The following is a 72,089-nucleotide window of genomic DNA, read 5'->3' as shown; positions in this document are numbered from 1 at the left end:
CAATATGTCCAGCCTGAGACATGCCCTTAACACTCGAACCGCTGGGCCTCGAGGGACGCCCCTTCAGAAGCGCTGGGCCTCGGGGGACGCCCTTTCAAGTTAAAGAGCAGTCATTCTGATTGCTACATTCTTACAGTGTAATTAATAAATGTCATGTATGCTATTGCAAAAATAATAATTTGGTTGTGTTTATGAAGGACTTGGGTAATATTCAAATAATGTTTCTTTTATTTCAAATAACACAATAGCCTTTTCATTAGTTTATGTTACTGTAGGCTATATGTAAAAACAAAAAACACCAAAATTCAAGTATCAATTTTATTCATGAGTGCCTTTGTTACAACTATGAAACAGAAAGCATATGTGTTGGAACACGGTAACAGTTTATTTTTATAACGACAAAATGTTGATGTTTATGACAAAAACGTTATGTTGTGTAATGGTCTGGGTGTAGCTGGTGCAGAGGAGTCAGGCGCAGGACAGCAGAGATGAGTAACACAAGTAACTTTACTCAAATATTCCAATAACATGTCGTAATACAGAGCCCACAATAACGGACCGAACATACATAAAACAATCACGCACAAAAACCATGGGGAAAACAGGGTTAAATAATGAACACGTAATTGGGGAATTGAAACCAGGTGTGTAAAACAAAGACAAAACAAATGGAAAATGAAAAGTGGATTGGCGATGGCTAGAAGGCCGGTGACGTCGACCGCCAAACGCCGTCCGAACAAGGAGAGGGACAGACTTCGGAAGTCGTGACATGTTGTTAATGTTGTAATATCTGTATGCCATGGCAGAGCCAGGGGGTGTGTGTGTTTGGTCAGTAAAAAAAATATTTTTAAAGACTTTTCAATGCAGACAAAAATGCTAAACTTCCCCAGCAAGAACTGTTGCTGTCTAGGTTCTTGAAACATATTACTTCTTAAAATGGGAAACTGACTTATAATTACCTTGTAATTACTCTGGTTTATTTCAGCTTCATTAAAACGAGCACCTCTGCACGTCATTTGGCATGTAATCAATTGTGTTTCATCATTCAATGTGTCAAATCACTTGAAGTAAGTACGTACAATTATCTATTGCTACAGTACCACACACTTTCATTATGAAGTGAATTCCAGAAATAGGACTATAAAATCAACTGGATCGACCCCATCCCGCATAATCAGTGTACATCATCTTGTCTCTTTCTCTCTACCTCCCACCCTGCTCCCTCTTTCCCTCCATCATTGTCTCCTGCTCTCTCTTTCCCTCTTCCTTTTGCCTTAACCCACTCCTCCCTTCGATGACACCTTCCCACTCTCCCTCCTTCTGCTCTCTTATTCTCTCTATTGTCTCTCTATCCCCCAGCCAAGACCCCACTCATCCCTAAACCCTCTTATACAAAGTCCTAAATCAATCAAAGCCCACGTTTGGTTTGTGTCTGCTTCAGGGCAATCCAAACAGCAAATTCACACCAAACTCATAAGCATGACTACAGTTCTACCAGTCCCTGTTCTCAATGTGTCTCTGAGCTTGGATACCATTACTGTGTAGTACACATGTTCTTGATCCAGCTTGTTAGTGTAACAGTTTTGCTTCCGTCCCTCTCCTTAGTCCAACCTGGGCTCGAACCAGGGACCCTCTGAACACATCGACCATAACCACTGACAAAATAATATTGACTTTCCGCACCGACCAATGAATGATGGCATATATCTTGGCAGGGAACCTTGATTGAATTTTGTGGATGTCTTGAACTGTGTTGCTTTCTCTACCTCTCCCTTTCCCCTCATCCTTGTCTACCTCCCCCTCCCTGTTCAAATCTCCTATTCTCTTCTCAGCTCACTCTCCATGGAAATGTAATCATACAGCGCCCTCTACTGTAAAATGGGATGTATTGTGATTATATCGTGTTAAGCAACGCTGAGCAGTAATAGACACTACAGCGTCCTTATGTTGCTTTATCATGACTTTTTAATGTGAGCACTGTGTAGAGAAATGTAAATAATCAAATGAATTAATGTTTGGAAACATTTGCCTGTTAACAAAATGATGTGATGTTAGCACTGTTTTGTTTTGGCTGTGGGTCATAGGGTCATAATCCAATCAACTGGTTTTGGGGTCATTTTTAGTTACCTCATTCTTTTGGCTGTTAGTTTCCAAGGGTTAAGGGAAACAAAACTCTTCCCATGCTGTGAGAAAGTACTCTATGGTTTTACCAGAAATGAAAAGGCTCTGTGCTGAAACGGTGACAGTACAGTTTTTCTCAATCGCGTACAAGCATTTTTTCTGGAAAAATGTTGGCGATTTTGAAACCGAGTCCAAAAGACACAGAACTCTGGACTTTTTCAAAACAGTAGTTGCCTTCTCAAAACACAAACACATTAATCAAAGCTATATTATACTATGAAAATTGGAAATACATTAATCAAAAGAACATAACTGTAGGCAAAAAGATTAATGCAAGCAGGTAGTCTTTCTTTTAAAAATCCCAGTAGATCAATACATTTTCTTTGCAGTCACTAAATTATGAAAATCCAAACTGGAAGTACAACTATCCAAAGTTGCAGAATTATGGGAAATGACTCTCCTTTTATGCATATTCCACCATACAATTTCATACACTTCAAATAAAATATTATTAAAATAAGCACATTGTGTGAAGGATTCATTCATCGGTATCATCACAATCCAATTCCATGTATTCAATACAAAGGTTGGTTTGCTCATAGTTTTGTTGACGTTCCATTGGCGCACAGAAACACAATAGCAATAAGGAAAGGTAAATGCAATGGAAGAACACAACTGATATGAATGTATAGGCATAAATCCACACCAAAGAAAACCTCTATAATGGAAGGTTACAATGTTGGAGATGATGATTTAGGACTTAATATTCTGTGAACAAAACACTTAACAGTACATTTATATTACTGATGACATTTGTATTTCTATTTTACCAAAAGATGGTCTGACCAAAAGATATGCAAGTCAGGTACTAAGGCAAGAAAATGATCAGAAGTTCTGTAAATGTATTTGAGCATTTGATCATTGCTGTCCTGCTATAGATACAGTACATTTCAACACAGATCTAAAAATGTACACAATTGATCAAAATGGTTAATGCTCTCAACTAATATCCCCACTTCTCGTTTTTCAATGGTATGTAGCCTAAGGGGATGAGCATTGACTGTGTAATGCTGATCTTCTTTATTATTCATTACCGGAAACTCAGTCACAAGTTTTGGCATATCAGGGGGTCCCCTGTGCAAAGCACCAAAAGCAATGGTGTAATTCAACATCATTATTGCCTAGTTAAATAAAGGTAAAAAAAAAAAAAAAAGCCTCATCATAATAGATTTTAAAAAAAACACCATCATCCCAATAGTTAGAATTACAGGTTGGCCGATTTAATCGGTATCGGCTTTTTTTTGGGGGGTCCTCCAATAATCGGTATCGGCGTTGAAAAATCATAGTCGGTCGACCTCTAGTTAGAATGGTCCATTGACAATGGAAAATGCCACGTGTTTCTGAGAGCGCTATGTACAACTGACCATAATGGCACAGATACAAAGATGAGGCCTCTTTATATCTCTATGGTGTCAATTGTTTAGATTGTGACAGTTTCGGATTGGACTAATTATACTTATTTTTTTACTGTAATTAATCCCCATAGCTAACATATGGCTGGGTAGATTTCATTTGGACAAATGTATAGTACATACCAGCAAACATATATTTTAGTCCAAAAAGCATACTTTACATATTTCTTGAAATATTAGATGTTCGGTATTGACACTTCTTAAAAATACTTGAAGATTTACCAACTTGCTTATTCACTTTCTCAAATGTTTGCAGAGGGACTACTCACTATGTGGCCATGCTGGAGAGGGGTGGAATCTCTTTGCCTCATTATATTTGTAGGGGTGTGGCTTAAGGCACACACATTCTAGTCTTTTAATGTGTGTTTTTTTGAGAAAGATGTTTAAAAATAAACTAAATGACTAATTATATCATTATCTTTCAATGTAATAATAGAACAACTCAAGATGCTCTATAGAGATAAGTGTTGTAGAAAATTACAATAATCATTCCTCTTTATTTTCAAAAACTTCAATTATGCGTCAAGAGACAATGATATTTGATATTAATCAAATTATATTATTATATCACTTATCATTAAGATATTCACAAGTCACAGGAACTTTCATGTCTGTTTTTATTTCACCTAAGATTGGGGAGCTCAACAGACTTGGTACTGGTACCTATTGGTACTGCAAGAAATGATTAAAAAAATATGTCCTGGCCAAATATAGTCATACTACTCAGATGTCTAGGTTGCCTACGTCATCACCAGACAGTGACCACTGATATGTCTATGCACAGTAGGCTAATAGTTGATGTGGAACTCAGAGTGAGTCAACCTCAGTAATAGACTTGACATCTGCATGGTAGACTATTGGCTAAAAGTTTCTTTACGCTACTCTTTCATCATGACCGTGCATTTGCTCATCTTTTGTCTTTAAACTGTCGGCTGCATCTGACGTAGGCTATACGTTGTCCTCCGGTTTCCTGTGGATCGCGGAACATTGGCGTTTTAATCCCAACAGCTGTGCCGCGTCTCTCGCTTTGTCTCGGCTGGACAAACAGCACGGTACCGCATTACCTCATTCATGACCGTCCCGCCACTTACCCCTGCAGTTTAACTTTTGCGTGCACACTGCTTGCACTAGGACTCTCTCTCTTTCTCTCTCTCTCTCCCCCTCCCTGATATTACGTCCGCCAGTGAAGACGCGGAGACGAGCTGTACAAATTAGGAGAACATTCTAACGTCCTTGCGTAGCCTAGCCCTGGAAGACAGAGTGTTCTGAATGACCGTCGGTGGACGAGAATAGAAGAGGGGGAAAAAACACTCATGATGCCTCATTTTTGCGTAATTTGTCCCGGAGACTGTGCCCTTCCGGCGTTTTGAAGCTTGTGAACCGAGAGAGCGGCTACTCTAAGTCGAGGTGGCTATACGCTATGCTACCTCGCCCAGTGTTGTGATAGTGTCTCCGGATTGCTTGGATTGAGGAAGGCTCCCACCAACCCAAATCAATGAGGATTCTGAGGCCATTCCTTCAGAAAGGAGCGCATATGCTGCAGTGTTTCTGTGGAGAACGATCGAAGTCGACCACAATTACCGCCGGTGAGACATAGCCTCTACCCTTGCATGCTTTCTCTTGGGCGATGATGACAAAGAGGGGGGAAACGATTTCATTGGCCACCCGAGTGTGTGAGTAACATCTTCCGAGTCTGCGGTATAACAGGCTCCCCTTGCACTTGCTTCTGTCCCGAGTTTTGCCTCTCGCCCGCCGATGCGCGGCGCAGTGACGGCAGTGCGCGAGACTCGTCATCCCAACACTACTGTAGAAAGACCCAAGTATTTGTGTTCCAAGTCCTCATACAAACTGACACACCTCAGACATGTAGTCTTGTTCATCGGCTTTATGTCATTTATAGAGCTATTAGGAAATGCTATTTTAGGAATGAGTCATTTACAGCACTGCATATTAAACAGGCCACCAGGACAGCCAATAGGAGACAAAACTGGTACATGTCTTAAACTTACACGGCCTGGAATGTAATTTCGTAACCCCAGACTGCAACCCAGAGCTTTCAATAGTTTAGGTTTAAGCACCATAGACAACGAGTCATATCTTTCTATGTATGCTTGCGTTTCAACACCATGGACAGCATACATAGTGGCAGTCTTGAACTCAGTTATGCTGGAAGTAGATTCCCCTGCTTTTACCATTTCACTCAATATTTATGTTTCAGCACCATGGACAGCATACATATTCATAGTCTTTGTTAGTGAAAGATGCCAGCATCAGTTCACCCAGTTAGGCTTGAAGACCCCTGGCAAGTCCTGCAGTCCCCTCGTCCTACAACACACTGCAACGCTGCTCTCTGCAACGATCCAACTCACTTCCTTCATCAATGACACTAAACACTATTAATATTCCTCATCCTGATCTGATCAAATTCAGTTTCTGTTAAATTGAAACAAAGGTAACACCATTCCATCACACTTCCATCTCATCTCATCACATAGGACCTCAAGTCGTTTCAGTTCTAGCGCTTCTCAGATTCAGGGCAGAGACAATTAGAAACTCCATTAAGCACAGTTGATTCCTGGGGGGGTAGTTGGACCAAAAGCAGCATCCACACTGGGATCTCCTGGATAGAGAAGCACAGTCACTGACTATCCTATACAGCAATTCTGAAGAAGTTCAAGTGAACTGATTAGACTTGTAATTATACTTATACAACAAGAGTCAAATCATGGCTAAAACATCATATGATTATGACTATTTTGTTATAGTATTCTAGTGTCAATTTAAGACATCACAGATGAGTGGTAAAAAGGACTTAACGGCTTAAATAGTGAAGATACCCTTTAAGAAGTGGAAGTGAAGGGAACTATAACAATCTCCTTCAAAGCGAATTCAGCATTTCATTTTGATTGTAATATAATTGATTTGAGACAGATATGCCCCTATAGATATCAGTATAGGTACTAAAGTCATCCCTGTTATACTAAAGCTTATTGGTGAAACGGTGCCGTATACAGATGTCTTGAAGTTACACTTCCATATTCTTACTTTGTTTTAAGTTTCACAGTGAACATTTTCCATTCTTCCACATGACAGGAAATGGTATCTGCAGCAACTTGTAAATCTTACCGAAGCAACTTAGAAAAGCGAATAAACTAAACTCAGCAAAAAAAGAAACGTCCTCTCACTGTCAACTGCGTTTATTTTCAGCAAACTTAACATGTGTAAATATTTGTATGAATATAACAAGATTCAACAACTGATATATAAACTGAACAAGTTCCACAGACATGGGACTAACAGAAATTGAATAATGTGTCCCTGAACAAAGGGGGAGGAGGGGGTCAAAATCAAAGTAACAGTCAGTATCTGGTGTGGCCACCAGCTGCATTAAGTACTGCAGTGCACCAGATTTGCCAGTTCTTGCTGCGAGATCTTACCCCACTCTTCCACCAAGGCACCTGCAAGTTCCCGGACATTTCTGGGGGGAATGGCCCTAGCCCTCACCCTCCGATCCAACAGGTCCCAGACGTGCTCAATGGGATTGAGACCCGAGCTCTTCGCTGGCCATGGCAGAACACTGACATTCCTGTCTTGCAGGAAATCATGCACAGAACGAGCAGTATGGCTGTTAGCATTGTCATGCTGGTGGGTCATGTCAGGATGAGCCTGCAGGAAGGGTACCACATGAGGGAAGAGGATGTCTTCCCTGTAATGCACAGCGTTGAGATTGACGGCAATGACAATAAGCTCAGTCCGATGATGCTGTGACACACCGCCCCAGACCATGATGGACCCTCCACCTCCAAATCAATCCTGCTCCAGAGTACAGGCCTCAGTGTAACGCTCATGCATGTTCACTAATTGTTTATGGTTCATTGAACAAACATGGGAAACAGTGTTTCAACCCTTTACAATGAAGATCTGTGAAGTTATTTGGATTTTTACGAATTATCTTTGAAAGACAGGGTCCTGAAAAAGGACATTTATTTTTTTGCTGAGTTTAGCTAAGCCTATTTTTATTAAACAATGGTGGATGACTGAGATTTTGCAGACTAAACTAGATTTTCTAAAACAAGCCTACTATTGCAGGTTTCTGACTATGCAATGCAGATTATTCTTGGGGTTAGCTTTGTTCCCACTTATGAGAACATTGTTCTGTCATTTGTTTCATGACTTCTTTTTGAGAATGTTAGGCGGGGGTTCATTCCTAGCCTCGGCACAACTCCGTTTGTGCGGTCATGCCACTCCTTTCCACTCATTGTCATTTGGCAATGACAAGGAGTCGACATGATAGCAGACAGATCTGGGACCAGGCTAGTTCATTCAATAGATACAAGGTACAATCTGTATGATGCGTATCGGTTATGCCAAACTGTATCAGACACATGCATGTGTCCTGTCGATAACAGAGCAGTGCGTTATTCTTTTAGGTCCACAAGCTTGTGCCTATATTGGCAATAACTGGGGACATGGACTGGGAACCATGTGAGGTGAGATGGAAGGTGTGCATGGTGATAGATTGTTGGCGATACCAATTGCCAGAATAGCCAGCAAAGTTTTTCAATTGGATCTATCCATAGGGGGAGCCTAAGCAATCAAAATGTCTGACCTTTTCCAACAGTCTGACTGTGAGCATTTGTACGAAAACCATATTTAGGGACCCTTACGGAAAAAAAAACATCACGTGTTTTTATTTTATTTTCATGAGTCAGATAAACAATTTCACCATGTAATAACACTATCACTCCCCGCCACAGTTTAAGTTAAAAGCTGGGGGCTGGAGAAATGCAACCACTCTCAAATCTATAGACTACGGCATCGATGCAAGGACTGACCATCCATGATGTCAAAATGATAGTTTTAGGGCTAAATTCAATCCGTACCACTGAAGTATTGCGGATCTTCAGCTCTACGGATTGAATAGAGCCCATAACCATGTTTTTAGGCTAAGCAATGATTGTTTACATTTACTTTGTTTACAAACATTGGAGTAAAACAAACTGATATTTTTGGTTTTGATTGGGTACAACAGTTTAAATAAGCTCATGAGGCATTTAACGTTATATTCTTCAAGAATCAATGGTTACATACAGTATCATTAATTTATCAATCCAAAAATTGATGTAGCAACTAAGGATTACCCGTTTAACAGGAAGTGACCTTCATACAGTAGAACTATGTTACCATTTGAGATTGATCCATTAACCTGCCCCCCCCCCCCCCCAAAATATATTCTGTTCTGTGAACGTCCCGCAAAATTGTTCCCGTCCCACATTTGGGCTTTTTAGATGTGGTCACCCTAATTCCACCGGTGGAGACATTGCTTCTGTAATATGTTGACACCATCTTTTAACAAAGAGGTTAAATAAATAAATTAGATTTAGAAACTGCAAATTAGATTTTCACATGATTGTTTTTCATATATGAACTTGCAATTCCACATGTGAAAGTGAGATTTTAACATGTTCATGTTTTTTTCACATGCAAAACAGCATATCCAATTTTCATGTGAAATTATATATATATATTATAAATTATATATATTTATTTTTTCCTTTGGTACTTTTGACCTCTTTTTGTGATATCCAATTGGTAGTTACAGTCTTGTCCCATCACTGAAACTCCCGTACGGACTCAGGAGAGAGCCATGTGTCCTCTGAAACACGACCCCGCCAAGCCGCACTGCTTCTTGACACACTGCTCGCTTAACCAGATGCACCAATGCGCCCAGTCCGCAACAAGGAGTCGCTAGAGCGCAATGGGACAACACCCGGGTCTGTAGTGACACCTCTACTTAGACTCCTGTGCCACTCAGGAGGCCCCTTACATGTGAACGTTTTTAACATGTGAAACAGCAAATTTCACACGTGAACCTGCAATTCACGTGAGGTGAAAACATGTTATTCTCCTGCAATATGAAAATAAATGGGTGAAGGAGATTAATCATAAACCCAAATTGAGAACCTTTTTGTTTAATTAACTTTTTACTGCAGTAGGGTAAATCAGGGTCATCCAGAATGTTATTGGTAGTCTTAAACAAATCTACTTTGAAACAAAAGTATACACCTCACACACATGGTTATGGGCTTAAAAAAAATAAGACACCTGTACCATATATTTTTTCCAACCTACCTAAAAGCAAGATATCGCTATATGCACAGGTAAGATCAACGTATTGAAACAGGTCAGTATCGTGGTGAAATGGAAGAGGAAAGACTATGTAACATTTGTGACTTTGAAGAGATAGCGAATTAAATAAATGGTATCCTCTATTGAACTTTCTAATACGATATGCGCTTTCCCTTATTCCAGAAAGCCCACCAGATATACCCTGGTATTATGTGGCTGAGCGATGAGGAGAAACTGAAATGTTTTCTGAATTCTTAGTGAAAGCCTGGAATAAAAGAAAAGCGGTGACCTATAATTAAAGTATACAAATATTTATCTTTTCTTTTAAATGTTTAATCCGTGTTTATTTTGTGTGTTTTTTTGTGTGTGTTTATTTTGTGTGTTTTTTTTTTGTGTATATTTTTTGTGGTTTTTTTGTGGTTTTTTTGTGTGTTTTTTGTGTGTGTTTATTTTGTGTGTTTTTATTGTGTTTTTTTTTGTGTTTTTTTTTGTTTGTATATTTTGTGTGTTTTTTTTGTGTGTTTTTTTGTGTGTTTATTTTGTGTGGTTTTTTTGTGTGTTTATTTTGTGTGTTTTTTTGTGTGTTTTTTTTTGTGTGTTTATTTTGTGTGTTTTTTTTATTTTTATTTTTTGTGTTTTTTAAATATTTTTTATTTTTTACTGCTCTAGGGTTTTTATTATTGCTTTCAAAACCTTATTTACTATTATGTGTTGATTTATATTTCTATATTTATGTGGTGCACACTGCACAGAACACCAGAAGAATTATCACTCTGAATCATTGTAATGTTTGTTTATGTGTCATTTAAACCCGTAAGGGATGGGTTGCCAACTGGCAATTTGACACCATTTTTTTTGTCATTCATTCATTCATTCCGAGAGGGACTAAAATACAAAGAGTGGCACTAAGTGTAAACCGATCATATTTTATTGTAAAGTGTAACTAAAGGTGCATTCTGTGATCTGTTCCCCTCTGTAAATAACAGGTTGATACATGCACACAGATGCAAAGTTTTTGTAAATCTGTCCCCAGGTTCTTTGCGACATCATCCCTTACAGAATAATTTTTGTGAACAGTATTGTACTGGTTTTAAAGGTGGATATGCCTGTTGATAATATACGCACTTCAAAACCTAATAGCTAAATGACTTTATATTTATATTTGATGTCATTTTCATGTGAAAATGAAAGCAGAGTAGTAGCTGGGTTTCATTTAACTTCCCATCTTTAATTATTTGTGATCAAATTTATTTTATTTTATGTACATTATCAGGGAGTACAGAGAAAGGCAGTATAGAGCATTATTCACATTGATCCTCCCCCATTTCCCTCTCCTCATTGTCCTTTACCACAATTTCATGTCCCAGCATATTATAAATCATATAACACTTATAAATGGGCTGGAAGCACATTTTCATTGGTGGAAAAGTAAGACGGCAAATACTGGAGGACAAAATGTAGGCATCCTTTTGATAATCAAACTAAACAAGCCGGATGAGGGATTTGAAACCTTTCACTTTCCCGCCGAGCAACAATGTGTCTATTGACTGCCATTATTACCATCTCCATAAGCAATGGTAACACCAATTCCTCATTAGAATTTCAGCAGGGTATTCGGGAACAGAATCGATAGTAAAAGATGATAGCAACGATTATGTAGGTTGCCAGAGATTTGACCCCATCATGGCCTGCTTTATGTCAGAAGTTGACCTCATCCCATGCATACTTGGAATATCCAAAAGCGTGTGTGTGTGTGTGTGCATGCTCTATTTCTACTTTATTGAGATTGAGATGTGTCTTGAGATGTCTTTGTCATTGTATTTCCTTTACTTTATGAGAGCATGGACAACCTCTTGACAAGTACACAAGTATCAATGTCTATAAGCAAAATGTTGAGTATTTTTAATAAAGGCAAGGCATCTATGGGTAACTGCTATAATTAAGGAAACACCAACATAAAGTAGCTTAATAGGGCATTGGGCCACCGTGAGCTGCCAGATCAGCTCCAATGCACCTTGGCATTGATTCTACAAGTGTCTGGAGCTCTATTGGAGGGATGCGACACCATTATCCTACAAGAAATTCCATAATTTGGTGTTTTGTTGATGGTGGTGGAAAATGTTGTCTCAGGCTCTGCTCCAGAATCTGCCATAAGTGTTCAATTGGGTTGAGATCTGGTGACTGAGACGCGCGCGCGCACACACACACACACACACACACACCCTTTAAACACCCTCCTTATGCTCCTTTGAGACCCTCTCTTTCAAAGTCACTGAGATCTCTTTTTCTAGCGATGTTAGACAAAATAATGGCCAACTGGGCATTTTTATACACGACCCTGAGTATGATGAGAAGTTAATTGCTTACTTTGTATCCCTTATTTACTCAAGTATGCCCTTTATTTTGGCAGTTACCTGTATTTACTCTGACCTTTTACATAATAGGTGGCAGGTAGCCTAGTGGTTAGAGCATTGGACTAGTAACCGAAAGGTTGCAAGATCGAATCAAAATTTTAAAAATATGTGGTTCTGCCCCTGAACAAGGCCCCAGAACAAGGCAGTTAGACTTTTCCTAGGTCATCATTGAACATTTCAATTTCTCCTTAACTGACTTACCTAGTTAAAAAATTTAGATCTGGCCATGAAATGTATACTTTATTTCCCGAGGGCACTAAAACTGACATTCCATCATGCTGCATTCTGTTTATGGAATGGGGGAGAGGATTGCAACTATGTATTCCAATAGTTTACAAGAGTGCCAATAGAGTACACAACGTAACACAATCTAATATGCACTTCTTATTATATCATGAAAAAGTTCAGTATCACACTTCCCTTTGTGTCACATGGTCACATTTCCAGTACAGTAAATAGTTTTATGTACAAGAAAAAACAAATGCAGTATGCTCTAATGACAAGACAACTGAAATTGAGCACTAAAATACTTGACGCATGACAAAGACAGAATGTCCACAAGATGGCGGTAGATATAAGGAAATCTGTAGTGCTCTTCTTGGAACGCCGTGGCCTGCTGTGGCACTGTACCGCGGGGTTGACAGGCTCACAGCTGGTGAACAAGATCACTTTGGCCACATTGTTGTGAAATGTTTAAATATTTTCAGAATTTGAAGGAATCTATTACAATTCTAATTTTGTTAGTGATATTATGAGTTTCCTGTCTAGTGAAACGAGAATCATTCTACCACAGACTGAATGCTGATTTAAAGGCCCAGTGCAGTCAAAAGTTCACAGTAAGATACTTAATTGTTACCCAGAAATGATTTGATATTGAGGTTAAAAACAGCTGCATTGGACCTTTAAGCTTTGTTGAGACACAAATGACTTCATTTTGCTGAGTAACAAATAATGGATCATTTGTATCCCACTTGGCAAAAACTGCTTGAACGTTGTTTCCACATAATTTCAACACTAAAAACCTTTGTGATGTCGTTGAATAAATGTGGAAAACTAATCGTCATCAACGTAAGAGCATTTCTTTTTTTTTCTCACCCAACTTTTAACCTAAATCCAATGACATGGTGATAGATTTATTTGATTTCATGTTGAATTCATGTTATTTGACAACTCAACCAAATGATAAATCAAAACTAGACATTGGAACTGACGTCTGTGCCCAGTGGGATTTGAACAGTGACAACTACACAAAAAGTATTTACTAACGTTTACATACACATACGCATGCTGTGATATATGTTGATTATTGTCTAAATCAAATCAAATCAAATTTTATTTGTCACATACACATGGTTAGCAGATGTTAATGCGAGTGTAGCGAAATGCTTGTGCTTCTAGTTCCGACAATGCAGTAATAACGAACAAGTAATCTAACTAACAATTCCAAAAAACTACTGTCTTATACACAGTGTAAGGGGATAAAGAATATGTACATAAGGATATATGAATGAGCGATGGTACAGAGCAGCATAGGCAAGATACAGTAGATGATATCGAGTACAGTATATACATATGAGATGAGTATGTAAACCAAGTGGCATAGTTAAAGTGGCTAGTGATACATGTATTACATAAGGATGCAGTCGATGATATAGAGTACAGTATCTACGTATGCATATGAGATGAATAATGTAGGGTAAGTAACATTATATAAGGTAGCATTGTTTAAAGTGGCTAGTGATATATTTACATCATTTCCCATCAATTCCCATTATTAAAGTGGCTGGAGTAGAGTCAGTGTCGTTGACAGTGTGTTGGCAGTAGCCACTCAATGTTAGTGGTGGCTGTTTAACAGTCTGATGGCCTTGAGATAGAAGCTGTTTTTCAGTCTCTCGGTCCCAGCTTTGATGCACCTGTACTGACCTCGCCTTCTGGATGACAGCGGGGTGAACAGGCAGTGGCTCGGGTGGTTGATGTCCTTGATGATCTTTATGGCCTTCCTGTAGCATCGGGTGGTGTAGGTGTCCTGGAGGGCAGGTAGTTTGCCCCCGGTGATGCGTTGTGCAGACCTCACTACCCTCTGGAGAGCCTTACGGTTGAGGGCGGTGCAGTTGCCATACCAGGCGGTGATACAGCCCGCCAGGATGCTCTCGATTGTGCATCTGTAGAAGTTTGTGAGTGCTTTTGGTGACAAGCCGAATTTCTTCAGCCTCCTGAGGTTTTAGAGGCGCTGCTGCGCCTTCCTCACGATGCTGTCTGTGTGAGTGGACCAATTCAGTTTGTCTGTGATGTGTATGCCGAGGAACTTAAAACTTGCTACCCTCTCCACTACTGTTCCATCGATGTGGATGGGGGGGTGTTCCCTCTGCTGTTCCTGAAGTCCACAATCATCTCCTTAGTTTTGTTGACGTTGAGTGTGAGGTTATTTTCCTGACACCACACTCCGAGGGCCCTCACCTCCTCCCTGTAGGCCGTCTCGTCGTTGTTGGTAATCAAGCCTACCACTGTTGTGTCGTCCGCAAACTTGATGATTGAGTTGGAGGCGTGCGTGGCCACGCAGTCGTGGGTGAACAGGGAGTACAGGAGAGGGCTCAGAACGCACCCTTGTGGGGCCCCAGTGTTGAGGATCAGCGGGGAGGAGATGTTGTTGCCTACCCTCACCACCTGGGGGCGGCCCGTCAGGAAGTCCAGTACCCAGTTGCACAGGGCGGGGTCGAGACCCAGGGTCTCGAGCTTGATGACGAGCTTGGAGGGTACTATGGTGTTGAATGCCGAGCTGTAGTCGATGAACAGCATTCTCACATAGGTATTCCTCTTGTCCAGATGGGTTAGGGCAGTGTGCAGTGTGGTTGAGATTGCATCGTCTGTGGACCTATTTGGGCGGTAAGCAAATTGGAGTGGGTCTAGGGTGTCAGGTAGGGTGGAGGTGATATGGTCCTTGACTAGTCTCTCAAAGCACTTCATGATAACGGATGTGAGTGCTACGGGGCGGTAGTCGTTTAGCTCAGTTACCTTAGCTTTCTTGGGAACAGGAACAATGGTGGCCCTCTTGAAGCATGTGGGAACAGCAGACTGGTATAGGGATTGATTGAATATGTCCGTAAACACACCGGCCAGCTGGTCTGCGCATGCTCTGAGGGCGCGGCTGGGGATGCCGTCTGGGCCTGCAGCCTTGCGAGGGTTAACACGTTTAAATGTCTTACTCACTTCGGCTGCAGTGAAGGAGAGACCGCATGTTTTCGTTGCAGGCCGTGTCAGTGGCACTGTATTGTCCTCAAAGCGGGCAAAAAAGTTATTTAGTCTGCCTGGGAGCAAGACATCCTGGTCCGTGACTGGGCTGGGTTTCTTCCTGTAGTCCGTGATTGACTGTAGACCCTGCCACATACCTCTTGTGTCTGAGCCGTTGAATTGAGATTCTACTTTGTCTCTGTACTGGCGCTTAGCTTGTTTGATAGCCTTGCGGAGGGAATAGCTGCACTGTTTGTATTCAGTCATGTTACCAGACACCTTGCCCTGATTAAAAGCAGTGGTTCGCGCCTTCAGTTTCACACGAATGCTGCCATCAATCCACGGTTTCTGGTTAGGGAATGTTTTAATCGTTGCTATGGGAACGACATCTTCAACGCACGTTCTAATGAACTCGCACACCGAATCAGCGTATTCGTCAATGTTGTTGTCTGACGCAATACGAAACATCTCCCAGTCCACGTGATGGAAGCAGTCTTGGAGTGTGGAGTCAGCTTGGTCAGACCAGCGTTGGACAGACCTCAGCGTGGGAGCTTCTTGTTTTAGTTTCTGTCTGTAGGCAGGGATCAACAAAATGGAGTCGTGGTCAGCTTTTCCGAAAGGGGGGCGGGGCAGGGCCTTATATGCGTCGTGGAAGTTAGAGTAACAATGATCCAGGGTCTTTCCACCCCTGGTTGCGCAATCGATATGCTGATAAAATTTAGGGAGTCTTGTTTTCAGATTAGCCTTGTTAAAATCCCCAGCTACAATGAATGCAGCCTCCGGATAAATCCTTTCCAGTTTGCAGAGAGTTAAATAAAGTTTGTTCAGAGCCATAGATGTGTCTGCTTGGGGGTGGATATATACGGCTGTGATTATAATCGAAGAGAATTCTCTTGGTAGATAATGCGGTCTACATTTGATTGTGAGGAATTCTAAATCAGGTGAACAGAAGGATTTGAGTTCCTGTATGTTTCTTTCATCACACCATGTCACGTTAGTCATAAGGCATACGCCCCCGCCCCTCTTCTTACCAGAAAGATGTTTGTTTCTGTCAGCGCGATTCGTGGAGAAACCCGCTGGCTGCACCGCTTCGGATAGCGTCTCTCCAGTTAGTCTACAATATTATGACAAGTGATGAAGTAGAAAAACATAAAATGTTTAAGGAATGAAAAAAAATATCACTCACTTGACTCTGATGGGAGACATTTGAGGGTATTGATAGAAAATAATGAAGGTCAATGCTACACAGTAAATATATTACCTATAGGGGTATATACTATAGAGAAAACAAGAATAGGTCATGTAATAGAGACTGTTTAATGTTGACATTTCAGCACAATAATATAGATTGAATAGAGTTATACAATGATAACATCCACAATGTGAAAACAAATGAGGGGTTTTACTGTAACTACTACTACTACTAAATCGCACCACACACAAGAAGACACAATAAATCTTATTGTGACAATGACATACGTCCCATTTTGGGCCTGGTCTTTATTCGGCACCACAGTAGAGCCAACATAGAGAGCTATTCTATTTGTATTCTGTAAGAGATTATATATTATTTAATTATGTGGGAGCCATTTCCCCTTTCCAAGAATTCTCCATAATACCCATGAACCCCTTCTCCACGGAACGGTATATCAGAGAATTATGTGGGGCGACAGACAGTGAATACATCCTACAGTAAATGGCATCCTAATCCCTACATAGTGAACAACTTTTGACCAAAGCCCTATAGGCCCTGGTTCAAAGTAGTGCACTATTAGGGAAATAGGGTGCCATTCAGGGCGACAAACAGTAAAACTGATAAATGATGTAATTTGGGATTTGCTATTGATTATATTTTCTGGTAGTAATTAAATATCAGTTTTGACATATATGCGCTTGGACCCCCCCCACCTAACAATGTGCATGAACACTTTGGCACTAACTCACAAGACACACACACACACACACACACACACACACACACACACACACACACACACTCAAACCCCTTTCACCGCCCCAGACTTATAAGCTATGGATCCCAAATGGCCCCTTGATTGACAAGGAGCGAGACAGTAGCTTCCTCAATCATTGATTCCGTTTTCAGAGAATAGATGTCAAACCCAGACAAAGTTTACCCCTGAATGTTTCATGCCAACTCTCTGTGGCAGGGAGGCAAGATGTTTTCCATGTACTGTATGACTCACGTCATTCTCCCTCCCACCCTCTAAGCCGCTGTCGCGTGTGTGCTCCTACATGTGGACACACACGTGATATAGGACACAGCACCAGAAAAAACACACACACACACCACCATTCATCAGTTAATGCAACAGAGGTCAGGAGTTGCCACTTTCATTGAGAGGGCCTGCCAATGCCAGAACACTAACACTGGCAGACTTGATATAACACTTGTTATAACGTGTCATGACACCCTTGTAATTTAATGACACTGTAGTAACGCATGGAACAGAATATTACTTTCACCAAATTAGAATTCACATAAAGTCACTGTATTTCATGTGATTCACGTGTGTGTGTATATGTCTGTAATTTAGTCCTGTTGTGTTGTCGCTGCCTTATCAATATGTGCTTTATTTCTACCAGTATATGCATTGCATTGTGCGCTGGGATTCGTATACGGTGATGTTGCATAAACTCTTTAGCCATCACGTGTCCATAGACACTTCGAACTAATGTGAGACCCAATTAAATAGGGATGTACTTGAATGCTGCAGTGTATAAAACAATATAATATAAAACTGATGTTTGCGAAATGGACTCATAAACCAATGGAATTTGAACGGTATAGTCTGAATACCATTGGGCCAAGTTGTCCCTGTACCACCAGATGATATAACATTCTTCACTGCTCCATTTCAAACTGAAGAAAGACTCTTGTCCCATGAAAAAAAAATGTGGCACCGACGTGCTTCTCAAATCCGTGGACAGTTTGGGGTTGACCGCGTGTAGGGACCACAGCATACCGTTATTTTGGAGATCCGCGCTCTCCGTCTCTCCCTTACGCATACACGTACATTCTCTCTCTAACACGCACGTGTACAGACACACACTCTCTCCCTTACTCCGCTGCCCCTCCTTCCTCTCGCTCTCTCCGTGCCCCTCTCATTTATTCTGTGCCCCGGAGAATTCCTCATCCAAACCTCAATCACGTATGATTGCGTAGAGTGAGAGAGATCGAAAGGTGAGCCCATTCACGCTTGCCTGGTCGGCGATAGCACACGCCACACATCCATACGGAACGCATTGGAAATACTCCTTTAGGCTACACCAATGGTTTTGTGGGCAATAAGAAAAATAAACGCGTTTGGGGAAATCTTTATAGCCTTCCTACGGACAATAATAATAACAAAACGCATATTTGTTTTCTCTCATCGTAAAAGCCCAAATCACCATGTTGCTGCTGCATTCTCGCAGACCAGTGTCTTTCCCCGACAGTGCTCGCGGTGTCTGCTACTGGTAGAGGTGCTGGCGCGCTGGCACAAATGCCCGTAGTCCTCGAGAGCGAGTGGGGCAGCCAAACAGACAGTCGCCTAGCTCTCGTCGCCTCTCGATTCGGCGTTGTATTTGGCTTAATACGTTGAAAAGTTACGAGGCGTTGCATTAACGCAGCTGTTGATGAAATTGTTTACAGTGGAGTTTAAAGGTGTCTCGAATGCATTATGGTGCTGGATATTTTGCCACTTACCGACTTTCCGTGCACATGAGGATTGCACAGAGTCGATCTTGTCAGACTTGGCGCCATTCAACTGGAATACCTGAGACTCAATTGTGTGCACGCACGCACGCTCCGACAACACACAAACTTATTTACCACTGTTGTGACATTTTTTTTTGAATAGCCTACATTTTGTAGCCATGCTTTTATCCGTGCGTAAATTTGCGGCATATGTTTTATGAGTCAATGGCATTTGACGCTTTCCCTGCAAGGAATTTGTGACTGTAGGCTGGTATCGTTCCCCAGGATGCAGTATGGATGCCCGATGATGCGCGGGACTTGGTGTATTTTCTAAAGGGGATCGGAATGACATTTGAGTAAACCCCCGTGGACCGTAAATTCGATTTTCTCCACCCGGTTCCTTTTGCACCAAACAGCCGCACACAACTCGACATCTGTCCAACGATTCTGGGCTCGGTTTCGGTTCGGCTCGCCCGCGAGGGAGATGGCCGCAATCGCCAGCTCCTTGATCCGACAGAAACGCCAGGCGAGGGAGTCAAACAGTGACCGGGTCTCCACTACTAAACGGCGCCCCAGCCCCAGCAAAGACCCACGTTCCATATGCGAGCGGCATTTCTTGGGGGTCTTCAGCAAAGTCCGTTTCTGCAGTGGCAAGAAAAGACCAGCCGCTCGGCGGCGACCAGGTCAGTGCTGTAGTTTTGTGCGCAACGGTTCCCCCTGCCCCTCGACCGAGCCGAGCTAAGGCATTACCGCAGTCGAAGGCTCTAGCTAGCCCATCTGAAAGGCTGCAGGTAGATTTATCCGCGGTGCCTGAGAATGCGATGCGAAAATTCCACCTGTTCCATAGCTCACATAGCTCTGTCGAGAACCACCGCAAGACACAACAGTTTACCCACATCCTGCCGTATTAGCCTCAATGTAAAACGATGTATATGTTGTGACGTTACCAATATGTATGTTATATTGCTGTGGTCAGAATGATCGTTTATCTTGGCACCATTATTGCCATCCTATCATATAGTCAAATGCTGTGCATTTCTAATGGAAGGCAAGGCAAATATTGGCTTACATATATTAACATATATTTTTAATCCAGATTTATTTTTTACATCCCCCTTGCCAAGTAGAATAATGCTACCTTAAAGAATTCAATAATGAATGCAAATTGAGACTTAGTGAAGATAAGTTGCACCGCAGTGCACCAAGGCTCTTTTGAGATGAAATGTTTAATGGTAAATGTTTATTGCAGTGGGGATGTTTATTGCAGTTTAGTGAGGTAGCTATAGTGATTAAGAGGCTACCCCGGCGTATTGATGGACACAGGCTCCGTTCCTACTATGCTAAGGTATCATTCTTCCCATCCTCCTGGTGCACAGATAAAGAGGAACGGGCAAATCATTCCTCTCCTTATCGAACCAAAGGCTGTCATGTGATGTACAGCAGGTGCACCATCCCCACAGACAGACAGGGAGACAGACAGACAGGCCAAAACCACAGACAGACAGGCAGGCAGACCAGAACCAAATACAGACAGACAGAACAAAACCACAGACAGACAGAAGAGAAACACATGCAGACAGACCAGAATCACAGACAAACCAAAACCACAGACAAGAGAGACCAGAACCATAGACAAACTGACAGACCAGAACCACAGACAGACGGACCAGAATCACAGACAGAACAGGACCGTAGACAGACAGACAGAACAGGACCGTAGACAGACGGACAGACAGAACAGGACCATAGACAGACAGACAGAACAGGACTATAGACCGATAGACAGACAGAACAGGACTATACACTGATAGACAGACATAACAGGACCATAGACAGACAGACCAAACTGGACCATAGACAGACAGACAGCACATGTCCTTTACCTCATATCCCTATACTGCTATAATGATTTTAGCATTTTGACAAACAGCCAATGCTGGAGGAATTTGTCTGTTAAAAGAATCTTGTTTTTCCTTTTATCCCCTGTAAGATGCACCCTCCAAACCTCCACAGGTGTCCCGTAAGGGCGGCAGGCTAGGTTAGTAGCTCAGCCTCCATCCGTGTGTGCTGTGTTTTTTTCCGTCTCCACCCCCCCGCCCCATCTCGCGCCCATGTAGATACCCCTGTTGCGAGGGAGGGGAGGTGGGTGGGAGATGGCTTATAGCACCTGTCTGGTGCCGGTGACCCCTCTGCTGATTTGTTTGACACTATGCTTTCAATTTTTTATTTATTTTTTATTTACTCCTTGTAACGCTCTCTTCCAGTAGTCTCTTTGTCCTTGGCTACTCTCTGCCTTTAGTTTTTTTGTCTCAGTCTTTCAGTTCGTATGTGTCAGATCAGTTTTTATTCTCTCTCTTTGTTTTCCTCCTCCAGTGTGTCATTGTTTGTGTTTAACATGTATGTCACATGTGGAGTATTGCTGTGTGACTGGGTGGCGGTCTGTTTATTTGTGTGCATCGACCTGCTGTGTTTTCCCTGTCTAACTTGTCGACGGTAGCAGTTGAGGTGATCATTCACCATTTCATGGTCATAACGCCATTCGTCAACATACCCAAATGTTCCCGTGTATGTCTCTGCATCGATACACGTAAAGTTGTGCCATTTTGAATGGCTCCAGTCAGCATTCATACACACAGGCACATTCTCCCATACTAGGCATATCCCAAGCGCAAAAACAGGTAATTTGTTCCTTCAATGTCCACCCGTCTCTCTCAAACTCATACTTAAACACTCCCTCGCCCTCTATTTCTTTCTCCTCTCACACATACCAGCATACTTCACTTGCACGTAAACGCACGTCCATTCTGTTTCCCGCCCCTCTGAATGGAGCTGACGTGCTCTGCTGTCAGTGATTACTTAGCCCTTTATTTACAGAAGTGCAGTTATCACATGTGATTTAGTGAGATCCCCCCCCAGCTAGCCCCCACTCTCTCTGCCCTACCCATGATGGATGATGGCGGGCCTGTCCCAGAGATTGATGGCTCCACCCCCGAAGGGAAGTGAGTTGTGGGTTGATGGACAGAATAGTGTACAGCTGAGGCGACATGAACCTCCACTGCTGCGAGGTCAGCTTGCAGGCCAACCCTGGGCTCAACTACAGTATGGATCAAATGCCACTAATCTGCTCCAGGACCAGCTCTGGAGGCCTACAGATCCACTGTGGACACTAGCCCCGATTCTGATGCTACACCATCAGCCCTATCTGAACCCGTCCACATATTCACACTACACCTCGAAAGATCTGATCTTGATCAATGAATGGTTTGTTTAATTTAAAGACCAAGAAAATTCTATTGAATAATGAACTTGCATCCAAACACAATTTTGTTTGTTTAGCTCAGGCAAAGTGAAGGATTCATTATTTCCAGATTGCGACTTTCCATTCACTTTCAGTTTGATGATGAACGTTATTTTACACTTTCACAGATTATACGATGGTTGATCCAGTTGGATCACAACTGCCTTAACTTCAACCGTGCTTCAAATTAACCTTTGCATGACTCCATAAGCAGCATCACTTCCATAATATACAGTGCCTTTGGAAAGTATTCAGCCCCCTTGACTTTTTCCACATTTATTTAGGTCACAGCCTTATTCTAAAATGTATTAAATATTTTTTTCCCCTCATCAATCTACATACAATAGCCAATAATGACAAAGCAATAACAGGCTTTAAGAAATATATGCTAATTTTTAATAACATTTAAAAAAGGAAATAAAAATGAAATAGCACATTTACATAAGTATTCAGACTCAGTACTTTGTTGAATCACCTTTGGCAGTGATTACAACCTTGAGTCTTCTTGGGTATGACACTACAAGCTTGGCACACCTGTATATAGAGAGTTTCTCCCATTCTTCTCTGCAGATCCTCTCAAGCCCTGTCAGGTTTGATGGACAGCTATTTTCAGGTCTCTCCAGAGATGTTCGATCGGGTTCAAGTCCGGGCTCTGGCTGGCCCACTCAAGGATTTTCAGAGACTTGTCCCGAAACCACTCCTGCATTGTCTTGGCTTTGTGTTTAGGGTCGTTGTCCCGTTGGAAGATGAACCTTCACCTCAGTCTGAGGTCCTGAGTGCTCTGGAGCAGGTTTTCATCAAGGATCTCTGTATTTTGTTCCGTTCATCTTTGCCTTGATCCTGACTAGTCTCCCAGTCCCTGCCACTGAAAAACATCCCTACAGCATGATGCTGCCACCACCATGCTTCACCGTAGGGATGGTTCCAGGTTTCCTCCTGATGTAACGCTTAGCATTCAGGTCAAAGAGTTTAATCTTGATTTCATTAGACCAGAGAACATTGTTTCTCATGGTCTTAGATACTTTAGGTGCCTTTTGGCAAACTGCAAGCGGGCTGTCATGTGCCTTTTAGTGAGGAGTGGCTTTCGTCTGGTCACTCTACCATAAAGGCCTAATTGGTGGAGTGCTGCAGAGATGGTTGTCCTTCTGGAAGGTTCCCCCATTTCCACAGAGGAACTCTAGAGTTCTGTCAGAGTGACTATTGGGTTCTCGGTCACCTCCCTGACCAAGGCCTTTCTCCTCCCGATTTCTCAGTTTGGCCAGGGGGGCAGCTCTGGAAAGAGTTTGGTGGTTCCAAACTTCTTCCATTTAAGAACGATGGAGGCCACTGTTCTTGGGGACCTTCGATGCTGCAGACATTTTTTTGGTACCCTTCCCCAGGGACAATTCCTTCAGCCTCATGGCTTGGTTTTTGCACGGACATGCACTGTCAACTGTGAGACCTTATATAGACAGGTGTGTGCCTTTCCAAATCATGTCCAATAAATTGAATTTACCACAGGTGGACTCCAATCAAGTTGTAGAATCATTTCAAGGATGAACAATGGAAACAGGATGCACCTGAGCTCAATTTTGTGTCTCATAGCAATGGGTCTGAATACTTATGTAAATAAGTATATATTTTTTATAAATTAACAAACATTTTTCAAAATCTGTTTTATCTTTGTCATTATGGGGTATTGTGTGTAGATTGCTGAAGATTTGTATTTATTTAATACATTTTAGACTAAGGCTGTAACGTAACAAAATGTGGAAAAAGTCAACGGGTCTCAGTACTTACCGAAGGCACTGTAGGTGCTCCTTTCATGCCTCTGCTGTTCAATCCAAATCTAACACGTGCTTTCATAAAGGCCAAATATTGAACGACCAAAAATCCCAAATGCAAGATCGTTTACTCAGAATCTATTTTCACTGCTAAGTGCTACTGGTGATGAGCTCCATCGAAATGAAACTATCCACACAATCAAAATAACTGCATGTGAATCATTCCTGAGAGTCCACAGATTATTGTTTCTCACAACATGATCTTCTAGCACCCCCACCCTTTCCCAAACGGTAAACAGTCTCATTCACACATACATTTTTTTCTTGCCTTGGGAGAGAAGACTCCCATAGCCTTGGGCTAAAACTCCGTATCCACCTGCTCCCTCACAAGTGTTGATTGCTGCAACCTGAGCCCAGCGCTAGCTCGGCTCTCCTCCAAATATCATCAGCACCACCAAGTTGGAAGGTAAACTCAAGAGTTATTTATAGATGGTATAACATTTTGGGCTGACTCTCCTCAGGATATAACCATATAACCATGATTGGGGATCAGTTGTGGTGTTGAAAGCCCTAAACGGCACAATCAACATACAGTTGTGGATTTTTGTTACTCAAACCCACATTATGAAGTCCCGGCTCACCAACATTACCAGGCCCATCTAGGAGCAAATAGTTACTTAGGTCAGAATACCAGTTTGAGATTATTGTGCACAAATATCCCAACGACATCCATTCATTATTTACACAAAAGTTCAAGTTAAGCACATAAAAGGTTAGGATTCATCCCTTGGTGAACAGTGACAATGTGAATATTCCCACAAGGCAATCATCTCATAAAAATTGTGAAGAACAGGTCAATCTCAACCCTCAAAACCCCAAAACTTAGGCCAGTTGCTGTTGCACCACAATATACTGTATTACATTTCAGATTACATCATTACCTTCAAGAACCACTCATTAACATCACCAGACTACAAGAGTGCAGTAGATATACATCATTTTTACAGATGCATCCGTATTCCAGGGTCAGTTTATCTTATAAATGTTAGGAGATACCTTAGCTAGCAAGTTGGCAGTACAACAAGGTAACAGTTCAGATGCAGAGGTTACTGTCGTGACTACGAGCCCACCCATTGATTCTCTTGAATTTTCTTATTCTACGCCAAGTCAATTCTCACCTCTGACCCCAATCTGGTACCCAGGCTTTTTACCGTTAACCACATCCCCAACATCTGTTTTACTAGTTTGTCAATGTGAGCAGCAGTGGCGAGGTGTGAAGTGATAGGGGTGTGGTCTGACATGCCCCTGGGGGGTGGGGCGTGGTGGGGGTCTGTCCTTTGTTTCAGAGCCGCAGCTGAAAGGCATCGTGACACGATTGTTCAGCCAGCAAGGCTTCTACCTGCAGATGCAGCCGGACGGCTCTATCGATGGCAGCAAGGACGAGAACAGCGACTACAGTGAGTAATTGGGTTAGGCACTACGACTCCCAGCATGCCGCATGGTTACCACTAGTCACTGGCCCAATTCCAGTTTCTTAAAAGTGTGTCCTTCCTTTCTTGACAGAATAGTGGTTAGACATGATTTGACAGGTGAACGCAAGGGCTCCGCCACATAGCTTTCACCTGTCTAGTCATTTCTAATCAGTGATTACTTTAAGGAAGGAAGGAAGGGTGCACTTTTAAAGACTCTGAACTGGAATACTCACATTACCCCATTTAGTATGACTTCCTTTATGGTATTGTATGATCAAAGCATGACAGACTTGCTAAGCTAACCAATTTGGCCTGCTATTTAGTATTTACTGTGAAACAAAATGTGTGTGCAAATGTGCGTGCAGTTTTGTTATAGCTAAGTGCCAACATCTACTGCCAAGATATATAACTATGTAAAATACACCAGCTGCGAACAATCAATTGGGTCGAACTTTTAAACAAAGTCTTGCAGATTAGCAATTTGCATATCATTTTTTTGCCTCGCGTGACAGTTTTAGACAATATTACACATCAGTGTAATATTGAGAAATAAACAGCCTAGAGTTTGTGTCAAATCCATTATAATTTTGATAGAAAAGAAGAAAAAAAATTGATTAAAATTTGCATGTTCAACTGAGAACACTAAAATATGTTTTTTATATCAAATGGAAGCACCTCCCGGCGCCTAGCAAAACATCCCTTGTGTGCCACTGTGTGGATGTAAGTGCCACATTAACCAGGTTTCCATTCAACCTTTTTATGCAAGTCAAGCACTTTGTATAAAGAATGTCAAAATGGTGGAAACAATAAACGTTCCAATTGTCGACAAAACAAAATATGCTAGACAAGGTTAGGATCTTTTTGTCGGTAAAATGAATTATGCGAGAAATGTCATTAGAAATGCTTTTATGGACAAATATTTATATAATAACCATATATATCGAAGTAAACTTGGATTCATGTGGTGACATGTGGTCCTCCCACTACAACTTGTCCGGAAAGCATGCAGTTTATTAGGCTACAGATTCAATAAGTTATAGTTATAATGAACTTCACAGTGTGGTGAAAGTGCAAGGTGATGCTCCTTTCCAATAAATATCGAGGGTCTTATTCTGGTGACATAATCATCGATTTGACAAATTCAAATAATTTTGCTCTTTTGTCCATAATTATCTCATAATGTAGGCTATACCCACGCTGTTGGCTAGAGCACAAGTGCCAATACCAGAGTAGGCACACGCTATATAACTCAACATTTATGGTGAGAAAACCATCAGTAGAGTTGAAAATGCGATGAAAACCCATTTAACTTATTCAATGCATGGAAATTTAACCGCAAAAGGTATTTTTTAATGTGCATTACATCATCACCCACAGCCTTTTATCCACAAGTCAAATTCATGGTAAACCCATCTGGTGGGAAATTGTGCATATTGTTTTAATGCAAATTTTAGAATATTCGCATGAAAATCTGTCACCAATTGGATGGAAACCTAGTTAGTGTTTTGATTTATTCAGGTCTAAAGCTTGTGATTATCACAACTGCAATTTCGCTGTGGATGTTCATGGCGGGGAATAAATCCAATCGAAGGAACTTCATTCTCAAGAGAAATCTGGTCCAAAGGATCATTCCACGAGTCATTTCCCTCCACTTTTACAGTGGTCGCTCTCTCCAAGTCGGTTTGCCATGCACCGAAGCAGTAATCTTTACAGTGTCTCCGTATGAACCTTGTCACAGTGAAGAAACAGCTTTCCCTAAAGGAGTCACCCTGGAGGAATGTGTCTCGGGGGGTAACAGTCTCTGCATTGTGAACAATCCCTCAGGAATAGGTTAAGCCCCAGGATCAGTATTTATGTCGGACGGACAACAGTTTCCTAGGGGCCAGTGGCGCTACTCAAGGATTACTTTGCCCTCTAGGAACCATAGTTGAGAGAATGCCAAGAGTGTGCAAAGCTGTCATAAAGGCAAAGGGTGGCTACTTTGAAGAATCTAAAATATATTTGTTTAACCAGTTGGATTTAGGGGGCGCTATTTTAATTTTTGGATGAAAAACGTTCCCGTTTTAAACAAGATATTTTGTCACGAAAAGATGCTCGACTATGCATATAATTGACAGCTTTGGAAAGAAGACACTCTGACGTTTCCAAAACTGCAAAGATATTGTCTGTGAGTGCCACAGAACTGATGTTACAGGCGAAACCCAGATAAAAATCTAACCAGGAAGTGCCGCATTTTTTTAAACCACCTCATGCCAATGACTCCTAATATGGCTGTGAATGAGCTACGAATGAGCTTACATTTTCCACGTTTTTCCCAAGGTGTCTACAGCATTGTGACGTCTTTTTAGGCATTTCCCTTGAAGAATGGCTGTAAGGGACCATATATGGCATGTGGTCACATGGTGTCTCCCGCAGAAAACCTTGCGTAAAATACTGAGGTAGCCATTTTTCCAATCGCTTCTTATGAGAAACCAACTCACCTCGACAGATATATTATTGAATATATTTGTTAAAAACACCTTGAGGATGGATCCTAAACAACGTTTGCCGTGTTTCTGTCGATATTATGTAGCTAATTTTGAAAAAGGTTTGGCGTTATAGTTGTAGCATTTTTCGGTCGATTTCTCAGCCAAGCATGGTGAAGAAACGGGAGCTTTTTCGCCAACAAAAATAATATTTTTGGAAAAAAGGAACATTTGCTGTCTAACTGGGAGTCTCCTGAGTGAAAGCATCTGAAGTTCTTCAAAGGTAAATTATTTAATTTTGTTGCTTTTCTTATTTTCGTGAAAATGTTGCCTGCTGTCAGCAGAGCCTAGCATAGCATTATGCCATGATAAACTTACACAAATGCTTGTCTAGCGTTGGCTGTAACGCATATTTTGAAAATCTGAGATGACAGTGTTGTTAACAAAGGCTAAGCTTGTGTTTGAATATATTTATTTAATTTCATTTGCGATTTTCATGAATAGGAAAAGTTTCTAGGGGTATTTATGTCCGTTGCGTTATGCTAATGCATTTGAGGCTATGATTACGCTCCCGGATACGGGTTTGCTCGACGCAACAGTTTTTTGGTTACTACATGATTCCATATGTGTTATTTCATAGTTATCCTACAATGTAGAAAATAGTCAAAATATGTATGTGTGTGTGTGTGTGTATATATATATATATATATATATATATATATATATATATATATATATATATATATATATATATATATATATATATATATATATAATTACTACCGTTCAACATTTTGGGGTCACTTAAAAATGTCCATGTTTTGAAAGAAAAGCAAAAAAAATGTGTCCATTAAAATACATTACAATTTTATCAGAATTACAGTGTAGACATTGTTAATGTTGTAAATTACTATTGTAGCTGGAAACGGCGATTTTTAATGGAATATCTACATAGGCGTACAGAGGTCTATTATCTGCAACCATCACTCCTGTGTTCCAATGGCACGTTGTGTTAGGTAATCCAAGTTTATCATTTTAAAAGGCTAATTGATCATTAAAAAACCCTTTTGCAATTATGTTAGCACAGCTGAAAACTGTTGTTCTGATTAAATAAGTAATAAAACTGGCCTTATTCAGACTAGTTGTGTATATGGAGCATCAGCATTTGTGGGTTCGATTACAGCTCAAAATGGCCAGAAATAAATAACTTTCTTCTGAAACTCATCAGTCTATTCTTGTCCTGAGAAATGAAGGCTATTCCATGCAAGAATTTGCCAAGAAACTGAAGATCTCATACAATGCTGTGTACTACTCTATTCACAGAACAGCTCAAACTGGATCTAACCAGAATAGAAAGAGGAGTTAGAGGCCCCGGTACACAACTGAGCAAGAGGACAAGTACATTAGAGTGTCTAGTTTGAGAAACAGACGCCTCACAAGTCCTCAACTGGCAGTTTCATTAAATAGTACCTGCAAAATACCAGTCCCAATGTCAAGTGAAGAGGCAACTCCAGGATGCTGGCATCAATTTGATGTTATTTTAATGGACAAAAAATGTGCTTATGTTTCGAAAACAAGGACATTTCTAAGTGACCCCAAACTTTAGAACGGTGGTGTATATGACAATTTGATCAATTGTGTAATTGCGTGAGATGATAGCATTTTGCAAACCATCTCCCCCCATCGCCCCAAGATGAATGGTTCTGACCATTCTGACTACACGCTCCACTGCTTTGATTGGTGTAACGTTAGCTAGAAAAAAGTGTCTATCCAGATATTGAAAAGGCACATGCAAAAAAAAAAAATCAAGGAACTTATAGGACAAGAACTGTGACTTTCCTTCCTCTCTGGAGCAGGGCTCTGCTGAAAGGAGTGATAACTGGAGTGGTGTTAAGTGTTGAGGAGGATCAACTGAAGTTCGCTGTGTCTGTGACACCCGCCGTTTGGTGCGACGCAGACCCAGTGGAGAGTGTGGTGAAACAGAGAAGACACTATCTGTACTACTGAGTTCAGATAAAGTTAAGTTAGGATGGGTCAGTTATCCCGTGAGAGCTTTTGTCTCGAATCCATTACGTTGTTTTAGGTGTCAAGCTTATAGTCATGTGGCAGCAGTGTGTATGAGGGAGTTTCCTAGATGTGTGAAAAGTTCTGTGTGTAAACTGTAGGGGTTCCCATGGTGCTGGAGATCAGAGGTGTCTGGTGAGAGAAAGGCAGATTGAGGATTCCAGGATCAGAGTAGTACAGAAGGTGTCATATGATGAGGCAGTGAGGAGAGTAGTAGAGAAAGATGGGTCCAGGGTGAGGGATCTTAAGAGGCTACCTGTGAGTAGACCGAGGCCAATAGAGAGTGATAGGAATAACGTGCTTCAGTAAGGTTGTTTTTTTGGCATTCATGGCCACGGTTGTCAATTGTACCGCAGGACTGGAATGTAAATCACAGAGGATAGATGTTGTGGTGGAAGCTGCAGAGAAGTACTTGGGTGTACGCAGTGGCGATTTTAGCAGATAAATCTTGGTGGGGCAAAAAAATTATGTGGGATGCATGCCAGCATAGCCACTACACAACACAACACTAAACAATACATTAATTGCACTATAACGGTGACAAACGGTTAGGGCCTACATAAAGCTGTCCCAACAGCAGAGTCCCAACAGCTGTCCCAACACCTTACCACTGCTACACCTAGCGGAGCCTTGTCTGGCAGCGAAACAGTTCATTCATCCTCATTTACTGCCTTTAAAAAAAACATAGCTGATATGGCTGACTTGCTTAAACAAATGTGGGTTCTACTGACAATTGAGATGTACAAACTATGGCATAAGGGGACGACAAGCGGATAAGAGGCAATCCGTAATTTCGATTAAAACATTAATGAGCGAGCGATGACGGACGTAGTCAATATAACTATTTGTTCAGCACTTTTGAAATGTACAGGGACAGAATTCAGAACATGGGCCGTTCTTCCAGTGTACTCCCTGTACACCAAGTCAAGACCGTAGGATAAATAAAGGGGGCATATAAGCAGACAACGAAAGCTCATTTTCGATGATTACATTTCTCTAAAACAGGTTATAGGCTACATGTGCACCACCAAGTTAGAACAGTAGGCGAAATTAAGAGGTGAAAATAGACCAAATTATTAGGGTGAACGCCATTTGGGTCTTTGCATGTCAAAAACGATACACTTCAAATAACACGGATTCCTTTGAAACCACTCATTGTTGAATTTGCAAATTTCCAATTTGTTGTGTAATGTTTATGGCCGATGAGCAGCATACATTTTAACTATTATTTCTCGTCTTTATTTCTCTTCACATGATAAGGATTAAAAAGGATTTGCCAGTAGATTGTCGACATGATTCATGATGATGACTGCTAGCTAAGATTTTGAAAGTAAGATGTTGACATGATCAGCTACTGTACATACAACGTGATTTGATTTCATTTTATCTGTGGCCAATGAGCCAAGAGCCTTCTTGGCTCTTGGCTCAAGGGCTCTTCTAATGTAACTCTATGGCAGGACCCAAAGGGTATAAATGTTCGATGTTTACCCTTACTAAGGACTTAGACTTGAGAGCCAGTTTCTCATAAGAGACAGTTTCATCATAGTGCTTGATGGTTTTTGTGACTGCACTTGAAGAAACTTTCAAAGTTCTTGAAACTTTCCGTATTGACTGACCTTCATGTCTTAAAGTAATGATAATAACTATTTGCTTATTTGAGCTGTTCTTGCCATAATATGGACTTGGTCTTTTACCAAATAGAGCTATCTTCTGTTTTCCACCACTACCATGTCACAACACAACTGATTGGCTCAAGCTCATTAAGGAAAGAAATTCCACAAATGAACTTTTAACAAGGCACACCTGTTAATTGAAATGCATTCCAGGTGACTACCTCATGAATCTGGTTGAGAGAATGCCAAGAGTGTGCAAAGCTGTCATCAAGGCAAAGGGTGGCTATTTGAAGTATAAAATATTTCAAATATAAAATATGTTTTGATTTGCTAAAATAGAGTTTGTTTTGATATTTTAACCTGCGTGTCGTGATCGCGTTTGGTGAGGGGGGACAAAATACATTTATGCACGATGGTGCACGATGGTGCACGATGGTGCACGATGGTGCACGATGGTGCACGATGGCACATGCGCGCAGCCGGTTTGGGTTCCGTGTTAGGGGAGGGTTTGGCCAGCAGGGATGTTCTTGTCCCATCACGCACTAGCGACTCCTGTGGCTGGCCAGGAGCAATGCACGTTGACAAGGTCGCCAGGTGTACGGTGTTTCCTCCGACACATTGGTGCGGTTGGCTTCCGGGTTAAGTGGGCATTGTGTCAAGAAGCAGTGCGGCTTGGCTGGGTTGTGTTTTGGAGGATGCACGGCTCTCGACCTTCGCCTCTCCCAAGTCTATACGGGACTTGCAGCGATGGGACAAGTCTGTAACTACCAATTGGATACCACGAAATTATGGAGAAAAAGGGGGTACATTTTAAAAATAATAATAGGACGAAATAGAAAAACCCTTGAATGAGTAGGTGTTCTAAAACTTTTGACTGGTAGTGTATATATTTTATTTTTTATTTTATTTGCCCCACCAGCCCTGAATGATGGATCGCCACAGAGTGTAGAAGATTTTACTGCAGAAAATATGTTTTGAACGACAGTGTCCCGTCCTCCCAGGCTGCTGGCCTGGAGTAGGATCAGATAGGGCCAAAGTCGTGGAATAGTGGTGAGGTTTCAATGGGTACAGGGTTAGTTGGTAATTTTGCACAAAGTATAATGAATTCTTACTTAAGCAATAAGGCCCGAGGATGTGTATATTGGATGTATATTGCCAATATAGCACAGCTAAGTGCTGTTCTTAGGCACGACGCAACGCGGAGGTGTACACAGCCCTTAGCCATGGTATATTGGCCATACAGTATATCACAACCCCCCGATGTGTCTTATTGCTATTATAAACTGGTTACCAACGTAATTAGAGCAGTAAACGTAAATGTTTTATCATACCCGTTGTATACGGTCTGATATACCACAGCCAATCAACATTCAGTGCTCAAACCAACCCGTTTATAATACAGAATAGTAGGATGATACACAGCCAATATAGTAGGTGGCAGCCTGCACCTATAACATTTGTTTGCGGATAGCCATAATACCAAAGAAGAAGAAGGAATTTACAGTCATGAGCAAAGTCATTGTAGCCTATCATTTGTGAGAACCATGAGTCATGAGCATGGGCTGACTTTGCTTTGCTGTACCGCGGTCCATTACAATGTAGAAAAACGCATATCAGCTATCTTTCCATATTACCAGCGCTTCATTTTATTATTTCTAACTATTTCTGTGTTGGATTCGTGGCCGTAATTTATGGAAGATGACAAAACTTTGGAGAAAACAATAGATGGCGAAGTCAAAGATAGGACAGTGGTTGCCATCTGTGGCAATATTTTCCCTAAATCAATGCTTATGACAAATCCAGCTCCAGAACCATCCATAGAGCCAGCTGGCTAATCTTTTGAATACGGCGTAGTTCTTAAAAAAAATATCCAACAACAGATAACATTAGCTAGCTAGATAAGGTTAGCAAAATAGCTAGTTAGCTATCTAGATAAGGTTAGCATGCTAGCTAGCCCTAAACGACTTCCGGCGCCGACAGAGATGGCCACCTCGCTTCGCGTTCCTAGGAAACTATGCAGTTTTTTGTTTTTTTACGTGTTATTTCTTACACTAGTACCCCAGGTCATCTTAGGTTTCATTACATACAGCCGAGAAGAACTACTGAATATAAGATCAGCGTCAACTCACCATCAGTACGACCAAGAATGTGTTTTTCGCGATGCGGATCCTGTGTTCAGCCTTACAACCAGTGTAACGGAGTGGATTACATGCAGCGACCCAAGAAAACGACTCAGAAAAAGAGGGAAACGAAGCGGTCTTCTGGTCAGACTCCGGAGACGGGCACATCGTGCACCACTCCCTAGCATTCTTCTTGCCAATGTCCAGTCTCTTGACAACAAGGTTAATGAAATCCGAGCAAGGGTAGCATTCCAGAGGGACATCAGAGACTGTAACGTTCTCTGCTTCACGGAAACATGGCTAACTGGAGAGACGCAATCCGAAGCGGTGCAGCCAGCGGGTTTCTCCACGCATCGCGCCGACAGAAACGAACATCTTTCTGGTAAGAAGAGGGGCGGGGGCGTATGCCTTATGGCCAACGTGACATGGTGTGATGAAAGAAACATACAGGAACTCAAATCCTTCTGTTCACCTGATTTAGAATTCCTCACAATCAAATGTAGACCGCATTATCTACCAAGAGAATTCTCTTCGATTATAATCACAGCCGTATATATCCCCCCCAAGCAGACACATCGATGGCTCTGAACGAACTTTATTTAACTCTCTGCAAACTGGAAACGATTTATCCGGAGGCTGCATTCATTGTAGCTGGGGATTTTAACAAGGCTAATCTGAAAACAAGACTCCCTAAATTTTATCAGCATATCGATTGCGCAACCAGGGGTGGAAAGACCCTGGATCATTGTTACTCTAACTTCCGCGACGCATATAAGGCCCTGCCCCGCCCCCATTTCGGAAAAGCTGACCACGACTCCATTTTGTTGATCCCTGCCTACAGACAGAAACTAAAACAAGAAGCTCCCATGCTGAGGTCTGTCCAACGCTGGTCCGACCAAGCTGACTCCACACTCCAAGACTGCTTCCATCACGTGGACTGGGAGATGTTTCGTATTGCGTCAGATAACAACATTGACGAATACGCTGATTCGGTGTGCGAGTTCATTAGAACGTGCGTTGAAGATGTCATTCCCATAGCAACGATTAAAACATTCCCTAACCAGAAACCGTGGATTGATGGCAGCATTCGTGTGGAACTGAAGGCGCAAACCACTGCTTTTAATCAGGGCAAAGTGTCTGGTGACATGACTGAATACAAACAGTGCAGCTATTCCCTCCGCAAGGCTATCAAACAAGCTAAGCGCCAGTACAGAGACAAAGTAGAATCTCAATTCAACGGCTCAGACACAAGAGGCATGTGGCAGGGTCTACAGTCAATCACGGACTACAGGAAGAAACCCAGCCCAGTCACGGACCAGGATGTCTTGCTCCCAGGCAGACTAAATAACTTTTTTGCCCGCTTTGAGGACAATACAGTGCCACCGACACGGCCTGCAACGAAAACATGCGGTCTCTCCTTCACTGCAGCCGAAGTGAGTAAGACATTTAGACGTGTTAACCCTCGCAAGGCTGCAGGCCCAGACGGCATCCCCAGCCGCGCCCTCAGAGCATGCGCAGACCATCTGGCCGGTGTGTTTACGGACATATTCAATCAATCCCTATACCAGTCTGCTGTTCCCACATGCTTCAAGAGGGCCACCATTGTTCCTGTTCCCAAGAAAGCTAAGGTAACTGAGCTAAACGACTACCGCCCCGTAGCACTCACATCCGTCATCATGAAGTGCTTTGAGAGACTAGTCAAGGACCATATCACCTCCACCCTTCCAGACACCCTTGACCCACTCCAATTTGCTTACGGCCCAAATAGGTCCACAGACGATGCAATCTCAACCACACTGCACACTGCCCTAACCCATCTGGACAAGAAGAATGCTGTTCATCGACTACAGCTCGGCATTCAACACCATAGTACCCTCCAAGCTCGTCATCAAGCTCGAGACCCTGGGTCTCGACCCCGCCCTGTGCAACTGGGTACTGGACTTCCTGACGGGCCGCCCCCAGGTGGTGAGGGTAGGCAACAACATCTCCTCCCCGCTGATCCTCAACACTGGGGCCCCACAAGGGTGCGTTCTGAGCCCTCTCCTGTACTCCCTGTTCACCCACGACTGCGTGGCCATGCACGCCTCCAACTCAATCATCAAGTTTGCGGACGACACAACAGTGGTAGGCTTGATTACCAATAACGACGAGACGGCCTACAGGGAGGAGGTGAGGGCCCTCGGAGTGTGGTGTCAGGAAAATAACCTCACACTCAACGTCAACAAAACTAAGGAGATGATTGTGGACTTCAGGAAACAGCAGAGGGAACACCCCCCCATCCACATCGATGGAACAGTAGTGGAGAGGGTAGCAAGTTTTAAGTTGCTCGGCATACACATCACAGACAAACTGAATTGGTCCACTCACACAGACAGCATCGTGAGGAAGGCGCAGCAGCGCCTCTTCAACCTCAGGAGGCTGAAGAAATTTGGCTTGTCACCAAAAGCACTCACAAACTTCTACAGATGCACAATCGAGAGCATCCTGGCGGGCTGTATCACCGCCTGGTATGGCAACTGCACCGCCCTCAACCGTAAGGCTCTCCAGAGGGTAGTGAGGTCTGCACAACGCATCACCGGGGGCAAACTACCTGCCCTCCAGGACACCTACACCACCCGATGCTACAGGAAGGCCATAAAGATCATCAAGGACATCAACCACCCGAGCCACTGCCTGTTCACCCCGCTGTCATCCAGAAGGCGAGGTCAGTACAGGTGCATCAAAGCTGGGACCGAGAGACTGAAAAACAGCTTCTATCTCAAGGCCATCAGACTGTTAAACAGCCACCACTAACATTGAGTGGCTACTGCCAACACACTGTCAATGACACTGACTCTACTCCAGCCACTTTAATCATGGGAATTGATGGGAAATGATGTAAATATATCACTAGCCACTTTAAACAATGCTACCTTATATAATGTTACTTACCCTACATTATTCATCTCATATGCATACGTAGATACTGTACTCTATATCATCGACTGCATCCTTATGTAATACATGTATCACTAGCCACTTTAACTACGCCACTTGGTTTACATACTCATCTCATATGTATATACTGTACTCGATATCAGCTACTGTATCTTGCCTATGCTGCTCTGTACCATCACTCATTCATATATCCTTATGTACATATTCTTTATCCCCTTACACTGTGTATAAGACAGTCGTTTTTTTGGAATTGTTAGTTAGATTACTTGTTCGTTATTACTGCATTGTCGGAACTAGAAGCACAAGCATTTCGCTACACTCGCATTAACATCTGCTAACCATGTGTATGTGACAAATACAATTTGATTTGATTTGATTTATTAGTTGATGTTCATCAACTCCACTGGGAAATTACCACACCCAATTCTTGAATGTGTATAAGTAGCCTTCGTCAATCTAAACCTAAACATGCATTTCATCGCTAGGACAGGAAATGATATTGAAATATTGGCGACAACCTCCTCTGGGGGGGGGTCCTTTAAATGAGTTATTGGGAACGGAACTGTTGCAGTGTTCTAGGAGTGATGCTGCACTGTAAAGGGTTTTCCGTGAATTTGACAGCATGTTATAGGCAGCTCAGTGGCTTGTAAAATTCTGTGTTTCATATTACAGTACACCTACTGTAATATAAATACAGTATCAAAGCAAGTACTGTGTAATGACACACAGTACAATACCGTAGAATTGTCTGTATTTTATGGTAAAAATAATCTGAATGAATTAATGAATGAATGAAATTCATTGAGAGGAGGGGTTTGCATTTCACTGTAGTTTACTGTAATTACGGGATTGGTGCAAGCAGGTTAGCTGCTACACTGTAAAACGGTAACTTGTTTTTACAGTAACTTACTGGCAGACAGTTACCTGTAAGTTACTGTAAAAAAAAAAGTGTTACTGTAAATTCCAAATAAACTTTGGTTAATTAAACAATACATTCTTTGGAATTTATGGTAACATACTGTAATTTGTTTTGTATTAACCAACAGGTTATTATTGGCTGCCAGTAAGATACCGTGAAAACAACAGGATTTTTTTTACAGTGTAGGTAAAATGTTTACACATTCCAGCATAGGGCGGCAGGTAGCCTTACGGTTAGAGAGGTGAGCCAGCAGCCGGAGGGTTGCCAGTTCGAATCCCTACAATCAGGATTGAGCACTCAGATAAGTAGATCAGCATCAAACTACTTCAGTTTGGAAAGTTTGCCCCAAAAATATTTTGGGAAGTGAGTTGTATCAAATCCTAGATTCCGTTGCTTGCCATTGTGTCCTTGAGCAAGGCACCTAACCCCCCACAACAACAGCTCCCTGTGTGGCCACACTTCTTTAAAACATATGTATGTCTCTTTTTAAGCAGAAGTTACATTTCAGTTGGACCTTGTGTGCAATTGACCAATAAAGTGATCTTAATTAATATTTTGTGTTTTATATCACTTACACTTCTAGAGGCCTTAACAAAAGCTTCCAAACTGGCAGCAACTACAGGGCAAAACAGACAAAAAGGCCATGACAAAATGCTCAACCATTTGAGACTTGCTGCCACTCCAATGTGTCCCCTATATATTTTACAATTGATGGGGCTCTATAACCACAGGAATCAATACCTCTTACAAGGTACGCCTCAAAATATGTTAATGAGCTAGAAACAACAGTACCATATACTCACTAGTGGTCAAAGGTTTGTTGGTGCTCGTAAGTTGCGGTACGGTACTGTATTATGAGAGGTGGATTACAGTAAAGTTTATTTGGAATTTAGTAACATATTGTACCTTTTTTTACAGTAACTTACAGGTCACTTGCTTCCAGTATTTTTTTGTGTGTACCATTCGAAATAGAGCAATTATTTCCCCACCCACAGCATTATCCCACAATGCACCATAATTTACAGTATGCTGCAGTAAAAACATTTCTGAGTATTTTACTGTTGATAATACCCCAAATGACCGTATAAATGACCGTTTTCCATTACAGTGTGGTTTGGGTCAGTGGTATCTGGGAAATCTTCTCAATACCCAGTAATGCTGGCCCAGGGATGGAGGAGTGCAGTAAACTGCAGTAAATAATTCAGTAAATAGAACTAAAAATACCTCCTTCTCCATTTGTACCAAATTAATAATTCCCTCTGCGAGAAGCTTCATGCTCAGAGACAGACTGAAGACGACACAGAGAGGAAAGGAGAGAATAACCTGGCCTAGCTGGCTCATGATGTCTTAATGCTTTAATTTCTGTTTAAGAAATTATTGTATAACCAGATTGCAACCAATATTGCCTAATTTGGGGTGTGGCTTTCAGGTTGTAATTTTAAGAGCCTGATTTTTTTTTAAGAGCCTGATAAGGTTTCTGTGTTAAGGTAGCCTTTGCTTGGTTATGATATTGTGCTTGCTAAATGTGAAGGTCTTCTGTAAATAATATTATATTTTAATATTACAATTTTTCAAGTTGTTGAATAAACTTAGTTTCCAGGGAATTTATTTAATTCCAAAGTCAAAACAAGATGGTTTGTATTTACATTGCATTTTTGTCTGTATTTGTTATTTATTAGGTTTAACCAAAGGGGAAAAGTTCAACTTGAAATATAGGTTTGTTAATAATCAAATATAACAGTTGACATTGAATCATATAGTTGGTTTCAACAAATGTAGTTTCTTTCAGTTGGTAAAAACAAACTCATTCACTAGTAACCAATTGAGGTATTTTTGGATTGGTCATTTTTTACATTGTGGTCTCTTTCAAAACCAGGTAAAGATGCATTTTTGCCATGATGAAATCAAATTATTCAAATTGTCATGGTAAAGACGTCATATTTTGGTTGTTATCTGGTTAGATATCCAGATTACAACCAGATAGAAACTGCTTGCTAAAAACCTTTCTCTAGACAACCACCATACAACGTGACCATGATGTCTGTTTTTCCCATTGGGGAAAAGATAGAACATTTTGGAATACAGTAAGAGAGAGCTGGAGAACTGTTGAGCAATAGTTACTAATATGCATGTAGGGTGGGAGGGTTGAGAGATGAGAGATCGAGAGGGAGAGAAATGCAAAGTGAAAGCTTGGCATTCAGGACCTATTGATCTGTGTGATAGATTATTAGAATAATAGATTACCTCCACCCTTGAACTGCTCGACCTCCTGACCTCTGCTACATTATGTGATGCCGAGATGGCAGGAATAATTTACTTTCAGGAGGCGGTTTGGTTGTACTTTTGGGATCAGAGGAAAAAACTCTAATTGCATACTAGGTGTGACCAGCTATGGTGAAACCAGACATTTCAGTTACATTGATTTGGCCTCTAATTTTCCTCCAATAAAGAATGGTCCATGCTTATTCTTTAGGCAGCAAGCTGAAGGCAAATCTGACATGGATAAACTGTTGATTTCAGAGAACAGGAGGATTTCATGCACAAATACAAAACATTCTGTTTAATTGTCCAAAATTAGGAATTTGGTTTCTAAATGTCATGATATTTGTTGGTGGGCTGATAAAGCTGGTTTAGGGTGCAGGCGGCTGCATTTATAGTACTGAGTGGGCGTCTTATTGGTAATATGATTGACTGGTAGGTTAGTACACAATTGCAAGAGAGTGCTGGAATCCACCATTAAATTAATTAACAACCGTGTTCAATTTTGAGTCAGCAACCCGACACTAATTTCATCGCATATTCGGTTGATCGCTCCTCTATAAGTACCTGCACAAATTGAGGCTTATGAAGCCATCGCTGGTTGTGGAAGACCAACTCTATATACAGTGCTAGTTCTTCGCCTGCTCCATCATCTCCATGGCTAATGCTCTTGTTTAGCATGAGCTGTTAGTGCAGCTGAGAGAGCCTTCTCTATCTGTCACAGTAAGCCCCCCCCCTGCTTTCTCCCACCAAATTTCACCTAAAGGATGTCCCTCAGGATTATAGGAACTGCCCTTCCCATTTGCACGGCCCAGCACTTTCTAAACTGTCCCGGGGTTGTATTATCTACCGAGCCCATATTAGCGCATCAAACAGGCTTACCTTCCCTTTTGGATTCGCCTTGGCCGATTACAGCTCCTTCAGAGGGCTGACATTCCTAGGAGTTGGCGTTCTTGAGTCACTTTGACACGTTTGTCTGCCCTTTTGAAGAATGAATATTTCTGGAAATCTTTTTACACTCGCATATGGCAGGTTAGGCCAGCTTTAGCTGGTGTCTGTCAGATATTATAGACGTGTGAGTTACAGGCTCGTCGTTAACGCTTGCCTAGTTAAATAAAGGTTAAATAAATCAAATGAAATAAAAACTCAATGTTTGCCAATGTCTTTGCATGCTTAAAGGACATGATTGTTGAATAATTCGATAAAGTAGACAAAAGCAGGGTTTTCTCTTACGGATTCGAATGTAGGACAGCTCCTGTCTCATTAGTTAAGTCACAGTTGTTGAACAAGTCAAATGAGAGCTCTGGCAGCTATTAATCATTTCATGATTTCTACTCCACACGTCCTACCACTTCTCTGATCTCAGGCAATGGCAATGTAGGTCTGTCTGAGGGGACTGCATCTGGTCTGATTGAACCCTACAATATGTCTAGGTCTGTCTGAGGGCACTGCATCTGATCTGATTGAACCCTACAATATGTCTGTGCGGTTGATGGCTGATGTAGAGGCAGCTCTCGTCCAGAACATTCTGTCTCATGCTCATGAAGTCATGCACGAATCCTCGGAGAGACAAGTTTTGGTCATCAAAGCAACAGAGGCCTCCGTCAGAAAGTGCAACCGAGCGACGGATGAATGAAAGAGAGAGCGAGAAAATGGAAAAGAAAGGAAACTATGAAGTGCTGGACAACCTCGCCACATTGGGCCCAGAGTACAGTACTGAAAGATCCAACAAAGCCTTTTCAGTGTAAGTATATATCTCCTGCCTGGAGATCCTCAGAGGACAATTTATACTATAGCTAGGCGAAAGCGGCATGTCGATTTTTATTGAGTGAAATTGAATCTGCTGGGCGGACAGACCTCTGTTGGCACCTCTCCTCTAATCCCTGTGAGCTTTATCTGAGCTTTATCTGATTCCGTCACCACTTACAATCAATAGTGCTCGTGCTATATCCCTAACCACTCAACATGAAAATTCACCACTAGAGGAAGTCCACTTTAGGAAAGAGTCCACCTGAGAGAGGGATGTCCACGTTTTGTCAAATATTTGCTCTCAGGGAAGACCACTTCAAAAGGAGTGTCCACTTCAGAGGGAATTCTGCCTCAGAAGGAAAATGCATGCGGTATAACTACAATGCCAGCCACTGTTCAAAAACCCCACTTTAAGAGGTGCCATACAGGAATATCAGTCAGGTCACACTGGTGTCAGAAGTGGGATCCATCTCCCGGGTAATTCAGTTATAATTGCGCACAGCAGGCCTTTCACAGGTAAAAGTTAAATACTAAAAGTGCGAGGTCAAAAGGTCTCCGGTGAGTAATACCTGTCTTTTCTCTCTCTCTCTCTCTCTCTCTCTCTCTCTCTCTCTCTCTCTCTCTGTCTCCCTCTCTCGCTCTCTCTCTCAATCTCTCCCTCTCAGCCCTGTTTAATCTAATTCCTGTGGGTCTGAGGGTGGTGGCCATCCAAGGGGTGAAGGCCGGCCTCTACATTGGAATGAACGGAGAAGGATTCCTCTACAGCTCAGTAAGAGCCACCGCCTCTCACAGGCGTGTGTGTATGTGTGTTTGTGCCTGTTTGTTTATGAGTCCATGCGTGTATTTGTGTGTGTGTCTGAATACATGCTGATGTTGTGCAGTGTGCATGCATATGTTTTTGTATTGTTGTTTTTGTTTTGTTTCGTAAAATGTTTTCCTTCATTGTACATTACCACATTCATTCTACATTGATACATATCAATTTCGGTATTTTTGTGTGGAGCTGTGTAAAACACTTGTTTTATTGTGCAATAATTTCTACCTTGTTCCTTATTTCTTTCTAGTACCTTGCATGCACTTAATGCAAACTTTAGAGAAAAAGACTAACTGCCCCTAAAATCAAACTTCTCCTTTGACAACTGCCTATGTGGCATCAATATGTGTCAGAAACATTTATTCTTGTGTGAAATTGTATTTATTTTTTCATTTTTTATTATTATTCATATTTTTTTCTCCCCAATTTCGTGATATCAAATTGGTACAGTCTTGTCCCATCACTGCAACTCCTGTACGGACTCGGGAGAGGCGAAGGTCGAGAGCCATGCGTCCTCTGAAACACGACCCTGCCAAGCTGCACTGCTTCTTGACACACTGCTCGCTTAACCCGGAAGCATGCGTGCGCCCGGCCCACCACAGGAGTCGCTAGAGTGCGATGGGACAAGGGAAACCTGGCCGGCCAAACCCTCCCCTAACCCAGACAGCGCTGGGCCAGATCTGTAGTGACGCCTCTAGTACTGCGATGCAGTGCCTTAGACCTCTGCGCTACTCGGGAAGCCCTCTTGTCTCAAAATTTACTACAAAGTGTAAATAGGATAGTTTTGGTCATGAAGTCAGTCTCGTCCAACACAGAGTTTGTAAGTGAGTTCGTCACGACTTACTGGAGGGTTGGGTATGGGCTACTTACAGTTGAAGTTGGAAGTTTACATACACCTTAGCCAAATACTTTTAAACTCAGTCTTTCACAATTCCTGACATTTAATCTGAGTAAAAAAATCCCTGTCTTAGGTTAGTTAGGATCACCACTTTATTTTAAGAATGTGAAATGTCAGAATAATAGTAGAGAATGATTTATTTCAGATTGTATTTCTTACATCACATTCCCAGTGGGCCAGAAGTTTGCATACACTCAATTAGTATTTGGTAGCTTTTTCTTTAAATTGTTTAACTTGGGTCAAATGTTTTGGGTAGCCTTCCACAAGCTTCCCACAATAAGTTGGGTGAATTTTGGCCCATTCCTCCTGACAGAGCTGGTGTAACTGAGTCAGGTTTGTAGGCATCCTTGCTCGGACACGCTTTTTCAGTTCTTCCCACAGATTTTCTATGGGATTGAGGTCAGGACTTTGTGATGGCCACTCCCATACCTTGACTTTGTTGTCCTTAAGCCATTTTGCCACAACTTTGGAAGTATGCTTGGGGTCATTGTCAATTTGGAAGACCCATTTGCGACCAAGCTTTAACTTCCTGACTGATGTCTTGAGATGTTGCTTCAATATATCCACATAATTTCCCCCCCTCATGATGCCATCTATTTTGTGAAGTGCACCAGTCCCTCCTGCAGCAAAGCACCCCCACAACATGATGCTGCCACCCCGTGCTTCACGGTTGGGATGGTGTTCTTCGGCTTGCAAGCCTCCCCCTTTTTCCTCCAAACATAATGATGGTCATTATGTCCAAACAGTTCTATTTTTGTTTCATCAGACCAGAGGACATTTCTCCAAAAAGTACGATCTTTGTCCCCGTGTGCAGTTGCAAACCGTAGTCTGGCTTTTTTTTTATGGTGGTTTTGGAGCAGTGGCTTCTTCCTTGCTGAGCGGCCTTTCAGGTTATGTCGATGTATGACTAATTTTACTGTGGATATAGATACTTTTGTACCTGTTTCCTCCAGCATCTTCACAAGGTCCTTTGCTGTTGTTCTGGGATTGATTTGCACATTTCGCACCAAAGTACGTGCATCTCTAGGAGACAGAATGTGTCTCCTTCCTGAGCGATATGACGGCTGCGTGGTCCCATGGTGTTTATACTTGCATACTATTGTTTGTACAGATGAACGTGGTACCTTCAGGCGTTTGGAAATTGCTCCCAATGATGAACCAGACTTGTGGAGGTTTACAATTTTTTGGCTGAGGTCTTGGCTGATTTCTTTTGATTTTCCCATGATGTCAAGAAAAGAGGCACAGAGTTTGAAGGTAGGCCTTGAAATACATCCACAGGTACACCTCCAATTGACACAAATTATGTCAATTAGCCTTTCAGTAGCGTCTAAAGCCATGACATAATTTTCTGTAATTTACCTAAATGTTTAAAGGCACATCAATTTAGTGTATGTAAACTTCTAACCCACTGGAATTGTGATACAGTGAATTATAAGTGAAATAATCTGTCTGTAAACAATTGCTGGAAAAATTACTTGTGTCATGCACAAAGTAGATGTCCTAACCGACTTGCCAAAACTATAGTTTCTGTGGAGTGGTTGAAAAACGAGTTTTAATGACTCCAACCTAAGTGTATGTAAACTTCAGAATTCAACTGTACATGCCCACTTTTGCCGATGATGCCCAATTGCCCAGAGACAACACATTGTGGTCTTTCCCCAGCTGCCATGTGGACATTTGTTGTCAAGTTTGCATATGGGTGCTACGCACGCACATTTCACTCGGCAAATTGGAGGGACAATTGTCTTCCATAAAGTTGATGCAAACCTCCAATGCATTTCAACAATATTGCCAAATGGCCAGGAATGATTACCTCCGACACGGTCACTTCTGCCGCATGTCAACCGTATAACCGCTGGTGTTGGTGAGTACTTTAGCAAAGTAAATAGCTGGTACTAGCTAGTAGCGACGTTTGGTTATACAACATTTTTTGATAACGCTAGCGAGCCAGGCTAGCTATGATACCACAGATGAAAGAGGAATGATACTGTACTATAGCTAGCTAAATGCATGAAGCTAACGTGTAATGTGATGTAGCTTGTCCGAGGAAGATATGCAGCTCATGTTAGCTAGCTACCTTGCTAAAAACAGCTGACTAGCCCATTGACATTTAGGGTCAATACAGGGCAGGCACTTGGGCACTAGCTTGCTAGCTAATCAGAGGATGTAGCAAGCTTGCTTTCAATAATGTTTCAACTCGAACTGGCTAGTTAACGTTAGCTGGCTGGCCAACTCATTTCAACTCATGCAAAGATTTATAACTTACCCTGATTTGCAAGAGTTAGCTAGCATTTGGGGTCTCCGTCTGCTAACCCAAAACAACATGCCTGTTCTCATAAAAGTTGATTGTGTGTTTTCTAGGGCAAAAATAAATATAGCTATGGCTCTTGTCAGCAAGCATTCAGCAAAGTACACAGTTGGTTGCATATTAACTGTGTCAGCATCACCGGCCTTAATCTATTTTGTTGTGACAGCCCCTCTATTAGCATATAAATTACTTCCAAACTAAAGTAAGTTATTTTTCTCGCTAAATGTTTATTGATGATATTTTATTTCATTCACAGGCTACGTACAAAACCTACCATATCAGGAGCTGTTACAGAAGGCTGAGGCAGTGGCCAGACACCAGTCCTGCTTCAGAGTAATGGAGGACCTTTGAATAAGGTTGGTCACATTTGATTTGGTTAAAAGTCCTGGAATTCACCTAACCACCATTGATAATGTAACCAGTGCTGTATGATGGAGGAAGTCCCCAAAAAATCAGAGGAAGGCCCGAAACATTTTCAGACTCCAGCCACTCAAGTCATAGACTGTTCTCTCTGCTACCGCACGGTAAGCTGTACCAGAGCGCCAAGTCTAGGACCAAAAGGCTCCTTATTAACAGCTTCTACGCCCAAGCCTTAAGACTGCTGAACAATGAATAAAATGGCCACCTGGACTATTTACATTGACACTGCTGCTACTCGCTGTTTATTATCTATGCATTGTCACTTTACAAATTACTCTGACTAACCTGTACCCCTGTACATTAACTCGGTACCGGTACCCCCTGTATATAGCCTCGTTATTGTTTTTATTATTATTTTTCTTCACTTTAGTTTATTTTGTAAATATTTACTTGACTCAATTAAATCAACTGCATTGTTGGATAATGGCTTGTAAGTAAGCATGCCACGGTAAGGTCTACACATGTTTTATTCACTGCATATGACAAATAAAATTGGTTTTGATTTGTGTACAGTATGTGTGTCTTGTATGTTGTAAGGAGGTGCCCCCTTCCACTGTGCCAATGGACTACTCCTGGGCCTGAGTGAGTAATGTCAACCAGTCAGTGCCATGCTGGCACGTGTCCCTTGTGAATTAGCTGTGAATCATAATCTCTGATTGGCTATGATCAACAGTGTATTTACTGTTGGCTTCCATGACTGTATGGTGACCGACTTTCTCTCTCCCTCCCTCTGTGATATACGAGCTGGGTCAGATATAGGAGCCTAAGTCAGGCTCCTTTATGACCAGTATCTGTGACGAGGGACCTGGAGCCGATCTACGCTGCCATAGACATCAGGTATTGGCAAACACCTCAGAAGGGGATAAGTAATAAGATATTACTAAATACTTGTGATGCACTATCACTCTTTCAATACATGTCACTCATCAACTCATCCTTGTTTTACTACAGATGGAGGACAGAAAGAGATTCTTTTGAAATGGAGTCCTCAGGTTGATACTGATGTCTGAACCGGGACAGAGATCTTGCACTCAGCATTCAAATTATACAACATATCTATTACTTGTTGTGGTCTTTTGTTATTATTGAATCGGACTGTACTATCCATGTGGGATACACACACACACACACACACACCATACAGAAAGGTATAATATTTGCACATTGTTATATTAGCAGAACACTGCTTCTATAGTGTTATGTGAAGTAGGGTTTATTCTACATGGAACTGTTACACTTGAACGTTATCTACGTAAGTGGCTCTGGATAAGAGTGCTAAATGACTAAAATATCAAATGTAAATGTAACAAGTTCAGCAATTGCACTCCTCTAATATTACTGATTAGGCTACTAACCTGGAGGAAGCTTTGAATTGGTCAGTAGCCTACAGAGTGGTATGAGAAGTGCGCCATCCTCCAGTAGTTATTGAACTCTGCCTACTGGACCCATGGGTTGAAGCAAACTCTGTCACATCCGGGATGGAGTGTCATGCACTCCACTTCTCCTGTCCCCTGACTGCACCTGTCTAAAACATTACATAGATGGAAGGGACTTCAAGTCTCCAGTGGGTGATGAAGACAGAACCTCACCCAGAGAGCTGTACATCTCAGATTTGGACAAATAGAATGCCATTTCTGTTCTGGTTAGACAGCTGAAGTTGTACAATTTCCACAGTAACATGTCTTTACATGAAGTGATGAAACATTGAAATTAAGTTGCAAGCTATTTTGGTAGCAAGGTGTTCTAGAACAAGTGTCTTGTGAAACGCATACCAGCCACCGGCTCTTGCTATCTTGCCTTAAACTGATTTCACAGAGAAATATCAGCTCGATAGGCTAGACAGCTACAGCTATCTCCAAGCTATACTAGCTAGCTGCTGTCAGCTTGGCTAAACATAAGGTCAGCCCAGGCTTTAGCCTACACATAGAACTGAATTAGCTGACCACCTTGAGATAACACGTCAGTCAGGGGAGAAGTCCTTCACTTCAACATTTCCTTCTCTCCATAACAAAGCTAGCTTAGTTTACCTCACTGTACTCACTACTGCCTTGTTTGTTGTGATTGAATGGATGGCAAAGACACACCCAAGAAACACCCACATCAAACCACACCCCCAAGACAACTCTCATTTGGCTTCAGTCATGGCTGCTAACATTTTATTAATGACCAAACTTCAAAACGAGGCCAAATCAGGAAGGTCAGTCGTTCTTTAAGTTTAGGATGATACAATGTTTCTGTGGGGCTCAATTGTGGGTGGGTGGGCTGTGTGTGTGATAGCTATGGGGAGGGCGTCATAGCTGTTCCGATTGGTGACGAATGAATGCCTCTGCACTGACAGAAGAGGCTTGAGCACGTTTGTGGGAATGTGGTGCAGCAGAGAGGAGGATCTCAGATTGGTTACGTAACGGACAGCAGCACAACTTTCTAATCCCGTTAGACTATGTACGGGGAGAAGAGGGGTATGTGGTCCCCCAGGAGTGTCTGACTGCTGAGGGACTTGTGGTGCGGCTGTAATGGCCATATGATCACTGCTCAGCCGTGATGAGTCTGTCAGAGAGGGTAGCTCGGCTTTCGACGTCTCTGGTGGCAACAAGTTAAACAGAAATACACATACACAAACATATGCCCGCACGAACACACACATATCCACACAAATGTATATAAATCCATAAATAGAGATAAGAATGCTAAAATATTCATAATCACATGATGCTAGTACACTCACATACAGATACATAAATTCACCAATACTTTTGCAAATATACTCACACAATCACAGATGCACAATATATGTACAGAGACAAATAAATGACTACATACACACCAACCAGTACAAACACACTTAAACTTAAAAGATACAAATCACACATTATTGTGTACGTTACATTACAGTTGAATTAAACAGTAATTTAACAAACATTAACTCAATGCAAAGCTAATTTCAAGAGTTTGTGACAGTGGAACCACATTTCTACGACTTCTCCCCTATAGTCAGTCAGGTTAAAACATTCAATTACCATCATCCTTTCGGAAAAGCTGACCACGACTCCATTTTGTTGATCCCTGCCTACAGACAGAAACTAAAACAAGAAGCTCCCGCACTGAGGTCTGTTCAACGCTGGTCCGACCAATCTGATTCCACACTCCAAGACTGCTTCCATCACGTGGACTGGGATATGTTCCGTATTGCGTCAGACAACAACATTGACGAATACGCTGATTCGGTGAGCGAGTTCATTAGAACGTGCGTTGAAGATGTCGTTCCCATAGCAACGATTAAAACATTCCCAAACCAGAAACCGTGGATTGATGGCAGCATTCGCATGAAACTGAAAGCACAAACCACTGCTTTTAATCAGGGCAAGGTGACTGGAAACATGACCGAATACAAACAGTGTAACTATTCCCTCCGCAAGGCAATCAAACAAGCTAAGCGTCAGTATAGAGACAAAGTAGAATCTCAATTCAACGGCTCAGACACAAGAGGTATGTGGCAGGGTCTACAGTCAATCACGGATTACAAAAAGAAAACCAGCCCCGTCACGGACCAGGATGTCTTGCTCCCAGGCAGACTAAATAACTTTTTTGCCCGCTTTGAGGACAATACAGTGCCACTGACACGGCCCGCAACTAAAACATGCGGACTCTCCTTCACTGCAGCCGACGTGAGGAAAACATTTAAACGTGTCGACCCTTGCAAGGCTGCAGGCCCAGACGACATCCCCAGCCGCGCCCTCAGAGCATGCGCAGACCAGCTGGCTGGTGTGTTTACCGACATATTCAATCAATCCCTATCCCAGTCTGTTGTTCCCACATGCTTCAAGAGGGCCACCATTGTTCCTGTTCCCAAGAAAGCTAAGGTAACTGAGCTAAACGACTACTACGACTAGCACTCACTTCCGTCATCATGAAGTGCTTTGAGAGACTAGTCAAGGACCATATCACCTCCACCCTACCTGACACCCTAGACCCACTCCAATTTGCTTACCGCCCAAATAGGTCCACAGACGATGCAATCTCAACCACACTGCACACTGCCCTAACCCATCTGGACAAGAGGAATACCTATGTGAGAATGCTGTTCATCAACTACAGCTCGGCATTTAACACCATAGTGCCCTCCAAGCTCGTCATCAAGCTCGAGACCCTGGGTCTCGACCCCGCCCTGTGCAACTGGGTACTGGACTTCCTGACGGGCCACCCCCAGGTGGTGAGGGTAGGCAACAACATCTCCACCCCGCTGATCCTCAACACTGGGGCCCCACAAGGGTGCGTTCTGAGCCCTCTCCTGTACTCCCTGTTCACCCACGACTGCGTGGCCATGCACGCCTCCAACTCAATCATCAAGTTTGCGGACGACACAACAGTGGTAGGCTTGATTACCAACAACGACGAGACGGCCTACAGGGAGGAGGTGAGGGCCCTTGGAGTGTGGTGTCAGTAAAATAACCACACACTCAACGTCAAGAAAACTAAGGAGATGATTGTGGACTTCAGGAAACAGCAGAGGGAACACCCCCCTATCCACATCGATGGAACAGTAGTGGAGAGGGTAGTAAAGTTTTAAGTTCCTCGGCGTACACATCACAGACAAACTGAATTGGTCCACCCACACAGACAGCATCGTGAAGAAGGCGCAGCAGCGCCTCTTCAACCTCAGGAGGCTGAAGAAATTCGGCTTGTCACCAAAAGCACTCACAAACTTCTACAGATGCGCAATCGAGAGCATCCTGTCGGGCTGTATCACCGCCTGGTACGGCAACTGCTCCGCCCACAACCGTAAGGCTCTCCAGAGGGTAGTGAGGTCTGCACAACGCATCACCGGGGGCAAACTACCTGCCCTCCAGGACACCTGCACCACCCGATGTCACAGGAAGGCCATAAAGATCATCAAGGACAAGAACCACCCGAACCACTGCCTGTTGACGCCGCTATCATCCAGAAGGCGAGGTCCGTACAGGTGCATCAAAGCAGGGACCGAGAGACTGAAAAACAGCTTCTATCTCAAGGCCATCAGACTGTTAAACAGCCACCACTAACAACACACTGACTCAACTCCAGCCACTTTAATAATGGGAATTGATGGGAAATGATGTAAAATATATCACTAGCCACTTTAAACAATGCTACCTAATATAATGTTTACATACCCTACATTATTCATCTCATATGTATACGTATATACTGTACTCTATATCATCTACTGCATCCTTATGTAATACATCTATCACTAGCCACTTTAACTATGCCACTTTGTTTACATACTCATCTCATATGTATATACTGCACTCAATACCATCTACTGTATCTTGCCTATGCCGCACTGTACCATCACTCATTCATATATCTTTATGTACATATTCTTTATCCCCTTACACTTGTGTCTATAAGGTAGTAGTTTTGGAATTGTTAGCTAGATTACTTGTTGGTTATTACTGCATTGTCGGAACTAGAAGCACAAGCATTTCGCTACACTCGCACTAACATCTGCTAACCATGTGTATGTGACAAATAAAATTTGATTTGATCTTGGGAGCCAGACGGCCAGACGGACTTTAACCCCAGTGTCAAACAGCTGCTTTTTTAAGGCTCTGCTACACAATCCTTCATCATCACTCTTATGGGCCGGAGCACAAATCTTTCCCCTTACACAAAGAGGATAAGGAATCTGTCAGAAGCCATGAAGGCTTTCACAGTAGTGGCTGAAAGACCCATTTTAATTAAACAGAGAGCAGCCGTATACAGTGGCCCATCTCTCCAGACATGCATCATGGGAAATTAGCATGACCTGGCAGATCACAGAGGCCTTGGCAAACAGCCGAACCGGATAGTTAACCCGTGCTGCCCTCAAACCAAGACTGCAAATTATTTATAGGCTGTGTTTCAACATGTCAATTTCAAATTCAAAACGGTTTGAATTTAGATGTGTTCCGCCTCCTCATGAATTCACGTAGAATGCTTTGAGGCTTTACTAAGCCGGACAAACTCTTTTCGAGGAGAGCCCCAAACACTTTCACAGTGTTTCCACAGATCAAGTATGCAGACATTTGCGCAGTCTAGCATAAACTTTTTCCCCCTAGCGTGTTTTATGGCTGCTGCTCACATTGCCTTCAAATGCATGTGTCCGTTCCTAAGTGCCTTATTTTCTGTTGTGTTGTCTTTTCTAGTGGAGCACACTGTATGTATGTATGGAGCATAATGTATTTACAGTTTTATTCACGTTTTCAAGTATTGGGTGACAAATCATGCTTTCCGATTCTTGCATAGATTTTAATGGACACATACAATGTGTGTAAAATACTTTTTGGCAAGTTGTACTGATTATGATGAGCTAATGCTAAGCCACACAACATGACCAAAAGTATGTGGACACCTGCTCGTCGAACATCTCATTCCAAAATCATAGGCATTAATATGGAATTTGTTCCCTCTTTGCTGCTATAACAGCCTCCAATCTTCTGGGAAGGCTTTCTACCAGATGTTGGAACATTGCTGCAGGGACTTGCTTCCATTCAGCCACAAAAGCATTAGTGAGGTTGGGCACTGATATTGGACAATTAGGCCTGGCTCATAGTCAGCATTCCAATTCATACCCAGGTGTTCGATGGGGTTGAGGTCAGGGCTTTGTGCAGGCTAGTCAAGTTATTTCACACAAATCTCAACAAACCATTTCTGTATGGACCTTGCTTTGTGCATGGGGCATTGTCATGCTTGAAACAAGAAAGGGCCTTCCTCAAACTTTTGCCACAAAGTTGGAAGCACAGAATCATCTAGAATGTTATTGTATGCTGTAGCGTTAAGATTTCCCTTCACTGAAACTAAGGGCCCTAGCCCAAACCATGAAAAACAGCCCCAGACCATTATTCCTCCTCCATCAAACTTTAGAGTTGCATTGGGGCAGGTAGCGTTCACCTGTCATCTGCCAAACCCAGATTCGTCCATCAGACTGCCAGATGGTGGTCCAGAGAGTGCCTTCCACTACTCCAGAGTCCAATGTCGGCGAGCCTTACACCACTCTAGCCGAAGCTTGGCTTTGCATATGGTGATCTTTGGCTTGTGTGCAGCTGCTCGGCCATGGAAACCCATTTCATGAAACTCCCGACGAACAGTTCTTGTGCCGACGTGTCTTCCAGAGGCAGTTTGGAACTCTGTAGTGAGTGCTACAGGGCGATTATCATTTAGTTCAGTTACCTTCGCTTTCTTGAGTACAGGAACAATGGTGGACATCTTTAAGCAAGTGGGGACAGCAGACTGGGACAGGGAGAGATTGAATATGTCCGTAAACAATCCAGCCAACTGGTCGGTGCATGCTCTGGGGATGTGGCTAGGGATGTCGTCTGGGTTAACACGCTTAAATGCCTTACTCATGTCGGCCATGGAGAACGAGAGCTCACTGTCCTCGGGAGATGTGCTGGCCCACATCGGCAGCACTGTGTTTTCCTCGAAGCGGGAGGAAAAGGTGTTTAGCTTATCCGGTAGAAAGATATTGGTGTCCACGACGTGGTTCGATTTCCCTTTATAATCCGTGATTGTCTAGAGTCCCTACCACAATCTCATGTCTGAGCCTTTGAATTGTGACTCCACTGTGTCGCTGTACTGAAGTTTTGCCTGTTTGATTGCCTTACGAGGGTATAACTGGACTGTTCATACTCAACCATATTCCCAGTCACCTTTCCGTGGTTAAATGCAGTGGTTCGCGCTTTCAGTTTTGTGTGAATGTTGGCATCAATCCATGTTTTTTTTTGGTTTGGATAGGTTTTAATCGTCACGGTGGGAAAAACATCCCCTATACATGAATGAACTCAGTTACCGTGTCAGTATATGCGTTAGTGTTATTCTCGAAGGCATCCTGGAACATATCCCAGCCCTGAATTATCAAAACCATCTTGAAGCATGGATTCCGATTGGTGAGACCAGCGTTGAACAGTCCTTACCATGGGTACATCTTGTTTGAGTTTCTGCCTATAGGAAAGGAGGAGCAGAATGGAGGCGTGATCTGATTTGCCAAAGGGAGGGTGGGGGAGGGCCTTGTAGCTGTCCCAGAAGGGATAGTAGCAATGTTTTCCATGTGCGAATAGCACAGGCAATACGTTGGTAAAACTGCGGTAGCATTTTCCTCAAATTTGCTTTGTTAAACTCTCCAGCTACAATAAATGCGGTCTCAGGTTATGTGGTTTCCAGTTTGCATAAAGTTCAGTGAAGTTCTTTGAGGGCTGTCGTAGTATCCAAAAGTTATTTCCAGCTGTATGTAATAATGCCAGCACTTTCTGATGTAATAATATGAGAAGTAACACAAAACATATATATTTAAGGCAAAGTTGTTTAGGAGCCAGGAACGAGGCGAACATGTCTATCGGCGCCATCTTGTTCAGGTGAATAAAAATTCCAAGTGTTGGATATCCCTAACTCCGGCTGGATTCCAATAGGAATTACACACATACTTTGCAAGCCAGCATAATGTGACATGCAAGTAGGGTTTCAAAATTCCGGTTGGAAGATTCCTGGAAATCCTTCAACCAGGACTTTTGCAAAAATCTGGGAATTTTAGGAAAGTCTATTCAGAGATTATTTTAAGAAGATGGGAAACTCCATTGGATTCGTTTTGAGGTTGCTAGGCCTCAAAATAAGGCCTTATGAGACACATAATGTATTTTCATAAAGAGTTTAATTATAATGAAAACGTTTTTTCACAGTGACTATTATAATTTTGAGTAATGACTACAAAATCACTTTAAGTAACTGTACTCGGGTATATTAAGTGCAAAGTGGTTTCCTCAAGGTTTGTCTAACGACACCACATCGGGGTTTACAATGGAGTCAACTTGACCTCTGATTGGCATTAGGCATGCTGCTCATGCTGCCACGAATGAGATACTTCACATGTAGTGGATGGGGAGACGTTATTCACCATAATGGAAGGAGTATAAGGAGAGGGAATGGTAAAACATTCTAACTTCTTTCACTCTTTTTGAAATTTTTATGGTCTCTTCAAGTGTTGCTGTCTGCATGGCTTTTCTAATGCTCTTCTTTTCTAATGTATCAGACCAGAGCTGCAGTGTTGTGTTCACCTGTGAACTTGGAGAAGGGCTGGGTGTGAGTGTGCGTTAAAGAATTGTGGATGAAAGTTGGAGTTGGTGATCTCACTGATCTGTGGGAAAGGGTGTTGAGTGATCGGTGTGATGTTGCTTGATGGTGTTAAGGTCAGTGTTGAAGAGGGTATCTTGGAAAGTTAAGTGTTTTCAGTTGAGTAATTATATTCTAAGGTTGGTTATCATCCTGGAGATCATTTCTGGACCCCAAATGTATTGTTAAGTGTAACAACATAATTTTTGTGGGCTTACATGTTATGTTTTCAGAGCTTGGCTAAAAAGAAAGTGACATCTGTGGTTTTACACAAGGTTAAGTTGGTAATTGGTAACACCTCATGGAAGGCAATTAAGTTAACCCCCTGGCCAGAGGCTTGCATTTTTCAGAGCAAGTAAAATACACTGAGTGTAAAAAACATTATGAACACATGCTCTTTCCATGACATAGACTGATCAAGTGAATCCAGGTGAAGGCTATGATCCCTTATTAATGTCACTTGTTAAATCCACTTCAGTCAGTGTAGCTGAAGGGGAGGAGACAGGTTAAATAATGATTTTTAAGTCTTGAAACATTCGAGACAAAGATTGTGTATGCGTACCATTCAGAGGGTGAATGGGCAAGACAAAATATTTAAGTGCCTTTGAACGGGACATGGTAGGAGGTGCTGGGTTTTTTCGTCAAGAATGGTTCACCACCCAAAGGACATCCAGCCAACTTGACAGAGCTGTGAAAAGCATTGGAGTCAACATGAGCCAGCATCCCTTTCAACACCTTGTAGAGTCCATGCCTCGACGAATTGAGGCTGTTCTGAGGGCAACGGGGGGTGGGGTGTAGCTCAATATTAGGAAGTTACTCTTAATGTTTTGTACACTCAGTGTATGGGGAATAGTGGTACTTACTGCAATGTTCAAGAAAACCAGTTCCACCTAAGAACATAAAGGACATCATGTCAGCTGTTCAACAAAGATAAATGGTGGCAGAATTTTGGGTTCGATTCTTTGCATTCACCCCAGGTAATATCACCACGTTTCGGTTTCGTTTAGGTTTCGGTAGTGACTGCCTAGTACTGCTAGTTTTATTGGATTACTTAATTATTTATTATTAAGTCCAAGACATCTCGTCTCTATAGAGATGCTGCCTATACTGTCTGACAATATACTGTCTGATCTAAGTAAATAAGGCATACTTGATAGGCAACTATCAATCACTTAGATCCTGTATTTTCAGGTAGAGATACCTCGCGAAGCAACTGCTTTCTATCCCTCTCGATCGCTCGTTCTCTCTTCTCTGTTTGCTCTGTCTGCTACACACTGCTCTTAGAATTTTCTCTACTTTTGCATATTTTTGATACTGAATGTTATCAGATCTTCAACCAAAACCTAACATTAGATAAAGGGAACACAAGCGAACCAATAACACAAGCATTACATACTTATTTCATTTATTTCATAAACAATGCAACACCCAATACCCCTGTGTGAAAAAGTAATTGCCCCCTTACACTCAATAACTGGTTGTGCCACCTTTCAGCTGCAATGACTCCAACCAAACACTTCCTGTAGTTGTTTATCAGTCTCTCACGTCGCTGTGGAGTAATTTTGGCCCACTCTTCCATGCAGAACTGCTGTAACTCAGCGACATTTGTGAGTTTTCAAGCATGAACTGCTTGTTTCAAATCCTGCCGCAACATCTCAATTGAGATTAGGTCTGGACTTTGACTAGGCCATTCCAAAACTTCAAATTGGTTGCTTTTTAGCCATTTCCATGTAGACTTGATTGTGTGTTTTGGGTCATTGGCTTGCTGCATGACCCACCCAACTGTGCATCAGCTCACAGACGGGTGGCATGACATTCTCCCGTAGAATTATCTGATACCGAGCAGAATACACGATTCCTTCTATTAAGCAAGTCATCCAGGTTGCTGAGGCAGCAAAGCATCCCCAAACTATCACACTACCACCACCATGCTTGACCGTTTGTATGAGGTTCTAACTGTGGAATGTAGTGTTTGGTTTTCGCCAGACATAATGGGACCCGTGTCATCCAAAAAGTTATACTTTTGAATCATCTGTCCATAGAGCATTCTTCCAAGAGTCTTGTTGATCATCCAGGTGCTTTTTTGACAAACTTGAGTCAACTTTTTTGGACGAAATGGGTCCCATTATACCCGGTGAAAACCAAACACTGCATTCCACAGTAAGAACCTCAATCCAACGGTCAAGCATGGTGGTATATTAGGTTTTGGTTGAAGATCTGATAACATTCAGTATGAAAAATATGCTAAAATAGGGAAATGGGGGGGGGCAAATACTTTTTCACGGCAATGTAGCTCAGTGCTCCACACAGACCGGATAAGTAGGCAGGTGCACAATGGATTATGGTCATTGTAGTTAAACTATGTTGAATATTGGCCTCTTGGAAACTACAACTCCATACGACATCGCACAGTTCAGGCTTGATCGGATTTATCGCTATAGAAACGGCACATTGAGCTCACAGAAGAAGAAAAAACGGAGCGAAGTGGAATTAAAATAATTGAACTGAAGTCGGTCAATTAGTTGTTTAAAAAACGGTTTATCACTCAGCACTATAAAACGGCCACCATATTTCAACCTTTTCAACAGAAATCAACAATTTGTGTGTTATTTTGAGTACTGTATATGTTGATGTATTGAGTGTATTGACTATCAGTAAGTGCAGTGTGGATGTAAGATTACATAGTTCAGATGTTGAGTACTGGAGCTGTTGAGTACTGTAGATGTTGAGTACTGGAGCTGTTGAGTACTGGAGCTGTTGAGTACTGGAGCTGTTGAGTACTGGAGCTGTTGAGTACTGGAGCTGTTGAGTACTGTAGATGTTGAGTACTGTAGCTGTTGAGTACTGTAGATGTTGAGTACTGTAGATGTTGAGTACTGTAGCTAGCCATGGTGTCCTACAGTCTATGGACTTGGAATCCAGAACGATGATCAACAATGCTGATGTTGGTTTGAAGGGTGATGTTGAGTGTTGAGAGCTGGGAGGTGTGGGGGTTCATCTCCAGTGAGGAGATCTCCATTATTTATAACACTCACTGTGACCTACTTTGCAGCACAGCAGTAACCACGCGCCCGCTGTATTTCAAAAAGCATCTATCTTTAACTAAGGGACAGGGGGCGCGTACACACTTACACTCTCAAGAAACATACATGCACACATGAAAGTGAAGCCTTATAAACGCAAAGCCTCACATAAAGCATACCGTTTATGTGCAACCTACCACTCAAGCACTCATACATACCATTAGGCACACACACACACACACACACACACACACACACACACACACACACACACACACACACACACACACACACACACACACACACACACACACACACACACACACACACACACACACACACACGGACTGCTGATAATCCCGCCCTGCATCTGCCCTCTCTCCTGTTGTACCTGGCCTTCTAAATGGTGTCTAAATTGTTCCCATTGTTTCTCTCAATCACCCACTGACTTTATTGCTTCTTATTTATGCCTGTGCCGCCGGAGACCAAAAATTGTGCCGCAGTAAAACCGTAGTGGAGAGGAGGGGAAGGCAAGACTCCAGTTTTTATTTTTAGGGATGGGGCCTCCACACCGCAAATGAGAAAATATCATTTTTTGCGAGAGAGTGCTGTGCAGTGTCTCTGTTCTCCAACCAAAGACTGATGTGAGTATGTGGAATAGAGAGGATTACTGTGAAGGTGCAAGCTCTGCAGTCTGATAAAGCGATAAGACTGTGTTGCGGCTACTAATGAGATGTAGCCTGGTGGCCTTCTGTTAGAGAGAGAACACTGGAACAGAACTATTAATTTCATTCTCTCTCAGAGGGAGCCCCATAAAAATAGTTATTGCTGTAAATTCTGTGTGTCTGTGTGTGTGCGTGTGTCTGTCTGTGTGTCTGCGTGTGTGTGTGTGTGTGTCTGCGTGCGTATTTCTCTGTATGTACAAACATGTCCTTGTGCATGTGTAGGTTCTGTCTATGTGTGCGCTTGTGTCTGTTTTCGTCTGTGTGTGTGCATATGTGCGTTTTCTGTGTGTCCATTTTCATGTGTGTCTGTGTCCGTTTGTGGGTGTGTGTGTTTGGTCATTAACTGTGTAATATATGTCCTCTTTGTGGGTTCTGTGTCGTTCCCACACTCCCAATGTCACTGAGGTAGCTGTCTAGACTAGAGTGGTACAGCTCCGAGCTGGAATAGTAATGATACCGAGTAGAGGGGATTCAGACCCGCAGAACAACAAATCTCGATTCAGATTAAATTGAAGGGCCTTTATATTCTGATGTTGTTTCAATTGCTGTATGGTTTCAACATGAGAAGGGGAATTCTAAAGCCTGAGGAAAGGTATGGGCTAGTCAGGCAATACAGGATTTTATATTGGTGAGTCAACTGGATTCACTCTCTGTCAGTTTACACTGAACTGGATTCACTCTTAGGCTGGGAGTCAATCTGTTTGTGCGTTGATTGAGCCGAGATATACAGCGTTTCCTGTGAATGCGATCTCTGTGAACGCAGGAACATTGCTGTTAAAAGGCACATTGACAACAACGTGCTGTTGGATCGTATCCCGGCCTTAATCTATTTACACTGAATTGCATTCCATTTCAGTCTGTTTAACTGAACTGGATTCACTCTCAGTCTTTCCACAAACAACTTTACATTCTCTACCCTTACTGCGTGCTTGGTCTACCATGTATACACCACATGCTGTGCATATATCTACGCATCCGTCTGACTATTGTTTTACATACAGTATACGTTGAAGCTCTGCATGTACAGACCACTCGGTCTTGTTTGTATACTCTTGTGTCCATTCTGTGTCCGTCTACTCTATTTCTATCTCTCGTCTGTCTGTCCTGTCTATGTGCTCTACACTCTTAGAAGTAAAGGAGCCTGGAAGAACTATTTGGGTTCTAAACATTGCCATACTGGAGGAACCTTTCCAGTTCAAAAAGGTTCCTCGAGGAGCCCCCATGTAAAGGTTCAAACCGGAACCTTTTTTATGATGGAAGGGTTCAATTTTGAACCTTTTAAATAATATATTAGAGGTAGAGGTGGTGTAGAGGTGGCAGCCTATCAGAAGATTGGAGTCATGGCTTATTGGAGGCGTGGCTTTTCAGCTAGTTATTTTTGGCCACCCGTTACAGTAAATGTAATTCCTGTTCCTCATGTTAAGTTTGTACACTGCAGCTTTCAATTTCCTTGAATATTTACACATATTACATGTTTGAACATCATGTTAAGATTGCTGATTACATATGGTAATAAAGTGGTAACTATTTACATTTTGGGATTTGAAGCTACAAAATTGTCAGTGTTCAACTTTAACATGTGATGACAATACAACAGAACAGGAAGGGCATTTATTCCCACCGGTGTCCTAAAAAGATCTAGCTGAATGCCACGCACCTACTAAGCCATGCCTCCAGTCCAGGGTTTCTTCTGGAATGGTTCCTTGAATAACTCCAGGGTTCCTTGAGGACCTCTAGGGTTCATCGAATCACAACTAATTCTTAGAGTGTATATCTGCTCCTCCTGCATTTACCAGTTGTTTTCTCTCCACTGTTTCTCCACTGGGCTCCGGGCTAGTTGTTTATCCTGCCCCAGTGCCCCGTAATGGAGGCGCGTGAGAGCCCCCATCATGTGCCCAGTTTCACTGACAAGTTCTTTCCTTCTCCTTCAGAATTGGGGCTGAATATAAACGAGCGTCCTTTTAATCCGTTTAAACTCTCCAAGCACAGCTTGTTATTCAGAAAAATGGTGGGGTGTTTTTTTTTTTACCTTTCTCGGTGAGCTAGTAACAGCTTCTCTTCATTATGCATTCCTGGCAGAGGAGCCAACTTTTAGCACGGCACAAGACCTGTGTACGTGTGTGTTAATGCAAATGTGGGTTCTTATCTCTTTGTTTATACCTGTTTTTTTCCCCCACAAACTTGTGCACAATGTACACTCATGTCCTTACAATCTCACACCTCTATCACCATCCCATTCACTATCCATTCAACAACATACAAGATAACAAATACCATTACACACCTCTATCATTCCCCCATCGAAGCCTCCTACGCACCGTATAACCTTCCCTGCTATGCTACAGGAATACTAGACATTAATAGAGCGATGTCCTTGTGGCCAAGTTTGGAGGGGATTTCAGAATATGTCCATGTGGTTGACAAAGGGAGGGGTGGTTCGGGGGTGTGGGAGCAAGGTGTGAGGGGACCTTGGCATAGATGGGGGAGAAAGGGAGATGGAGGTGGAGGAACCCTGGCTGAGTTGACCACCGTGGGACAGGAAGGATGTGACCCCACGACCTCGCACATAGAGAGGCGTCTGTTTTCTGACAGAGTGTCATCAGGTCCAGATAAAACCGACCACTCCAACTCCCCACTGCGGCCCACAGTTGCACGCCTGCTGACCGGCTTACACGCCTGACACGTACCGAGAGTCCTTCAGACTGCCGCCGCGTGTCGAACACCGCCAGGTGTTATAAACGAGCACTCACACAAACAGTGTGCGATAGTGCCATGCAGTCTCATGCACGCACCTATTCACATATTAAGTATTCATATTCAGGCTTGAATGCACAAACATGCATTTCTCTCTGACTCTAACACACACACACACACTCTCTCACTCACACACAAGTTTGCCTGTGGAACATCTCCTGCAGTGAGCAGAATTGGGCTGTCAGTCAAAGGGACATCCTTAAAAGGGCACATAACCCTGAAGGAGACAGAGATGAATGAAATATCACCACACACACTGCTGAATCACTTAGCCCAGCAGTTCCAAACAAACTCATTCACCTGGACCATACACAGTCTGATACACCAATCCAAGAGAACCTAACCAAACCTTGTCAACACACACACAGTAGCTAGTTCCATCTCCATTTGGCAATGGAGTTTTGTTGGATTTGAATGACGGCAGTGCCTTCTACCCAATATCATCCTCAAAACAATATAATCCAAAGATGATTTCTCATAGGCTTGTGTATTCCGCCCATCTCTCCATCATCTGTTGACCTGTGTCCGTTTGTCTGTCGAATGCCTTGTGGATCACCAACGTCTCGTAACTCAAACCATCTCGTTACCGCAATAACAACCCTCACTTGCCTCGTCATGTTCAGTGGGGAGAAAACAGTTTGAAACGTGAGAGTGAAATCTGACTTTGTCTAATAAGAACACAGATTTCCAATTTCGTTGGCAAAACATTTTGGGTGATGTTCCCTACTGAACATGATCCGACTTCCTGAACTTTGATCCGACTTCATGAACATTACTCTAACAACAAACTCCCTTTGTTGTTTGGCACCAAAACAGGAAATGTTCACGCCGGAGTGCAAGTTTAAGGAGTCGGTGTTTGAGAATTACTACGTGATCTACTCGTCCACTGTGTACCGGCAGCAGGAGTCCGGTCGGGCCTGGTTTCTAGGCCTTACCAAGGAAGGCCAGGTCATGAAGGGGAACAGGGTCAAGAAAACCAAGCCCTCCTCACACTTTGTCCCCAGGCCCATTGAAGGTAAGGCATCTGAATGAATCTGCTGTCTCATCTGTGTATTGTCTTTTGCAGGTTTTGATCGCCTGGAGTAAGTTGGTTGAAGCCCTATATGGTGAAATCAAGGCCCTCTTTTAAAAATAAAAAAAATTCACGCACAGATTTGATCGTACACTGTGCGTACGATGAAATCCACAGCAACATTGTGATTTATAAATCTTGAACTTGACGAATGGAAATAAGTGATTTACTTGGATTTGCATGACATTTCTTGATTTATAAACTAAACGCTTTTATGTGATATACACGATATTATTAGTGTATACCGGTACTCATTTTACAAATTGCATTTCTTCACACTGCCGCTACAGTTTTCCTCATTCTAATATTAAGTACAAAAGGTTTTATGAACATGGCCCCTGGGGGACAATGTTTGACCTATGTGGTCAAATACTTTAGCTGTATTTATTTACTTTGCACAATGGAACCAATTAAATACTCACACAAGTGGGTAACACTTTATAATTATGTCCAGTGATAAATAATGTATATGTTTTTTAGAAATAGTCTGCCCACCATTTTAGTATTCATTATTCCTACACTTTTTTTTTTATGTCAGTAAGCTAGTTATTCATGCATTTTTAAACAATGTATTGCTGGTTTATAAGGCCATGTAAAAGGTGTTTAATATAAATACTTATTTATATTAGACGTTTGCAGTAGGCTACCTGACCTAAAGAAAGCACTATCTATACTTTATAAACAACCTGTTTATAAAGGACCTGAGTTATTACTCCCAAAAAGCTGGACATGCCATTAGTAGACATTCCAGCAGTACCTGAGGTCTCAAAATTACCTAAAACATATCCATGGTGAAAGAGTAACCACCCAACACAGGAAGTTACATTTTTAAGGACAGATATTTAATATTTTATTCCAAAACAGGTCCCAAGAGTAACTTCCTACACTCTGTGGGAGTCCCTGAGCTCGATCTGACTTTGTCTCTCTGTTTGCCCATCCATCTCCTCATTATTTGTCCTCCATGTTCTCCTCTATCCCCCACTGCTTCCTGCTTCGTACTCTACTACATACACTCTGTGCAGTGTGTATGTACAGGGAGCCGTCGCTGCATGAGATCGAGGAGAAACAGCGCTCCAGGAAGAGCTCAGGGACTCCCACCATGAACGGAGGGAAAGCTGTCAACCAGAACTCCTAGCAGCAGGGCCCCAAGGGTGGGGGGCCCGGGTCCCCCCTCTCTTAAATAGAGGGGAGAGAGGCTACAGACCCCCTCACCAACATGCCCTCTGAAGGGATGGGCAGCCACGAGGGGGAGGAGCTACACCCAAGATGACAAAAAACTGAACTCTCGCCTGTGAAAATCTTTTAGACGAATATCAAGATAAACCCAGAGGAAAAAAAACAAAAAACAACGACAAACATTTTCAATCAGGAGTTGACCTACGTTTTATGCAAAAAAGGGAAAAAAAAAGCTGTGACAAAGGAATGGTGGTCTCTTCACAATACAAATATCTATCGTTTCCAATTTAAGCTGTGAAAAATTAGCTTTAAAGACATGTTTAATTTCCCATGCATTGATTTTATGAATGCTATGGCACCCTCACATGCTTAATTGTGTTACTGTTGTCCAATAATAACAATATTACTTATGTGTTGATAACTCTTCATACCAATTTAGTATCATGGGTGTTCTGTTTTTCGTTTGAGACTGTAGACATGAAAAATAGTTGGTATTTATTTATTGCTTGACATTGATTGCACTTTCACACTGCATACACTGGTGTGAGGGTAAAGAACGAATATATATGAGAAGTCGCTGGTGGGCTCGGTAGGAACAGGAATGGGTGAGTGGGATGGCTTTTGCTCAGGTGATGTACTGTCGGTGTGGAATATCTCCTATCTCCACATACACTTTGATATGACAGGACTAGACAACTAAAATCAATATGGCGGCTACTCCACCAAGCCTCATAGTAGTCCTCTAGCATATTATGGTGTGTTCGAGTGCCGATGGAAATTTGGGAATACAAGTTCCCGACCCAGAAATGATGATTGAACGACGCTCAAAGTCTGAGTTCCAAGTGGGAAACACGGTCCAGAATGAAGATCCTGAAGTTTATGAGGTGTGACCTTTCACCTTTTCGACCACTAGACGATAAAAGAAAGCCATTTACAACCTTAACCATCTGATTAATGTAGCTCAGTGGATCCATACAGTATATAGTTTGACATATTGTCAACATAAGCAACGTTAGCTAGATTAGCCATCTAGCAAAAATGGCATTGGTTGAAGAGTTATTCTGACTTCAAAAGCACTTGAAAGCACTCATGTTCTATTTACAACTTCACCAACTGGGAAATATTAGATTCCGAGGACCGTTCGAACGCACCATTACTCTCAATGATCCAGTCCTGTGAACTTAATGGTCAAGAGGGAAAGGATAGCCTTGTAATATTATCAATACTCTGGCAAAGTGGGTATAGACAGGAGGTTGTTTTTGTTTGGTGTGCCAGTACTAATAAGGGCTGGGTAGGCCAATCCTGGGGGGAAATGCAATATTCTCTCCAGAAAAGGAAACTTGGCTAGCCAATCAAGGATTCTTTCATGAACAGGTCTACTTCACCTCTTTATGAGCTTTGACAAGACTTTCTTCGAAATGCGTCAGAGAATGCTTTTAGTCGGTACAAATAAATCATGAAAATGTCCTTGGGAAGGCACGTTGTTGTGGCTTGTGTAAGGGCTCAGCAGACTCAGGCTGCTTGGGGCTAAGGTGATTGTGAAAGCTATCCAAGTCCCAATACTCTTAAGAAGCTTCCTCTCCTTGTGTCTTTATCTTTGTTATCAGTGCACTGAGCAGACTAGAAATGTCACAATAATCGGTGGATGGGGTGTAGCGCATTCATTTGATGTAATTAGTCTCTTTATATCTGTGGCCAATGAGGGAAAAGAAACAAAGGAAGTGTTTTAAGATACTTTTCGACAAAGCCCCTGTGAGCTCCTCCTCTTCCATCAATACCCTTTCTCCTACGACACTGTAATCAATAATAACCTAGCACAATGCAACGGGAAGGAGCCCAGTCATCCAAAACCAACAAAAACAAAATGTGGATGCCGGAAGTTTCTTTTGCCCTGAGAGTCTGTAAATATTTCACTTTTTTGTACTTACAGGCTGGCATCCCAATGGCTTCCATCTCAGTAGGTTTTGTGAGCCATGAAATGAGCCGATTGCTGCATTGTGGAAATGAGCCCCCGCCATTTCATAAATCAAATGTAGGAGAGTGGCTGTATATATGAAGAGTAAAAAGGCTGGTTAAACCAGCAGGGAAGGCAGGGAGGAATCTCCCCCATCACCAAGATGGAGAAGTCACCATGTCCACTGATCCTATTGTTCGCCTAACTCAGGAAGTCCCACTCCAGTCTTATGAACGGAGTCTGACAACAAGGCGGGCCACCCTTGCCCAGCACCTAATGCACAAAGCCTGGCCAAAGGTGTGGTCTTGGGGGGGTTGGGTCAGGGGTGTTGGTGGCAGAGTGGGGGGTCTGGAAGTCTTGGGATCTGGACCGGGCATGAGATAGGGGATGTCAGGGTGTCATGTCAGACACTTCCTCATTTAACTGCGGCAGGTCATGGCAGAAGACCAGCACAAGTCTTCCACTGGGATCAGGAGAGAGCTGGGCTCAGTTCTGCAGTAGTTGCTCCAGTTTAAATAGCCCAAAGGCACAGATCTAGTAATCGGCTTACTCTTCCTCAGTTCTAACCTTAACCATTTGGGGATAGGGACGCAAAACTGACCTTGGATCAGCTTCAACTTCATTCTACTCGGAAGGATGTACTTTACATAACCTGCTGGCAGAGAAAAGAAGGGAAGATAGAAATGAGGGGTTAAGAATAGGGAGTGAGAGTAAAATAGGGGATATGCGAGTGAACTAAGAGAGCACTTTTGGGGGACAAAATGAAAATGCCAGAGCGATAGCGCAGGGGCTCAATACTGTGTGAAGAGATATTATATTTATGTTTAAGTTTGCAAATGATTTCACCGTAAATGGAACACAGGCATATATGCATTATGAATTGTGAGATGAAAAAAAAATGCATTGATATTTAAAAATCAGAATGAAGTTAGTGATTGTTTTAAGAATAAAAAATACATTATCAAAAGCTTTCACTTATTTATTGTACCGCTGTGTTCTTGTTGATAGCCTTGTGCACTGTATTCTTCCCCCCGATGACAACATCCCCAAAAAGACTCGATTTCATGTAGAGTATAACTTCTTCTACCCTCTCTCCCAGATTTCATGTAGAGTATAACTTCTTCTACCCTCTCTCCCAGATTTCGTGTAGTATCCTTTATGTACGAGAGTGTGCCCAGTATCAAATCAGTGAAGGTGATTTATCATATCATTTAGGCTCGAGTCCAATGTGTCATTTTGGGATTGCGCTCTTGCGCCCCATAATTCCACTGTTGTCATGGAAACAGACTTTCCCTACCGTCTGCAAGGAGCATGAGGAGGATGAAGGCCCCGTATGACTTTCAGAGCTGTCTTCTCAGCCTGATGACTGCTGCACAGAGAACGGTTTCTTTTGGGGGGGGGGGGGGTTGAGTTTTCTCTTTTTATATTTGGATTTTCTCCCTTGTTTTAGGTTAGCACCTGAAAGAAATGTGTCACTTCAACAAGGGATGAGTGTACACCCACATACTCAGAGAGAGAGGGGAAGATAGACCCAATTATCGCTCTAATCTCTCTTGCTCCCATATACACAGGCACACAATTCACTCACAAAACCCTCAGACGTGGACACCTCTCACAAAAGGCCTGCTCCCTTCTCTCTCTCTCCCTCAATTCAATTCAAGGGGCTTTATTGGCATGAGAAACATATGTTTATATTGCCAAAGCAAGTGAAATGGATAAACAAAAGTGAAATAAACAATAAAAAGTGAACAGTAGATATTACACTTCAAATGGCATATGTATATATACAGTGTCTCTCTCTCTCTCTCTCTCTCTCTCACACACACACTGTCTAACTCATTCATTAAATTTGAAGAAACAAAAAAATATTTTGTATTCAAAGAAAGCTCTTTTATCCCTGGCTCTCCCTGATGAAATAATTTTCAAGCTGTGCTAATTTCTATGCTAGACTGGAGTAGTATTGCGCCACGATGTTTTAGTCCATAGAGCTGGATGGATGTGTACTTTTGAAAGTATTTTCATTGAATGAATGTCCAACTCTGACATGGGTACTGGAACAAATTCATCAGTTATTACTATGTTTAAGTGATAGTTCGTTTTCTTTTAAATGTATGAACCTTTATAAGTCCAGTATGTAGCTCTGTGTTCGACCCGTCCAAATACACATAGAACTGGGAGTTATACTGTAGATCTGTCATTCTTATTGAAAGCAAGTCTGATAAGCGGTAGATCCTTTCAAAGGGTGCTATTTCTATGCTTTTCTTCTTAAGTTTTGTTTTTGTGTCTTTTTTTAACTTTTGGTTTTGTTCACCAGTTTCCAACAGCTAAAAATACAATATTTGAGGTTATTGAAAAGATATTTCACAGCAATTTCTGTCTACATTATATAATGCATGTTTTGTCACATAAAGGGAAAGTAGGTGAACATGCCATTTGTTCCATGCTATCTGTTGTTTAGATCCAGCTTTTGTTATTACTGTGTAATATGTGTCAATCACAAATTAATGGGAAATATATATCTAAAGCAGGGGTTCAACGAGCCCATTTTGATATCTGAACATACTCGCCACCTCAACCATGTGAAAAACATGATGTAATTAACAGACCATTTTTACTTTATTTGGGGCTATGGCAGTCAATTGAAAAACAGCATTTCTGATTGTCTTCTCAACTCAGACATCACACACTTTTAATGTGGGGCTATGACAGTCAATTGCAAATGAATCTGACATAATGTCTCTTTATCTCACCACCACTAATGAGATGGGTGTGCTTGATGCATGTCGCGTCTGAGTTTCTCAAAGTCAGGGGGCGTGTTCGACAGTGCACATCTCATCTTTGCTGTCTCATCTAACCTGGATCGATATTTAGGTTTTTAATGCAGACGAGAGTACTGAATCCAGCTCCACACATGAGCTGGCGAAGGGTAGCCTACCATGAGTTTTGTGGTACTTTTAAGGGAACTGGGAACTCGGAGCTCTAGAAAGAGGCCTGAGTTCCCAAGTTGGAATTCCGAGTTGGATGACCTTTCAAAACTATTTTTCCCAGTCTGAGCTTTTTTCTTTCCGGGTTCGGAAGTCGGAAGTCTGAGATTTCTGTGTTCCCAGTTCCGTGTTCCCAGTTGTTTTGAACGTGGCCTTAATGCCCAGAGGGAGACGGCAGGATACTATTCCCTGGATATTATAGTCGGGAACCAAAACTCCTCTGTAGTAACCTGTGGATGCGTTGATTGCAGCAGACAGGTCGATCAGCTGTTGGATTTGACCTCCTGGCATGTCAACTGAGCCAGGATCACAGTCAAACGGATTGGAAAGTAGGTTCCAAAGTGCCCTTCCAAGCGTTGGAGGTGAGCATTTTATTTTTAGGGATAGATCAGCTTTAGTATTGCAGATAGATTGTAGCTTCCATCAATGTAATTTTCTGCACCATTTCCAATCCCCCATATATAATTTTTTAAATATATATATTTTATTATTTTCCCCTAACCCTCCACCCCTCACCAAATTGGAGTAAACTAATGGACAACATTTAGGCTTCTACTTCCAGCTTATACACACAATATACTGTACATTTGACACACACCGATTATTTTACAATAATTATATTTTGCTTGTTTCTAGTCCCGTCCTTTAGCTACCCTCAACCCCTCCCATCTATCGCTGAACACCACCCAGTTTTGATTTCTATTTGCATTCTATTTTTCAACTGGGCTGTGATGTTTCACAAAAGTTCTGAACCTTTCTATTCTCATAGTTTCTACAGATTGCAAATTAAAGAGAGAACATTTATTATATAATTTATTGATTGACTATGACTTTGGAAGTGCTATTTGCAGAGTTAGCTCCAGGTAAATGTTGTAATTATTCAGCCATTCCTGAATCTGCGACCAAAAACAAGCTACATATGAAACTGTAACAAAACAAATGATCTGATGATTCTGTCTCTTCGCAGCAAAATCTGCAGAGCTGGGATGGTTGTATCCCCCATATATATAAAGTTGCAAGAATTTTGTATAATAATGTAAATGGGAAAACTCTGGAATCCAGCATCGGTTTGTGTATCAGTTCATAAACCATGTGCCATGGAATCGGTACATCAAAAGTCTTCCCAACTATTTTGCAATTTTTATGGCACAGCTGTCAATTTTTTGATCCTCAAATGAAACTGGTATACTTTTTTATTTATCACAATATTCTTTAACCAATTTTGTTCTTTAATGCAGTGCCAACAGACAAGTTCCTTACTTTTTCCCCTTTCCACTTGCCTCTTCCATTTTTGCGGTAATGATTCAATTAGTTGGTTGTAATTTTGAGGAGAGCCGACATTTCCATATATATTTGTTACTGTAGCTGCATGTGTGGCATAACTCCACCAGTCATATTCATGATATAATTTACAAAGATTATACAGTTTTTAAACGTTTTAAACATTCTGACTTTTCTGGTGGTTAAACTGAAATTGCAACCAACTTTCTATGGCTTGTTTTAAAAATAGCGACAGTTTGGGGATTATTTCATTTTCAAATAACCGAAAGTGAGATGTTGTAATCTGAATAAAGGGAAAAAGGCCATTCTTGAACATGGGATGAGACATTCTTACTAATCTGCTAGAGAACCAGTTCGGATTGAAGTATAACTTTTGTATGACTAATGCTTTAATATTTCATCATTTCTGCACTCCGAATTCATATTAATTATATAAATAGGCCCGTTTAATTTAGTCTGGGTTGCCGTTCCAAGTAAAATGGAATACATTTTTCTCATATAATTTTTTAAAAACTGGTCGCTTAGCTGTAGGCAAGGCCATATGGAAATAGGTAAACTGGGATATGACTAAAGAGTTAATCAGGGTGATTTTTCCACAAATAGACAGGTATTTTCCTTTCCATGGTAGCAAGTCCTTATCTATGTTTGCTAAATTTCCAAAAATATATTGTAGTGAGATAATTTCTTTCTTTCGGGATATGAATTGTTTCATGTCCACTTCACGGTCAGACCATTTTATTAGTAAACTACACGGTAAAGTTAAAGTTGTGTTTTTTAGTTATCCAATACGTAATATAGTACATTTATCATAATTTGCTTGTAATCCAGAGAGGTTAGATAAATTATTTAGATCTGCTATGAGGCTGTGGAGGGATCCAAATTGTGGATTTAAAAGAATGAATTATCAGCGTACAATGTCACCTTTGTTTGTAAGCCCTGGATTTCGAGGCCCTTGATATTATTGTTGGATCTGATTTTAATAGCTAACATTTCGATGGCCATAATAAATACATCTGATGATAGTGGACAACCTTGTTTCACTCCTCTTGACAGTTTAATACTTTCTGAGAAGTAGCCATTATTTACTATTTTACACCTAGGGTTAACAATACATAACTTTAACCCATCGCATCCAAAATTGAAATATTCCAGGCATTTATATATAAATTCCAGTCATACTTTATCAAAAGCCTTTTCAAAGTCAGCTATGAATACCAGGCCTGGTTTCCCCATATTGGATGGCGACGCCTAGTTTGGGGATAGTTGATATTAGAGGTCGACCGATTAATCGAAATGGCCGATTAATTAGGGCCGATTTCAAGTTTTCATAACAATCGGTAATCTGCATTTTTGGACACCGATTGTGAGTGATTACATTGCACTCCATGAGGAGACTGCGTTTCAATCGGTGACGTCACTCGCCCTGAGACCTTGAAGTAGTTGTTCCTCTTGCTCTGCAAGGGCCGCGGCTTTTGTGGAGCGATGGGTAACGATGCTTCGAGGGTGGCTGTTGTCGATGTGTCCCTGGCTCGAGCCCGGGTAGGTGGCGAGGAGAGGGACGGAAGCTTTACTGTTACACTGGCAATGTAACATGTTAAAGTGTTCTTTGTTTCTATAAGAACATCCAATAGTCAAAGGTATATGAAATACAAATGGTATAGAGAGAAATAGTCCTATAATAACTACAACCTAAAACATCTTACCTGGGAACATTTTGCACTTATTGCACTTTTACTTTCTTCTCCAACACTTTGTTTTTGGCTTATTTAAACAAAATTTAACAGGTTTCATTATTTATTCGAGCTAAATTGATTTTATTGATGTATTATATTAAGTT

General features: G+C 42.0%; 1 protein-coding gene and 1 long non-coding RNA gene across 3 annotated transcripts; both read left to right on the top strand.

The window, feature by feature from the left end:
* The first annotated feature begins 18,372 nt into the window (after positions 1-18,372).
* On the top strand, positions 18,373-67,361 carry LOC109874531 (fibroblast growth factor 12). 2 transcript variants are annotated; one of them, XM_020466478.2, is made up of 6 exons: positions 18,373-19,744; positions 21,052-21,099; positions 25,469-25,579; positions 42,386-42,489; positions 62,602-62,800; positions 63,880-67,361. In XM_020466478.2, the coding sequence occupies exons 1-6, from the start codon at positions 19,546-19,548 to the stop codon at positions 63,990-63,992; spliced, it is 774 nt and encodes a 257-aa protein (XP_020322067.1). In that variant the 5' UTR covers positions 18,373-19,545; the 3' UTR covers positions 63,993-67,361. The 2 variants fall into 2 exon arrangements, with proteins under 2 accessions (XP_020322067.1, XP_020322068.1); XM_020466479.2 differs by lacking the exon at positions 21,052-21,099 and having other exon boundaries at positions 18,380-19,744.
* LOC109874532 (uncharacterized) lies at positions 44,954-47,339 on the top strand. Its single transcript, XR_004206414.1, has 3 exons — positions 44,954-45,296; positions 45,997-46,997; positions 47,112-47,339. It is a non-coding gene; the product is annotated as an uncharacterized LOC109874532 (long non-coding RNA).
* Positions 67,362-72,089: the final 4,728 nt, after the last annotated feature.

Source organism: Oncorhynchus kisutch, linkage group LG30 (genome assembly GCF_002021735.2).
Source record: "Oncorhynchus kisutch isolate 150728-3 linkage group LG30, Okis_V2, whole genome shotgun sequence".
NCBI lineage: Eukaryota > Metazoa > Chordata > Actinopteri > Salmoniformes > Salmonidae > Oncorhynchus > Oncorhynchus kisutch.
The sequence above is the reverse complement of the archived record's forward strand: the minus strand, read 5'-3'. Positions and strand labels throughout refer to the sequence as shown.

Excerpts from the sequence above, each read along its gene's own strand:
- LOC109874531 (XM_020466478.2), top strand. The coding sequence starts at position 19,546 with ATGGCCGCAATCGCCAGCTCCTTGATCCGACAGAAACGCCAGGCGAGG. Across the intron at positions 42,490-62,601 it reads AAGGATTCCTCTACAGCTCA|GAAATGTTCACGCCGGAGTG; the intron begins GTAAGAGCCACC and ends GCACCAAAACAG. Across the intron at positions 62,801-63,879 it reads TGTCCCCAGGCCCATTGAAG|TGTGTATGTACAGGGAGCCG; the intron begins GTAAGGCATCTG and ends CACTCTGTGCAG.